This window comes from Pleurodeles waltl, chromosome 2_2 (assembly GCF_031143425.1).
Source record: "Pleurodeles waltl isolate 20211129_DDA chromosome 2_2, aPleWal1.hap1.20221129, whole genome shotgun sequence".
In the NCBI taxonomy this organism is placed as follows: Eukaryota; Metazoa; Chordata; class Amphibia; order Caudata; family Salamandridae; genus Pleurodeles; species Pleurodeles waltl.
In genome coordinates this window covers 16,079,519-16,151,607 of record NC_090439.1, presented here as the reverse complement: position 1 = coordinate 16,151,607, position 72,089 = coordinate 16,079,519, and positions in this window count along the sequence as shown.

The following is a 72,089-nucleotide window of genomic DNA, read 5'->3' as shown; positions in this document are numbered from 1 at the left end:
GGCCCCTTCTCTTCACCAATTACACACAACCATACAATCCTTACACTCCACTCCACCACACATATTAACTCTTCCAGTGATCAAATCTAACACAAACATCCCTAACTCTTGTCCATCCCTTACACACCTCATACACTCTTCTCCAAAACATATAAACACCCCTGGTAATATTCTAATACCACACACCAGCACTAACTCACATACAAATCCTTCACAGAAAACAAATCATCAATATCTCCTCTCACTACTCCACAAAAACAAAACAAAAGACACACAACAGCACATCAAAATAACACAAACTTTCATAATACTTACCGTCACACCCACTCCCACCCTCATGACTACACAAATAATACAAATCCTGACCAATCTTTACTCCTAAATTCTCACTCTTCACAAACACCTATCGCAAGCACCCCAACACAGCAGCATTCATTCACCCGTCTCTCATCCATTGCATAATTTAGAGCCTTTTGCTTATGACCCACATTTTCCTCCTCCACCCCAACCCATACTCCTTACACATTAAACAGATACAAACAAAATAAACAACAGGTCACTCTTACCAACTTCACATCCCCTTATCTATTAAACAATAAGGCCACTCTACAGAACGCATTTCACTCATCATGTCACACTCAGCCAAGTCCATCACCAACGCACACAGACCCAACAAATTGCCTCCTAAGCCTGCAGGACGAGGAATACTATGTAGAAAAACAGGACTATTGTGACCCTCATACAGTTATCACAACTAACAACACACCTGCAACAAGCTCAAAATATACTGCTCACTCTTCTCCAAAACAAAATGATACTGCCACAAATGCACATTTTCTAAACTGCCTGCTCATAAATGCTCGACCACTCACAAAAAACAAACACCACATCTACAACCTGCTCACTAACACACAACCTGACTTACTATTCATAACGGAATCATGGTTGGGAGATGACATGGCCCCAGTGTTGCATGAAGCCATTCCTACAGACTTTCAAACCATCACACAAAACTATATAGGCAAAAGAGGAGATGGACCAGCTATTATATTCAAACAAGCAATACATTTCAGGAAAAAAACAGACAACTTTTCAGTAAAGGTTATGAGGCCCTCCTCACCAGGTGCAACACTGCACCAACTTCCTCCTGTAACATTCTCCTCCTTTATATACCTCCACCTAATAATTCAACATTCCCAGACACTGTTCTAGACACAGTCTCAAACCTTATAACACTATACTCCAATCTAGGCATTCTTGGGGACCTAAACATTTGGTTTGACAAACCCAATTTGCCCCATCCAAAAGCTATCACTACTGGCCTAGTCTTATTGTAGGTACATCAGATTGTACACAATCCCACACACATCACTGGACACATCGTAGATGTCAATTTTGCAACCCCTGAACTAGTTACCATTCAAAGTATCACACCACTCACATGGTCAGACCACCATTTGGTAACTTTCTGACATAAAACACCACAAATCAAACCCCCAGCACCTTATATACATCCATCTACCGACCATGGAACAAACTCAGTTTTGAAGACTTAGAATCACAACTAACAGCCAACACAGATCTACACACAATAACGCCTGTTCCAAAAATGTATGAGTGGCTACAGTAAGCTTTTGATATCCTAATACCACTCAGAAAAACTAAACAGGACAAAAGAAAACCAACACCTTGGAGAAACACAGAACTAAAAAAGATAAAGCAACAAATCAGAAGGCTACAATGGACCTAGCACAAAACAAACAACAATCAAGACAAACTGCAGCTACACAAAGTTAACAGCATATACAAATCATCAATTAAACAAGCTAAAAAAAAGTTACTACTTAGACAGAATTCAAAATGCTAAATCTGCAACTAAATTTTTTTATAAAATTCTCAATGAATTTAAAAAACGTAAATGGATGGAAGGAAGTCATCCCACTACTCAAGATTTCTCAAACAAATTGGCAATTCATTGCACAACCAAGGCAGACAGATTGGACTCCTATCTAAAACAAAAGAAAACCATCCGCACCAACCGGTTTCCTAAAATCCTCTCCAAGAGTAAATCAACCCAGCCTCTGCACTCCTTCAAGCAAATATCACAAAATGAATTTATGGATTTGGTCAAAGCAAGCAGGCCTTCTGGGTGCTATTCTGACCCTTATCTACCACACATCTTCAAGAACAATCTTTTATCTACTTCTGCTGCCACACCTGTAAGAAGAATCATCAATATCTCTTTGACTAAGGGAACTTTCACTGAAGACCTGAAAAAGGCATGCATATGTCATTTATTAAAGACCCACATGACCCCAACAACTACAGACCAATTACAAATAGACCTTTCCTGGGCAAACCAATAGAAAGAGCTGTATTCGTCTAGATGTCACAATACATTGAAGAAAACTCCATACTTTCAGACTGCCAAACTAGATTCCACCCAGGAAGAGGCACTGAATCTGCCCAGGAAGAGGCACTGAATCTGCACTAACTGCAATCTAGGATGATCTGAAAAACACAGTTGACCGCAATGGAGTTGCTGCACTACTTCTCCTGAATCTCTCAACTGCCTTTGATACTGATGACCATGACACCCTCATTCAAAGACTCCATGAAGCTGGAATAGAAGGGACTGCTCTCGACTGGATTACATCCCACCTTCAAAACAGAACTAATATCATGTATTCTCCCCCCTTCTTGTCCAAACCCTACTTCACAAAAGCAGGGGTCCCTCAAGGATTAATCATCTCACCTATGATTTTCAACATCTACATGATGTCATTACCAGAACTGATCAATGATTTTCAACTTACATGCTACAACTATGCAGATGACACACAAAAACTCCTCAAATTGGAATGCCTCAAAGACATTGAAAACTCACAAATCTTCAATTGCCGCAGATCTGATGATCAGTGGATGGCTTGGAGCCATTTCAAATTGAATGCTTCCAAAACGGAAATACTCACATGTGGCGACTGGAAACATTATGACCCACTGGGCACCTGACCTGACGATCTAGCACCACCTCCTCAGTATCTAAGGAAGTTAAAGCCTTGGAATTACTTTGGGCTCCAAGTTAACAATGAATGCCAAAATGGACAAATTAGCATGATCAAGGTTTGTCACCTTGAAGACCTTGCGATGCATCTTTCCCCACCTCGGATTTCCATACAAGGTGCAGGTTACTATCACTCTTGTACTATCTAAACTGGATTACGCCAATGGCCTCTACCATGGATCATCTCTGTCTACTATGAAAAAACTACAATGTATTCAGAACTCAGCTGCCAGGCTTCTATTACATGTAAAGCCACAAGCCCACATCCGTCCTGCCTTGAAAGCACTACTTTGGTTACCGGTTGCCAGAAGTTCCACCTTCAAGCTACTTTGTATCACCCACATAGCTGTACATGGAACAGGACCGCTTTTCATCAGAAACAAAATAACCAAACACATTCAACAAAGAAACCTCTGCTCAAGATTGGCACCCCACCTTAAAACACCTTCATATAAGAAAAAGACAATAGATGGTACATCCTTCTCTGTTCAGGCAGCCAAACTATGGAATTCATCACCCCCAAATATAAGATCCACGGGTAACTACCTTGTCTTCAGAAGACTGCTCAAGAGTTTTCTCTTTCCTTCATAACCACCATATCCAAACAGCAATGCGCTGCATATGCCTGTGTTGATTAATATTTATAATCTGATTATGTGTCTTTTCTAGATATGTATAGTTACTATTTTCTAATAAAAAATATACACATACTCTAAGTCTGTTTAACAGATGTATTTTACTCATGGTTAAATGTATTTATATGTGTATGCGTGTGTGTGCATGTGTGTATATGTGTGTGTATATACATGTATATTAGTCCGTTATTGATGTCTGCAGTGTGTAGGGTATGTAATACTCAAATCAAACAGCTGTCCCACACGTGAGCAAGGCTAGGGGTGAAACGTGTTGTGAAGAGGCATCTGTCTATTAAATATATACGACCACAAACTGCTGTCCGATAACGTCCTTGTTATTTTGGAGGAGATTTTATGTTTTATATTTGTGGACTGCTGGAGCCACGCTCGGACTGCCACTGTTTTGAGCCTCGGGATTCCGGCAATTGGGCTTTGTACATATACATATACAGGGAGTGCAGAATTATTAGGCAAGTTGTATTTTTGAGGATTAATTTTATTATTGAACAACAACCATGTTCTCAATGAACCCAAAAAACTCATTAATATCAAAGCTGAATATTTTTGGAAGTAGTTTTTAGTTTGTTTTTAGTTTTAGCTATGTTAGGGGGATATCTGTGTGTGCAGGTGACTATTACTGTGCATAATTATTAGGCAACTTAACAAAAAAAAATATATACCCATTTCAATGATTTATTATTACCAGTGAAACCAATATAACATCTCAACATTCACAAATATACATTTCTGACATTCAAAAACAAAACAAAAACAAATCAGTGACCAATATAGCCACCTTTCTTTGCAAGGACACTCAAAAGCCTGCCATCCATGGATTCTGTCAGTGTTTTGATCTGTTCACCATCAACATTGCGTGCAGCAGCAACCACAGCCTCCCAGACACTGTTCAGAGAGGTGTACTGTTTTCCCTCCTTGTAAATCTCACATTTGATGATGGACCACAGGTTCTCAATGGGGTTCAGATCAGGTGAACAAGGAGGCCATGTCATTAGATTTCCTTCTTTTATACCCTTTCTTGCCAGCCACGCTGTGGAGTACTTGGACGCGTGTGATGGAGCATTATCCTGCATGAAAATCATGTTTTTCTTGAAGGATGCAGACTTCTTCCTGTACCACTGCTTGAAGAAGGTGTCTTTCAGGAACTGGCAGTAGGACTGGGAGTTGAGCTTGACTCCATCCTCAACCCGAAAAGGCCCAACAAGCTCATCTTTGATGATACCAGCCCAAACCAGTACTCCACCTCCACCTTGCTGGCGTCTGAGTCGGACTGGAGCTCTTTGCCCTTTACCAATCCAGCCACGGGCCCATCCATCTGGCCCATCAAGACTCACTCTCATTTCATCAGTCCATAAAACCTTAGAAAAATCAGTCTTGAGATATTTCTTGGCCCAGTCTTGACGTTTCAGCTTGTGTGTCTTGTTCAGTGGTGGTCGTCTTTCAGCCTTTCTTACCTTGGCCATGTCTCTGAGTATTGCACACCTTGTGCTTTTGGGCACTCCAGTGACATTGCAGCTCTGAAATATGGCCAAACTGGTGGCAAGTGGCATCGTGGCAGCTGCACGCTTGACTTTTCTCAGTTCATGGGCAGTTATTTTGCGCCTTGGTTTTTCCACACGCTTCTTGCGACCCTGTTGACTATTTTGAATGAAACGCTTGATTGTTCGATGATCACGCTTCAGAAGCTTTGCAATTTTAAGAGTGCTGCATCCCCCTGCAAGATATCTCACTATTTTTGACTTTTCTGAGCCTGTCAAGTCCTTCTTTTGACCCATTTTGCCAAAGGAAAGGAAGTTGCCTAATAATTATGCACACCTGATATAGGGTGTTGATGTCATTAGAATACACCCCTTCTCATTACAGAGATGCACATCACCTAATATGCTTAATTGGTAGTAGGCTTTCGAGCCTATACAGCTTGGAGTCAGACAACATGCATAAAGAGGATGATGTGGTCAAAATACTCATTTGCCTAATAATTCTGCACTCCCTGTATATGTGTATATTATTCTATGTCTGACATGTTTGTAGGCCATTACATAGCTTCTAAGTTGTTATATTAAATAATAATGAATCCCTGCTTTCTTTTTTATATGATAATGAGCAACTGTTATTGTAAATCTTTTAACAGCAAGCATTTCACTATTGAAAAACTGAGGAAAAATAAATGAATGTTAGAAAAGTACACTTATAAATTAACATCAAATATTGCAAATCTTGAAAGTCTGTGTTTATAGAATACACCTTTATATCTCATATTATTATACGCATTATGATATTCCTCCATATATATTCCCTTACTATGTATTTACATATCTATGTATTTATTACTCTAGATCTACTGTACTAAAGAAAAAAAATTGAATAAATAGATACAATTAAAAAATAAAGAAAGAAAGAAAGAAAGAAAGAAAGAAAAGAAAAGAAAATATACTCTCTCGTAAGCTTTATTCTCGCTCCCCATCACTCTATGGGCCAGATGTAGGAAGCCGTTTGCATGGTGCAAACTGCGAAAATCGCAGTTTGCGCCATGCAAACAGCCTAACGCGATGCCCATTCACAATTTGCGAGTCGGTACCGACTCGCAAATTGTGAATGCAACTCGCAAATAGGGAGGGGGGTTCCCTTCCTATTTGCAAATCGCATCGCAATGCAGAATTGCTTTGTGACCGCGAATGCGGTCGCAAAGCAATTCGCAGTTACCACCAGTGTCACACTGGTGGTAACTCATTCGCAAAAGGGAAGGGGTCCCCATGGGACCCCTTCCCCTTTGTGAATGTTGGCAAAAATGGTTTTTTCAGAGCAGGCAGTGGTCCAATGGACCACTGCCTATACTGAAAAAACGAAACCAAATGGTTTCGTAATTTTTTTCATTTTGCAACTCGTTTTCCTTTAAGGAATCCAACTAACAAACTCACATATTCTCCGCTCAAATTAACTCATACTAATAGTGTACTCATATTTCCTTATAGCAATCCACCACTAATTCCTCTAGGGTTCTGGAGTTGCGTGCTACTCGCCCGAAGCGTTTGTATGCCTCGTCAGGGGTATTAAGCGCTATATAAATACAATTACAAGTGCAATTAAACATTTAGGCCCTGATTTAGAGTTTGGCAGACGGGTTGCTGACGGATATCTCATCCACCATATTACGATATCCATAGGACATAATGGAGTCGTAATATGGTGAATGGAATATCAGTCATGTTTGTGATGGAGTAATCCCATCCACCAAACTCTAAATCAGGTCCTTAATATTAATTTTGAATAAAATTATTATACATGCACACATATGACAGCACTCTATCATCTTTCTGTAGGCAATCTAATCTCCCTCTTTCTTGCATTCTCAACCAATGGTCTTCAGCCTCTTCTTGATGTGACACAGCACTAATCCTTTTATCAGGGTCTGAGTCTGGCTCAGGTAGCAGTTCAGACCAAGACTCCTCAACTGTCAGTTCATCAAGACCCCCTTTGGGGGAGTTGTGAGTTCACAGATGCTTGCCGAATGTCAATAGTTTATGCACCCTCTTCTTGCTGTCTATGAACTGTGGGTTTCACTTCAGAAAGAGTTATTGTCACATCAACAAGAGGGCACTCCACTGTACACCACTTAGGCTCCAAACATGTTTTCCGAACGTGTTTTTTTTCACCAAGACCCAGTCACCAGGACTGAGGTCATGGTACTGCTCCAGACATAGAGCAGTGGATGCAGCTTCAACCTGGTGGGACACCAAATGGATCACATCAGCTAGTCCCATGAAATATTGATGGACCATGCCATCTCTAATGTTCACAAGCGCATTTGCAGGCAGTCTCATTGCTCTCCACATAATTTTTTCATGAGGGAAAAAATATTTATTATCTGTCAGGAACACTACACAGACTCAACAGCACAAGACTCAAAGCATCTGGCTACTTCAGAGATGTTGATGCACACACTTTAGCCAATCTGGCTTTCAACGTTCCATTCACCTGCTGCACGATGCCAGAAGTCTCTGGTCGATAACTGCAATGCAATCTCTGCTCCACTTGTAATACTGCACACGACATTTCCCATTTTTAGAACCTAATTACTGAAAAGAACCCTCTTGGTCTGCCTCCAGAAAAGTTTAGAAACCAAACATAGGTGTCAACTCCTTCAGGAACAACTTGGTTAGTGTGAGACTGTCATTGCTCCTAGTCGGTTAGGCCTCCATTCAACGCAAGAAGTTGCACACAGTCACAAGGAGATATCTCGGCCTGTTATACACAGGCATTTTGATAAAGTCCATCTGCATCCTATTGAATGGCCCTCCTGTTCTTCTTATATAACTCAGTGTCAATGGAGTCCTTTTCCCGACATTCATCGGTTGACCACAACACATTTGTGCACAATTCTTCAGTCACCAGTCAAAATCGTGGTTTAAACCAATGTTGTTTGAATAACCTGACCACGGCATCCCTCCCAATATGGAGATGTCTTGCCATTGGACATAGCATACTGTCTGCCAATACTGGTCTGTCATCTACAGATACCAACACATCCCTCTGAGATGCAATCCTGCTGTTCTGCCTTTAACACTTACTCCTACAATCTCTTCACTTCTTCCCAGGCAAAAGCTGTTGACAACAAAATGAAATAGTTGGACTCACCATCAGATTCATTTACATATTCACCATTGAATGTTCAAAACCTATAAGCACAATATTGTGCAACTTCATCAGCATCATGGTTGCCCACTGTCCCATAATCATCACCACTGTGATGAGCAGAACACTTCACAACTGCAATTACTGTAGGCAGCTGTAGTGCTTCAAGCAAACTCATGTCTTGCTTAAAAATGTTCGTAAAGGAATTGTTTAGGTATAGTTTGTGTACATATGATCCAGTCTTCAATTAATGAATACAACAACTCTGTACTGTTCAAATTCAATATATTAATCAATAGGATTCAGGAAGTTCAAAAAATGTACAACAAATACAATGAATGTCCATCTCATAAATAACAACACTGTATATAATCCCACTAGATCTCAATGTAATGTCTGAGATTAAAAAACATCCTTCTGACAATAGTGCAGTTTACTCGGGGACACTTTGGTCTGTTTTAGACGTTGGTGGTCGCATTGCCAAGCCACGTCAGGTGTGGACCCAAAAAGACTGTCAAGTCGTCAGTCTCCTCCTGCCGTATTTAGATGCATTTAGTTTGCAGCCGAGCCGAAGACCGCTACAACAGAGTCCTTTAAGTTGCGCAAGCTGCATCCCGCAGACAAAGTGGCGGAGTTCAATCCTGATGAGCAGGCCCTACGTCACAGTCTTGACTGCGGGATCCCACAGAGCCTATTTAGATCACACACTCATGCTGACGGTGTTTCAGTAGTGAGCCCATGATGCCGGTAATCTGTCATGGAACCTGTTCAGTATAGTACTGTGGCTGTGATCATTGATTGGATGCTAGCAGCCCACACCTGTTATACATTGGACAATTGTGAACACCTGCAAAACACACTATAAAACACACTCCATTTCAGACCATGATCCTTTCCCGTCAATGCAGCAGACCATTTGGATGCAGGAATTGCCACACAGGAGCAGGGGTTTTTCTCTATGTTTCTCTCCCTCTGTATTTTTTGTTAATATTAAATTTAGTGGATTATACTTCATCATTTTGGGCACTAGTTTATTTTTTACAAAAATTCACTGTGGCAAGGAGGAGAAATTCCAGTTTTTCAGAGGGAGAGTTGTTGTCATTGTAGATGAAAGCATAAGAGTAAAGCCACAATTGTTTGGAGCACAAGTCCAAAATACTGCCATATCCCAGAAGAGGCAAATGTGGTCCAGAATAGTTGACAGATTGAATGCTGTAGCTAACAATCTATGCACACAGGAGGAGATTAGTAAGAGGTGGAACGACCTGTGGGGGAAAGTCAGTTCACCGTTGTTAGACTTTTCATCCTTGGCGTGGTCTCCCTTAACTTTTTGCCTCTGTTCCCCAGGTTGTTGATGTGTGCTGGACTCTGATTTTACTGTTTTTGTTACTCTGGGCACTTTACCACTGCTAACCAGTGCTAAAGTGCAAGTGCTCCTGTTTAAAATGTGTACGTAATTGGTTCTCCATGATTGGCATATTTGTTTTACTGTTAAGTCCCTAGTACAGTGCACTATAGGTGCCCAGGGCCTGTAAATCAAATGTTACTAGTGGGCCTGCAGCACTGGTTGTGCCACCCACACAAGTAACCCTGTAATCATGTATCAGACCTGCCGCTGCAGTGTCTGTAAGTGTATTTTTACACTGTAAATTCGACTTGGCCAGTGTACCCACTTGCCAGGCCTAAACCTTCCCTTTTCTTACATGTAAGGCACCCCTAAGATAGGCCCTAGGTGGCCCCAAGGGCAGGGTGCAGTGTATGGATAAGGTAGGACATATAGTAATGTGGTTTATATGTCCTGACAGTGAAATACTGCCAATTTCGTTTTTCACTGTTGCAAGGCCTGTCTCTCTCATAGGATGATATGGGGGCTACCTTTAAATATGATTAAAGTGTAGATTCCCCTAGAGAGTAGATGGACATGTGGAGTTTGGGGTCCCTGAACTCACAATTAAAAAATACATTTTTTAGTAAAGTTGATTTTAAGATTGTGCGTTTGAAAATGCCACTTTTAGAAAGTGAGCATTTTCTTGCTTAAACCATTCTGTGACTCTGCCTTGTTTGTGGATTCCCTGTCTGGGTCAGTTTGACAGTTGGGTTGTTTTTCACCTTGCACTAGACAGTGACACAAAGGGGGCTGGGGTGTAACCTGCATTTCCTGATTAGCCATCTTTGCTAGGAGGGAGGGGTGGAGTGGTCACTCTCATCTGAAAGGACTGTGCCTGCCTCTGACAATGCCGGCTCCAACCCCCTGCTGTGTGTCTGATGCCTTGCCTGGGCAAGGCAGGATTTCACAAGTATGTGTGAGTCCCCTTTGAAGAAAGGTGACTTCAAAGACTAAAATGGGTATAAGAAGGGCACCCAAATCTACAGACTTTAGAAACACTTCTGGAACCAAGAGGAACCTCTGCCTGGAGAAGAGCTGATAGCTGAGGAAGAAGTGCTGCCCTGCCTGTGACTGTGCTTTGTGGAGCTTTCCTGCAGTGCTGCTTCTGCCAGAGTAAGAGGGCAAAGACTGGACTTTGTGTGTCTTCCATCTTGTGAAGAAATCTCCAAGGGCTTGAGTTAGAGCTTGCCTCCTGTTGTTTGAAGTCTCAGGGACAGCAAAGACTTCTCTCTGCCAGCACCTGGAGTCTCTGGAGAGACTCCTGCCCCGACAAGTGGTGCCCTATCCAGTCCCTGGGCCCTTGAAAGGAAAACTGGTGGAAATCCAAGGAAATCGACTTCAGGCGACTCCAGACCGACGCCGCTGCTGAATCCGGTAACGCCGCCTGCACCTGACGCCGTGACCTTCGCTGGAACGCGACGCTCTTCGCAGGCCCGAAGCCGCAGCAGTCCCGCTGAAGTCCACGACTCCGTGGAAGTCGCCGCACCACGTTGTGACCGACGCCGCTCGAAGTGCACGGATTCAATGTTTCGCACAGACGCAGCGATTCCCGACTTCGCGCATCGGCTTGTTTTTACTCTTCACCAAAGGTACTGTACTTGGGGGTCTACACGACTCCGTGTCCGGCGCCGCTGGTGTCGGCTTGTTGGGAACGACTCCGTCACGACGCCGTGTTAACATCTCATCGAAGCAATTTTGTTTCTAAGCGCTATTTTTGAGTTTAATCTTTAAAAATTCATAACTTGACTTGTGTATGTCGTATTTTTGTCGTTTTGGTCTTGTTTTGTTTAGATAAATATTTCCCATTTTTCTAAACCGATGTTGTGTCATTTTGTAGTGTTTTCATTAAGTTACTGTGTGTGTTGGTACAAATACTTTACACCTAGCACTCTGAGGTTAAGCCTACTGCTCTGCCAAGCTACCAAGGGGGTAAGCAGGGGTTAGCTGAGGGTGATTCTCTTTTACCCTGACTAGAGTGAGGGTCCTTGCTTGAACAGGGGGTAACCTAACTGTCAACCAAAGACCCCATTTCTAACAACCGTCCTTCATGCATCACCAGGAGTCCCAGAGAACTGGTGGAGGTTCTCCCCTCCTCCATTAGAACTCTTTTCCTGGGAGGAGAAGGTCGAGTCACAATTGTTTGGAGCACAAGTCCAAAATGCTACCATATCCCAGAAGAGGCAAATGTGGTCCAGAATAGTTGACAGATTGAATGCTGTAGCTAACAATCTATGCACACAGGAGGAGATTAGGAAGAGGTGGAACGACCCGTGGGGGAAAGTCAGTTCACCGTCCTTCAAGCATCATCAGGAGTCCCAGAGAATCGTGGTGGTTCTCCCCTCCCCATTACAACTCTTTTCCTGGGAGGAGAAGGTCTTGCAGATCCTACAAACTGAAGGCTTGGTTGGAATCCTTGTTGGAGTGGTGTCTGGTAAATTAGCAATGTCTCAACAATCATAAATTGAGTTCTATCCTCAAGTTAGACATTTAGAATGAACACCCTCACAAAAACAGATATATCCAAACTTAACTCCACAAAATATATTGTTGAGCCAATGACTAGCATCATAATTGTAGCTCTCCTTTTAACAATGTGCAGTATGTATAGTCAGATTGTGTGCTGTTCCCCAAGGATCATCCCTTGCATTGGCTCTGCCCTTGCTTTCTATCAATGTATGTTGTCGTTCTCCCAAAAACAGTTTCAAAATTACATCCATTTGCACAGGAAAATATAGTGTTTCTAAGTTCTATTTTCTCCTATTCACATCATACCCACATGTGTGTACAAGTTGCAAATGTGTGCTTAACTCCAATATAGTCATTGAAAGTGATATGTGTAGCCTACTTTTCAAACACATTTTCTCTGTGGTGTCAACAGATGACTACAACTACCATGATGCTCTGTTTTTGAATCTGCAAAACAATAGTGCAATGTGATGTTGTTCCACCGTCCTTTACTTCCATATGCCAACACATTTAAAAAACTAGTGCATTTGACAGTGGCCACGTCCTGCTATTGTTTACAGTGTCACTTCATGAGTATCTCAACCATGTTGACTGCTTCTCACAGCTACATTGAATAGATGAAACTTCTTACATCATTCATTGTCTTTTGAATCCAAGATTTCCAAAAAAATTGTTATGGCATGTTGAATAGAATTAGTAGCCACATACAAGTTAATTTGCCCTTTCCATATGATGACCAATTAAAGCTTTATCTCTAATATGCACTGCTTTGAGTCCAATGATTTGCAGTCTGCTAGGCCTTGTAATGTTCCAATACTTCAATCTGCTCACCACTGTGTTGGGCTGAATGCCTGTCACACGTAACATGCAAATCTGTAAAAACACCACCCATTAGGAGCATTTCTACAAGGGCAGCACTGGAGTTGTCATCTGTGTAAATCAGGTTGCATGCGTAACATAATGAAATTTAAATAACGGCCTAATCAGTTTATCACTCTCTTTCATTTAGTTCGGTTGGCCCTTTTGTAGATAAAGACATAAAATGCAAAAACTATATAATAATTACATATTCTCCGCAACCTTCACAGGTCCAATCACTCGGCTCAGTGGCCCACCGTCTGGCAGCCAAGACACCTCCACTCCAGCCCAGGAGAAAGCCTTCAGTGAGGACTCCACTGCTGTAAGTTCGGATGGTCAGAAGCCAGCTGGTCCATCTGGCCTGTCTAGCCAGACAGCTCCAGTGAGTCACACTAGACCCACACCCACACCTCTCACCACAGCTGCAACAGCATCTCAGCTTGAAAACACCTCCACTCCTTGTGTATCAAGGAGATACATCCCAATCCTGTGCCCCCCAGTCCTGGTTGCTGTTGAGACAACAGCAACACCATCCCCAGTTATGCCAGGAGCCAGTGGCTAGTGGGGGTAGGGGTCATGAGAGGGAATCTGTGGGTCAGCCAAGTGAGGCCACGGGGATCTTTGTTAGCCAGACCACCACTGACCAAGTCTTAGTAGCAGTACAACAGTTCCACTACATGATAGGCCAGGTTGTAACTGAGCTCGGGGCAATCAAGGAGGTGCTGAGGGAGCACATCTTGGAACTATGCAGTCACAATGAAAGAATGAACTCCCTAACTGGGGTGCTTTTTGACATATAATACCATATGTGCGGGGCTTTTCCCATTACATCAGACACTGTCTGTAGTCCCCCTACGCCTGGGCCATTTGCACCACTGCCAGTCAGACAGGGAAGTCCTGCCACATGAAGAGCCTGCTCCTCCCAGACCGGTCCCTGCACCTGTGCCCCCTCGTGGAGGGAACGGTCATCTGGACCACCAGGAGAGGATGACAAGACTAACACCACCACCTCCAAGAGAAGCAGATCTAATTTCCTCCAGTGTGTTTCTGCTATTCACTCTGTGGTCTATTTCATGGACACATATACCTTTTCTGAAGACAGTGGTATTTTGGAAATTGGACTCCAAACTGTCTTTAGCTCTATTACCAGACTTCCATCCACCATGATAGACATTTTTGTTACTTCATCATTTTCTGATTCACCTTTCTTTTGTGTCATGCAAATAAATGGTATGGACACACACTACAAGACCCTTGTTGGATTATTTGTGTCCTTTCATTTGTCATGCCTGTCTTCCACAATCATGTTATCAAATCTTTTGAACATTCATATGCTAAAGAAATTTAGAAATAACAAAAAGGTAAAGTGTTATCCTATTAATTCAAAGAAGACAAACTCGAATCGTAATGTATTTGGAAATTACATATGTTGACAACAAGTCTGTGAAGAAATGAAATAAAGGTTTCAATAACCAGGCCTAACCCCAGTAGTCTGTGTCATTCAGGCCCTTGACACCATGGAGGAAAGTGTCTTATCCAGGTGACTGGTTGACACCTGTTCGGTATAAGTCAATAAGGACGCTCAATGAAGGACCAAACGCCAATTATAAATACAATTTAGCTTTACTAGAATTTCAGGTAAATGTAGGCATTTAGCACATTAACAATAGTAGAATAAGAATAGCAATGAAAAGCATCTATTTACATATAAGTACACTACAAAGAGCATCTATGCATATATATAAGCAAAGAGTTCATTGACAGATATAAGTTTTGATAAACTGTATACCAAAATGCATCACACTACGATGTTCAGGAAGCAAAATTTAAATGAGTTGAATTCTTCAGATAAGCTTTGATTTACTGCACACCAAAATACATGTTTCAATTACTGCAGCAGGCTCACACTACGATGTTCAGGAAGCAAAATATAAACAAGCTGAATACTTTAGATAAGCTTTGATTTACTGCACACCAAAATACATGTTTCAGTTACTGCAGCAGGCACACACTATGAGGTTTAGAAAGCAAAATATAAACAAGCTGAATACTTCAGGTTATAAACACAGTGCAAGCATAAATAATCAGTCATAATAATAGAGCAGAGAAACAAAAGCCTTTCATCCCTGTGTGGAACTTAACTTAGTCCACGAAATGCTGGGAAGCCCTAAGTAACTCAAAGCTTGGATTCTATCTCTTTCTGGCATTTTCTAGCTATGTTATCAGCACTTGGCTGCTCTGCCCTTCTCCAGCCTTTGTTTTCATTCCATCTTCTCCCTGTACTCTCGTTCTCAAGGTTGAGACGGAGTCTTCTATACAAACAAGCTTGAAAATAATATCATGAACTTTTCCACGTTGTTTGGGGGGTTTCAGCAGGCATCACACTCATCTACACTGCTCAAGCTAATTAACCCTTCACGTCACAATGTCTTCCGCACCTTTCTCTATACTGATCACTCCACCCCTTAGATGAGCGTGATGCATGCAAAGCAGATATCATTTACTTTGACATTCCGCTAGCTAGGTTGCTACTAATTCTGGTCAGCGTTATTCTAAGCGCCTGCATCTTTAGTGTAAAGCTGTTTTGTGCATACATATAGTCTACATAGTATAGTCATTAGCGTAACACAAACAATCAATAACCAAATTAGCTGTTGTAACACTATATTTAGCGTCTTCATAGCTCCTAGTGCCCAGCCTAAGAAGATGTCATACCAATGATGCTCAGTTATTTGCCGGATGCATGAAGCAGTGTGCATAAGCTGTTTAGCGTTTATGGTCATCAGTATGGCTGTATCCTTGGTGTATTTAGCTGCCATATCAAATTTAGCAAAGGTAACTTGTGCGTAGTTCCTGATTGCCTCTAATCTGGGTAGCTTAACAAAAAGCGAGATGTTCCACTATAACTGCGCACGCATTTGCGTCTGTAATGTGATTATGGTGAACTTAGTCGGTCGGTACAAGATGCGAGTGCTTATGTCAATAATGCCGGTAATATTGCGCATACACATTACTTGCTCTCCGGTGGTTTGTATAAATCCGTTAATAAGTAAGGGATGATTAATGACATAACATATACTCTCTGTCCCTATCTGACATAAGTCTGTGCCATTTAATAGGATAAGGTAACCATTCACATTCTCCCGGTATTGTGTGAACACATGGATCTAGCACCCGTCCAGTGTGGGTACATACCTACCCCTTAGACCAATCTGCACATCTAGTGGGATCTACAGTGTGATTTGTTTAATCAATCCACTTTGTGTCCGTGTGAGGTATCCACCATTCTTTTACTTATCACTACAAGGAGTATTATAAAGGGGCACCATATGTCAGGAGGAAGATCACTTCTTACTATATCAAAAAGAGCATAACACATTTCTTCCTCACAGTGAAACTGTATGGGCTTTACCCATATTCCTTCAGGCAAATGCAATTGTTTTCTCCAATATTCACCCTGAAGCTGTCCCCATTCTGCGTTAAAGTCTGCATACTGTAGATTAACAATGCTTTGCCATAGTATGCACTGGATGCCCTTGGACACTGCTTGTGTGTTTTAAAAGCTTTTTTTTTTTTTTCGAATTGGTCATAAGTGAAATTATGCCATTGCCAATCGCGATACAACCCACGCAGGACTTTCCATACTACTTGTGAGTGTGTGGGCCCCCATTGAGAAATTACTTTTATGGCCTCTCCTGTACTATATCCTGTAGAAGATAGCTGATTCCTAATGGCTTCAACATCAAAAGAATTCAGGGCCCCTACCCCGATTCCGGTGGCCCCAGCTATCAAGGACCCTAGATCTCTTCTAATGTGTAACTTTGGCAAGCGCCATAACTGTGGTGTCCATGGTGACATAATGGATCATACTTTGAGACATTACCCTTGGCAATATTTATCTGTAACACAATACGATTAATTATGCTTGCATGTCGAGCTTGCTTACATCCTATTCTATATCGAACTATAGAAACGTTGCTTAAGTTGCTAACCATGCATCTTTCGGTTACACAAAACATGAAGGCTGGTGGTTTGGAGTATCAAACTCCTTTGGTTCTATTGTTCATTGTAACAACCACCATGTGTCCTAGTATCACAATATTTACATATCATGTTTAGCATATAACTCAAAGCCTGTTCTGTTGTTGACGTCCCCTGCACCTTGTTCAGTCCGTTGGCATGTCAGATTTGCTGTCCATTTACCTTCCAGGTCACAGCTTTGGCAGCCATCCACTTGCCTCCAGGTACCTCCACGTTGCAAAGTGAAACATTTCCCTGGTCATCAGTTACGTTAGCGGCTTGAGGTGCACAAGTGACATGAAGGTCCGTAACGACATTCTCTGCTATATTCGGTCGGACCAATACACTTTTTCCGGTTATGATCATGAATCACGTCATCAATGCAGATGTCATCATTTACGACCGTGGCGTAAGTCTCAATGCAGGTACAAATACAGGTACATTAGAGTTCTTTAAAAGTACAATATGTGTACTCCCCACCCCTTGACTCAATATCTCCTGCCTCTGGCTTTTTCCCTGGATAGTTCACCCATACTTTTCTTCCTATGCTTCCAAATCCTCCCTCACCTCTCTGGGTATTATCGGGGGGGCACATCTTTCTTCAATGTGTGGGGTGTACGCTTGTTCAAAAATCAATTGTGCAAGTCTGTCATGTGCTGATAACTTTTTTAGCTGTTCTTTTAACAATCTGTTATATCTCTCAATCATGCCTACAGCTTGTGGATAATAACTAAGGTGCAAAATCCACTGAATTCCCTGTTCCTGCGCCCAGCCCGGCACTGTTTTCCCTCAAAAGTATGTGCCCCTATCTGTTTGGATCTCATCAGGTGCCCCACAATGTTTTATCAGGTGGTTTAGTCCTCGCAAAGTGGACTTTTGGTCTGCAGAGTTACAGGGCATACCCAACATAAGGACAGAGTAGGTGTCAACCATGGTCAATATGTAGCTTTTTCCTCCTTCATTTGGTAGCGGCCCGATATAATCCAATTGCCACACCGTAGTAGCTGCAGTTCCACTTCAGATATGGCCGCTAGGCTTCTTTTGCAGGGGCATTTGTCTAATCTGGTTGCATATGGGGCTGTCATTTACTGCTTGTTGCACTTGTTCCTTAGTAACTGGAATTTGTTGTTGCTGTACCCATGCATGAGTGCTATTCTCTCCTAAATGTCCGGACGTTGCATGGGCCCTGTTTGCTAAAGCAGCTTCAGCTTCCTCCTTGATGACCACCGTTCGCGTTTTGGCCATTTGATCTGCGGTGTTGTTGAATAGAGATGCAAGTGAGGTATCCAATGGGCAATGGGCATCCACATGTCCCACATAGATTTGACATTTTTGCCCTTTCTCCCACATCTCTTCCCATAGCTGCTCGCCTCCCCAAATGGGGGTGCTTTGATTTTCCATCCATCCTTGCGCCAAGTCGGGCCTAGCTTACGAGTCCTTGGTAAGTGGCCCAGCTGTCAGTGTACACAAACGTTTTCTCTCCGATGGGGGCTTGTTCGATCACTGCTGCTACCCCCTGCAGTTCTGCAAGCTGGCTTGATCCATTATCCCCTTCTCGCAGCAACATTGTTTCTGTAGCAGGCTGGAATGTGACTGTTTGCCATTGCCTTTTTCCTTGATAGTACCGGGCGGTACCATCTGTGAACCATGCATTTCGCTGTTCTTCTTCGGTGAGTTGTTCGAAAGGCGGGCTGTCTTAAATGGTGAGGATTCCATTTCAGAGGGCTCTGGCGCAGGGGCCATTACCTGCAAGTCCACTGCCCCTAGCTTATCTTCTTGTAACTTCAACACTCCTGCTGGTCCCGGTTTTGCCCTCTGCTGCGGATACCATTTCCACTTCACAATGGCAAACTCCTGCGCTCTGCCTACTTTATTGCCAACCCCTCCTTCTCTTGTCCAATCTGGTAAGGGGACCCATGTTTTTAAGGTGACCGGCCGATCATCAGTAATGCGTTCTATTTCCACTAAGGCCCAATTTTGTGGCACCCTCTTTTTTCCCTGCCTCTGCCATAGGCTCCACATCCCTACATCACCTACATAATCCTGTACTATCATTTCCAGCTCAAAAGGGTCTCCTTCTGTGATGGGACCTAACGTAAAAGGATTCTGTAATGCATCTTCTGCTCCAGTGTCCCACGATCTCACCAACCATTTAAACAAAGGCTCTGCAGGCATCTACCCAAACATACTGCGTATAATCTCTTACCAAACGAGAATTCTGTATTTGCCCACCATTCACTCCCTTTTCACCTTCAATTTCACCTACACGTCATTCTCCACTTTCAACTCCACCTAGTTCTGTTACACCTACTTCCACCTCATTCTCCCAAATATGTGGATCCCAATTTTCTTTGCGTACCAATGCCCTCACTTGCACAGTTGAGGGTATTTTAGGCTTCTACCTACTCTTCTGTTTGCGTGCCAGTGCCCTCACTTGCACAGTTGATGGCATTTTAGGCTTCTGCCTACTCTTCTGTTTTGCTACTCGTACTGCTAATGCGGTGCACCTTGCCTCCATTTGATCACCCCGAGTCACTGCACTTTCTATGGTCTCTTTCATAAGTAACTGCCTTTCCTGCAAGGCTGCAACCTCATCCCACAGTTTTCTTATCTCTGCATCTTGTGTTAATGTTTTCCTGCATACCGTATGGAGCGCAGACAGGAAAAGCCATCCCACTTGCCCTGCTGCTTTCAGCTCCAGCTTCGCCCCTCTTAGCTTCACGCTCTCAACCGCATCTTCCACTAAGAGAGGAGTCACTTTCTCATCTAATGCCTCCCATAACACCGGCGCTGCCCACTGGTTCAGGAGTCCTGCCACACAAGAGAACGGGTCGGTTGCTAACCACCCGGGAATGGATCTGGCTTCTGCCCCATGCTGCCTTCCGCTCTCTGACTCACTTTTCTTACGTTCCCAAAGAGGCATTATTGACTTATACCCCACTTCTGGTACCAAAATGTCTTATCCGGTGACTGGTTGACACCTGTTCGGTATAAGTCAATAAGGACGCTCAATGAAGGATCACACGCCAATTATAAATACAATTTAGCTTTACTAGAATTTCAGGTAAATGTAGGCATTTAGCACATTAACAATAGTAGAATAAGAATAGCAATGAAAAGCATCTATTTATATATAATTACACTACAAAGAGCATCTATGCATATATATAAGCAAAGAGTTCATTGAAAGATATAAGTTTTGATTAACTCTATACCAAAATGCATCTCACTACGATGTTCAGGAAGCAAAATATAAATGAGTTGAATACTTCAGATAAGCTTTGATTTACTGCACACCAAAATGCATGTTTCAATTACTGCAGCAGGCTCACACTACGATGTTCAGGAAGCAAAATATAAACGAGCTGAATACTTCAGATAAGCTTTGATTTACTGCACACCAAACTGCATGTTTCAGTTACTGCAGCAGGCTCACACTACGAGGTTTAGAAAGCAAAATATAAACAAGCTGAATACTTCAGGTTATAAACACAGTGCAAGCATAAATAATCAGTCATAATAATCGAGCAGAGAAACAAAGGCCTTTCATCACTGTGTGGAACTTAACTTAGTCCACGAAATGCTGGGAAGCCCTCTACCGCATGCTTGGACCTCTCTCCCCCTCAAGCATCACGGTCAGCAAAACAGGGAGGCAGCGCTGGGCCATGGCAGCTTTCACAACTCCATCTGCAAGCTTCAAATCCCTCACCCACACATCAGTGCTTAAATAACTTGAAGCTTGGATTCTATCTCTTTTTGGCATTTTCTAGCTTTGTTATCAACACTTGGCTGCTCTGCCCTTCTCCAGCCTTTGTTTTCATTCCATCTTCTCCCTGTACTCTTGTTCTCAAGGTTGAGACGGAGTCTTCTACACAAACAAACTTGAAAATAATATCATTAACTTTTCCACGTTGTTTGGGGAGGTTTCAGCAGGCATCACACTCATCTGCACTGCTCAAGCTAATTAACCCTTCGTGTCACAATGTCTTCCGCACCTTTCCCTATACTGATCAGAAAGGGATGTGCTATGGAATCAAATTAAACAGGCAAACTATCACTGATGCATGACCTCAGTTGGAGTCATACATCCTGCCCTCCCAATAGGAATCCTAGATCAATCACACCAATAGACTACATCATGACAGTAACAGTTGAGGTCATATGACCATTACAGGACACTGTGGCAGTATCTGGTGCAGTGACACATTCACCATTCAATAATAAGCTAACAAAACATTCTACCAACTTTGAGGAGACACATCAACAGCTACCTCCACTCTCCACATATTGAACTTTTAGCCAATGTGATGGAAGAACAATGTGCTAGGGCTTGACATACACATGTGGTTTGAGCAAGTCAAGTGACACATATTTCCTTGATGGCAGCATCAGAGAGAAAAACAGGTCTGATACAATCTACTGAACTTCCATAATATCAGTGTGCAAGTTGTCTCTGTAAAAGATTTGTCCATCCCAAGTGGGTGTCTGCCCCAGGATCAACACATGTTGACTTTCTACTTTCAAACAGCAACACATCACTGCAAATGTCACAACTTAGAAATGTCCAAATGAAGATGACACAGTGAAAGACCCTGAAAAAGAATAACAAGGAAAATTTATGTTATCACGTAATAATAGTTATGAGGACACACATGCTAAGCACAAGCACAGTTAAACTCTGTCAATGACCACAGTACCCTATGTATGGAAACTCTGATCCACTAACATCTTTGCCTTGCAGTTTCTTGCACTGACCATTCCAAACACATTACCATAGCAGACTAATATGTTCCCTATGACACAGATTGGTCTGCTATTGGAGGTTACAATTCATAAAGGTAAACTTACACTCAGGTGAAGAAGTGGTCAATCACATCTTGACATAAGTCAACCCCTTTCTTCTTCACCACTATCATCTTCATTGGGCATTTCAAAATCTTTACACAGGGGCTCATCACTGTCTCCATCTTCTGCAATTACAGGGATGTTCCTCTGCGGTGTTGTGGAGAATGCAGCAGCAACTGTGATTTGGTGCACCTTATCAGGTGAGTAGAGGAAGGGCTGCTGTCCAGCCATGTAAACCTGGCCTTCAGAAGTCCGAAAACCCACTCCACTGGCCTCGGTGTTCTTCTCTGGGCCTCGTTGAAGCGGACACTCTTCGGTCCAAATTGTGTCATCTTCATGGGTATGGTGTTGTTCCGTAGTAAGGATAAATCACGTGTTGACCTATGGAAGGAGGCACACACACTTGAGATATATGGGTCTGGTAAGCATACAACTTTGATGGAATGGAAGTTCTTCTGATTGTGGTAGACCTGTTCCCTTGTGTGTGGTGGCACCAAGGCAAGATGCGTCCCATCTAATGTTTCAATCACAAGTGGTAGTCCACCCAAAGCATAAAATTCTCCCTTCACAGTGGCCAAATCCAGTGTACATAAGAATTGGATGTAGCTGTTGATGTGTCTCTTCAAGGAAGCAAGGACTTCCTATAGCACACCACTGAAAGTTGGCTGGGGCATGCCCCAGATACTGCCACAGTGTATTGATAAGTGCAAGTGGCAACAAAATGCAGTACTGCCATGCATTTCACTATTGGGGTTATAGCTCTTGGGTTCATATCGTGAGGCCCCAACTGCTGACACAAATCTAGGATAATTTGCCTATTCAGTTGAAATTTCTTCCTGATGTCCCTCTCCTCTATGGTGGCAAGGTCAGTAAAGGGCTGAGGCCATCGCCTCGTACCCACGGCTGGGTTCAGTTATCCTTATATATAGAAAAGAAAATTTCAGCTGAAATCGGCCCACCGTACTTTTAATGTCAACACACTTCTGAATTTTTGGTAACAATAGAAATGCCATTGGGTAATACATGTACACACATTAACATCACATTTTTGGATTTTTGGTCTTCAAAAATTATTGACATTACTATTCTTTTTTTTCATTGTGTGCAAATAATACATTTTGAATGTATTATTTGCACATTTAAAAAAAATAATTTTCTTAAAAATACTGTCACCGGGGGTATTACTTCTGCTGTGGCACTATCGGTATCACACACAGTCATGGTTCACACTTTATTGTGTCATATCTTGCAAAGAACAGTGTTGTTCATATCTGACATTTAGAAATACAATAGCCTCAATTCTGAGTGCTGGTGACGCAATAACAATAGAAAAATAGACAGCTTCACACCCTAAATTGGCGGCTGTCTGACCTTGCTGGCAGGACATTGGCTACCCGGCGGCCATTGGTGGAAGCTGACCGCGTAGTAGGTGGTACCCTCCACACTGTTCCCTGCCATAGACTAACGTGTATGATGGCTACGCACAAAAGCCAATGGCTGTGTCCCTCTCTGTCATGGTTCATGTCCACCGTGTACTTGTATGCTGCGTTGTGAAAAAAGCTCACTTGCCTCCTAACACTGCAGCCAACAAGACCTCCATGATTTTTTGCTGCTGTTATCAACCTGTGGGAGCCAGGGTGCCTGGCAAAGAAGGTGGCAGGGCCCATGCCTTCAGCACAGAGGAGCTGGAGCTCCTTGCCAAGGAGGTCCTGCCATGGAGGTCCTGTCCCTGTAGAGCTGCCTACATGGGACCCCAGAGCAACAGGTGCCTGTCTGATTGGGGAATGTCTAACTGAGTAACCTCTTCCTTTTTTGATCTACAGGCTACTTTGTTCCTTTCTTGTTAATTTTGGAAGTGTTGTGATTTGAGTTGACAGAATGATTTAGGGACACTGGAGGATCTCTGGGCACCTCCCCTGGGAGGTACTGGTCAGGGGAGTGGTCACTCCCCTTTCCTTTGTCCAGTTTCGCGGCAGAGCTGAGCTGGGGGATCCCTGAACCGGTGAAGACTGGCTTCTGAAGAGATGGGCAGCATCTGTGCCCATCAAAGCAGTTCCAGAGGCTGTGGAGGCTACTCCTCCCCAGCCCTTCACACCTATTTCCAAAGGGAGAGGGTGTAACACCCTCTCTCAGAGGAAATCCTTTGTTCTGCCTTCCTGGGCCAGGGCTGCCTGGACCCCAGGAGAGGAGAAACCTGTCTGAGGGGTTGGCAGCAGCAGCTGCAGTGGACACCCCGGAAAGGCAGTTTGGCAGTACCCAGGTACTGTGCTAGAGACCCAGGGGATCATGGAATGGTATTGGGGTGACAATTCCATGATCTTAGACATGTTACATGGCCATGTTCGGAGTTACCATTGTGACGCTATACATAGGTAGTGACCTATGTATAGTGCACGCGTGTAATGGTGTCCCCACACTCACAAAGTCCGGGGAATTGCCCTGAACAATGTGGGGGCACCTTGGCTAGTGCCAGGGTGCTCACACACTAAGTAACGTGGCACCCAACCTTCACCAGGTGAAGGTTAGACATATAGGTGACTTATAAGTTACTTATGTGCAGTGAAAAATGGCTGTAAAATAACTTGGACGTTATCTCACTCAGGTTGCAGTGGCAGGCCTGTGTAAGAATTGTCAGAGATCCCTATGGGTGGCAAAGGAAATGCTGCAGCCCATAGGGATCTCCTGGAACCCCAATACCCTGGGTACCTAAGTACCATATACAAGGGAATTATATGGGTGTACCGGTGTCCCAATGAGAATTGGTAAATTTAGTCACTAGCCTGCAGTGACAAATTTAGGAAGCAGAGAGAGCATAAACACTGAGGTTCTTGTTAGCAGAGCCTCAGTGATACAGTTAGGCACCACACAGGGAACACATACATGTCACATACTATGAGCACTGGGGTCCTGCCTGTCAGGATCCCAGTGACACAGGGGCTAAAACATACATACATACAGTGAAAATTGGGGCAACATGCCAGGCAAGATGGTACATTCCTACAAGGCCCTATTACTGGTGACTATGGCAAACTGCGCAATTATGATGCAGTTGATATATCAGACATTACATAGGTAGGTTTGTGCTATGACAATATAAGAATGTGCATATGCACCAAATGGACTGGAATTCTGTGTACAGTGGCATCATTCATAATCTGTAACATCTTTGAAAACAGTTTGTCCAGCAAACTTCTAGTCAGTTCATGTGGACAGTGGCAGGTTAAACTGAGGCCTTTGTCCTTTGCAAATGTGCGTGTAAGTCAGTCTTTGTCAGGCAACGTGAATTTGTATGCCAAACTGTATTGATTGCAGAAGACAGGACTGTGTCCACATTGGTGAGAGAGTCACACATCCCCCCAACAACATGTTGGTGTCCTTAGTTCTGTCCAGTGGAGAAATAAATGATGGAGAGCAATGTGATACTTAAAAGGACATTTGCAGATAGAATGTTAAATCACATAGATGTTGTATCGTCCCTGTTTAAGAAGTCAATTTCTAGCTCAACACTTGGCCCTTTGTGAAATTTGATTACATTTTAGCTCTGTTCTGCAGTGGTTCAGAGATGTCTCAAGGCCTATGTCTTTACTCATGCTGTCAAAACTCTTTTTCATGGAGTGACCTACAAGTATATGAGTGACAAGGGCATACATGATATGGGAGCTGGCATGGTGAATTACTGAACTTTGTGCAAATGTTGAAACATAATGAACAGTTATATTTGCACAGATACCCTTAAACTGTTGTACCTATGTTTACAGCATCTTCTGGGCAAGGCAAAGGTGACAGCGGCCACATCAGCGGGGAGGAAGCAGGCCACTAGGAATCAGGTGTGGACACCACTGACACTGAGGAAGCCAGTGGCATGAAGGGTGAGAGGACTGGCATGGAGGCCATGACTGACTCTACATCTTCTTTGAAGGCCTTCAATGAAGACCAGTCCCTAGTGGTGACAGACCCCGGAGCGACAGTGACAACTGCATTGTCATCCCTTACCTACATTCCAAGCTCCACCCTCCCATATTGCTCCCACCCAGTTGGCATAGCTGCCTCCCAAAAGGGGTGGCATCACCTTCATTGCAGGTACCTCCACTCCTACCCCAGTGTCCCAGGTTTAACACACTAAGGAGGCTGGGACTATCACTGTAGGCCAGACTGCAATTCTGAATGCCATCTAGGCGTTGGTTGGCCAGAATACCCAGATGCTGGCTTACCTGGAGGCCATTTACGGTGCCCTGTCTGGCTTACAGCGGTCATTCCAGGGTCTAGCCTCCTTGTTTGGTACAGCCTACCACCCACCCCAACCCCTTGCCCAGACTCCCGCCCCTTCCTCATCCAAATTCCCTCAACCAAGCCCTGTCTGAAGCACATGCAAACATTTGCAGGCACCCACAACAACAACCACAAGAAGCAAATCCCAACACAGCAAAAACACAGGCACAGACACACACATGCAGACACCACACACCACCACAAGCATACCCACAGGCATCACACCCACCACAACACAAACACACCCCCCCACCACTAGCACACCCACAAACAGAACACCCACCACTATGCCAACACCCACACACACTATTCTCCTCCTGCACCCTGCAATCACCATCTATTCTCTTTCGAGAGCTCTTCCTCTGCACTCTTCCCCACATCTTGGGTTGCTTACCTCCTATAGAGGTCACCCTATGTACTTGGCACTGCGGTTCACCTTTCCATTCTCCCTGACACTCTTCACTGTCCACCACACCATCCATCCAATGCACTGCCACTTGATTACCACCCACTGCACTCCTCTTCACACTGCTCCTTGCCTTTCAATTCAAATAGTGGCACAGTGAGTCACACTATATTGGAACTCTTTACATGGTCACCAAGTGAAGAGTCGATATCACACGGTAAGCATAGGGTGAGCTGGAAAACCTTACATAGAATAAATTTCCAACTGGTGTGTCGGAGTCCATGTAGGATGTGCATCCTTCTCAGAACACTGGAGGTGACTCAGAAGCATTTCTTTTTATATTTTGAATAGTGGAGTGGAGGCTTATTCAGCAATGATGGACACCACACCCACTCCAGTGCCCCACCTCTAAAATTTCCCCTTCAGGTTTATTTGGGCAGTGAGAGCTGCAAGCCATGCCCTTTTCCAAAGCCACCCCTCTTTCACAAGGTGAAAAAGATTTCCAGGTTGGCAAGTGTTCTGCAAATCTGAAAACCTCTGGTCTTCTGCTCTACATTCCTTCTTCACCACGTGCTGTGCACCTCCTGCAGCATGCACTGCACTCCTGAAAAACACACTCCGGTCCCAGTTAGAAATGTCAGGAAAGGGACATTTTGTTTTGAAAATAAAAAATTTGTGACTAAAGATTTTTCAATTATTAAAAATGTTTTTAATGTGTGTTGCTAGTGATAAAATTCTGTCAAAAGTGTAAACACAAATGAAGGCAAACAATGTTAATTGAATTATGCTCCTTGCTATTATTCACACAAAAAACTGTACATGGCATTTTTAAGACTTTATGTGCTCGTTCATAAATGTGAAAGCTGGTGTTAAGTAAATGAACAACTTCAAGATAGTCATTTAAATCAGACAAATGAACCAGACAATCACACAAAGGCAACATCAGCCTGTATTTATGAACACCAATGTTGTATGTTGTGCCCCTTAAGTAAAACAGCATAAAACATTTTAAAATGTACCAGTAAAAGGAGAAACATCCAGCCCCACATTCCTCACGTTTCCCTCAAGGCCACTCATAAAATGTTGCCCTATTGGTCCTAAAGCTAAAGAGCCATTCCACCTAGGTGCCCATTAGAAATGAAGTTGTTTTCTGTCCGATAGTACACCACCCCACCACTCCCAACCTAAGCCCAACTGCGACAAGCTAAAAAATACTACTAAACAATATCTGACGCATGCCCTTTTCCATCAAGATGGTGAGATCTTAAGGTACGGAGTCTGTAATGCAACCCATCCTTTGAGAGTGCTAAATTATATTTATTAGCCCCCATCAGAGCAAAATGTAGGATGTATGTTTTTAAGAAAATACATTTTAAAAGTATCAGCCATTTTGTGAGATTTGTAGTGTGTGGACCAAGGATTTTCTGATGTCATTGATTTCTTTGAATATTTGACTCCTGAGACTACTAAGGGCCTGATTGCGACCTTTGTGGTGGGGATTACTCCATCACAAATGTGACGGATATCCTGTCTGCCCTTATTACAAGTTCCATAGAATATAATGGGACTTGTAATATGGCGGGCGGGATATCCATCACGCTTGTGATGGAGTAATCCCCTCCGCCAAGGTTGCAATCAGGCCCTTAGACCACCCACGTCTGCCTTTCATGCTATGTTGTCAGAAAGAACAAATTCAAACCCAGTCCAGCACAAGCAAGAACCAGTAGCTGAAAGATTAATAATTACCATTTAGTTGTCAGTTAAGTCCAACAAAGGTGTCTGACCAAGACCACAGGCATTCTAATCTGATAATGAGCAAAGTCTATAATGATGGGGCACTCTGTCAGTGATTTTGCTTGAATTTATCAGGGAGGCTATCAAAAGAGAAAGTTTCCCCTTGCCTCTTCCCCTCTCTGCTCTCAATGGGTGCTGTCAGAGAAGAAAGATGCTGCACTCAGGAGCGTGATGTATTTCTGGTTGGGGACAGAAAGATCCCACCTGATTCCCACTGCCTGCGCTCACACTTTCCTGCACAAGACCAGTCCGGTGGGCAAAATGTATTGTGCAGTGTGCTGGAGCCACATGATGTGGCTGCAAGACTATGGGGGTCATTCTGACCCTGGCGGTAAAAGGCACTTACCGCCGGTCAGAAGACCGCCATAATCCCGCCGCGGCCGCGGTAAACCGCCACAGTCATTCTGACCCACAACTGCCAAACCGCCAAAAACCCGACATCCACTGAAGCCCGCCTCATCAGCGGTCAGCGATAAACTGGAGATGACCAAACCTCCACCGTCACGCCAACACAAACACGCCCATGCCATTACGACCCACCAATCCACGCGTCGGTCTTTCAACCGCGGTATTCCATTGGCGGTACACACCGCCGCGCTCAAAATACCCACACCTTTACAAAACACAGCCACATTGGACAATTCAAAATACACACACCTGATACACATACAAACACCACTCCCACACACCCATCACCATATAAAACACACACCCACATCACCCACAAACCCCCACAAAGCGAAATTCAGAGACAAGGCGCAATACACAGAGAGAGAGCACAGGGAACGCACAACACACACAGGAACCCAACATCATCACCCACACCACATCTATGCACAAAACACCACACACCACTACACTCATCACCACAAACACCACCCCACACCTCATCCACACCACCCCATGGCACCCCAAAGACACCCCAGGTTCACGGACCAAGAACTCAGGGTCATGGTGGAGGAAATAATCAGGGTAGAGCCCCAGCTCTTCGGCACACAGGTGCAGCACACCACAATATCCAGGAAGGCGGAGCTATGGCAAAGGATCATCGACAGGGTCAACACTGTGGGACAGCATCCCAGAAATCGGGAAGACATCCGAAAGCGCTGGAACGACCTACGGGGGAAGGTGCGGGCGATGGTGTCAAGATACAACATCGCTGTGCAGAAGACTGGCGGCGGACCCCCACCCACTCCACCCGAATTCACAGCATGGGAACAAGAGGTCTTGAACATCCTGCATCCTGAGGGCCTCGCTGGAGTAGGCGGAGGAATGGACTCTAGTAAGTCTAATCTCAACTACTTCACCCCCCCAACCACCAGCATGCCAACCCACACCCCCACCCTCACCCCTAACCCCCCAGCACACATACTCCCTGTTAATGTCTCACCAGCACAACCCACCCAACCCAACCCAAACCCCTGAATGCCAGCACAAACCATGGACAACCAGCACCTAAGCATGACCACTGCACATACCCATCCACCCCCACAAACCACCCTCACAACTCCTCCCACATGGGACTGCCAGCACTGGGGGACAAGGGCACCCACAAATCGCACGCCACGGCACACACAAAATCAATAACCATATTCTTCTACCCCTGCAGGGCCCGAACGCCAACACACCGGCCAGGAGGGTCCAGATTTGTCCATCCCACCCCCAGAACAGGCCCCCAGTGATGACAGCAGCTCTGTCGACCTAGAACCTGATGACCAGCCCGGACCATCGGGGACCTCTGGACAGTCGGTTACCCTCAGTCAGCCCCAGGCCACAGCAGACCTACCCCCCTCAGGAAACACCAGCACAGCACCCACCCAGCGGGCCCATGCTTCTGTCTCCAGGACAGGTCAAGCAGCGGTGTGTCTACCAGTACAGGGCACCCAGGGTAACACACAACCCCAACAACAACAGGGACCTGGGGGTACTGGTAGTGGGCACACCGTCCAGGGGACAGAGGCCCAGGAACAAAGAGGAACTGGGAGGGCTGCTGTGCGACAGAGGGAGGACAGGCCTAGGGAACCCACTGTCCAAGAGGCCCTCACCACCATCATGCGAGCGTACCACCACTCCCAAGAGACGATGGCGACGGTCCTGGCCAGGTTCCAGGAGATCCAGGCCATGCAGGAGGGCCAGTACATGGGGTTCCGGGAAGAACTGCGCACCATCAGTTCCGCAATGGGTACAATCGTGGTGGCACTCAACCAGATTGTCACCACATTGCGGGACCATGTGGCCCCCCAAAGGGCCCCTGCCACTAGCATGGAAGAAGAACAGCCCACCACCTCCGCCGGCGCTAGTGGTCAGGAGGCCCCGACACAACAGCAACGGCCCTCCCGGACCCCACCCCCTGCAGAACAAGAACCACCCTGCAAGAAAGGCCTGAGATCGAGGAAGAAGACAGAGTAGGATGTCAAGACCCCCGCCATGCACGGAAACCCCCGGATGTCATCCCACTGTCCCACTTGTTTACCCTGTCCAACCTTGAACTGCCCCTGCTCCACCTTCCACAGGCATATGGACAATGGACCTGTAGGAACGACAGTCTGGACACTGCCATGGACATGCCTCCACCATCACCCTGTTTGAACTATGCACCTATCTTAAAACTTCAATAAACACAATTATTGCACATTAACAAACTGGATTCTGCTATCTATTTATTTAAACCAAATGTATTCGATATAACCAACAAAACATTTCTAGTTACATTGTGATGACAACATACCAGTGTCACACAGCGGTAGTCCATGGGGAAAAAAACCAGAGGGCACTCCGTGGGGATCAGATCACTGAAATAGGAAGTGATATACACAACTAAGTTACCATACATTGGGGTGAAAGGTCAGACAGTAGAGAGCCACTACAGTTACAGATATAATACAATGCTGGAGTAGATTATTACCTGTGTGTCACTGGAAATACTGCAGTATCACTCTGTCCCTGTTGTCTGTGTCGTCCTCTTCGTCTTCCTCCTCTTCACTCTCCGCAGGGTCCACAGCGGCCACAACACCACCATCTGGACCATCCTACTGCAGGAAAGGCACCTGGCGTCGCAAAGCCAGGTTGTGAAGCATGCAGCAGGCCACGATGATATGACACACCTTCCTTGGTGAGTACATTAGGGATCCACCAGTCATATGCAGGCACCTAAACCTGACCTTCAGGAGGCCGAAGGTCCGCTCAATCACCCTCCTAGTCCGCCCATGGGCCTCATTGTACCGTTCCTCTTCCCTGGTCCTGGGATTCCTCACTGGGGTCAATAGCCAAGGCAGGTTTGGGTAACCAGGGTCACCAATTAGCCACACACGGTGTCTCTGTAGCTGTTCCATCACATAAGGGATGCTGCTATTTCGCATGATGTACGCGTCATGCACTGACCCTGGGAACTTGGCATTTAAATGGGAGATGTACTGGTCAGCCAAACAGACCACCTGGACATTCATCGAATGATAATTTTTACGGTTCCTGTACACCTGCTCATCGTCTTTTGGGGGGACCAAAGCCACATGGGTACCATCAATGGCACCAATGATATTGGGAATGTGTCCAAGGGCATAGAAATCACCCTTCACTGTAGGCAAGTCACCCACCTCAGGGAAAATGATGTAGCTCCGCATGTATTTCATCAGGGCAGACAACACTCTGGACAACACCTTTGAAAACATAGGCTGAGACATCCCAGATGAAATGGCCACGGTAGTTTGAAATGATCCACTTGCCAAAAAATGCAGTACTGACAGCACCTGCACTAGAGGCGGAATCCCTGTGGGTTGGCGGATGGGTGACATCAGGTCTGGCTCCAGCTGGGCACACAGTTCCTGTATAGTGGCACGGTTGAGTCTGTAGGTGAGTATGACGTGTCTTTCTTCCATTGTCGACAGGTCCACCAGCGGTCTGTACACGGGAAGATTCCTCCGTCTACTCGCAAGTCCCAGCGGACGATGCCTAGGAAGGACAACAGAGTCAAGCAACCCACAGGTAAGTGCCCACAGCATGCCCAGTACACGTATCTCTTGGGATTGAATGGCTAGTATGATTGTCGGTGCAAGGCCTAGCCATGTGTGACGCAGTAGGAATTAAGCCATGTGTGCCCTTGAAATGGCGGCTGCCTGACCTGTGAAGTGTGACAATGGGAAGTGAGGTAATAGCACAAGCGTGGCACACCGTGGCGGTAGGCGGTCGCAGTCCCCGGCGCAAAGCCGCATTGGACAAGATTGAACCCTATGGGTTTCAGGAGCCAATGGCGGTGAGCACCGGCGGTCGCGGTACACGCCGCCGCGGTACGCACCGCCGCGGCACACACCGCCGCGGCCGTAACCGCCATTTTCTCCCTGCTTGATCACACGAGACCTGAGCATCCACAGGAGAGGACCTATACTGCAAGTGCTGCTGTGACCTCGGTCTGGAAGTGACAATGGCTGCTGCGACTGGGGAAAGGGCCCCCGCCTTCAGTTTCCGAGGAGTTGGAGAAGCTCGTGGACGGGGTCCTCCCCCAGTATGCGCTACTCTACGGGCCTCCAGACCAACAGGTGAGTACACGGGGGCAATGCAAAGTGCCCAATGCCTGGGCTGAGTGGGGAGGATGTACGATGGAGGGGAGGGCAGCGAATGACGAATGCATGGCACGACAGATGAGAGCATGTGCCACATGGCAAGGTTGGGGAGGGGGGGCCACTCACATCGAGCATGCAGAAAAGTGATGATGTTTCTCTTCCCCCCCTGTACATGTCACATAGGTCAGCGCCCATCAGAAGATTGACATTTGGCGTGCCATCGCCAAGGACGTCCGGGCCCTGGGGGTCCACACCAGAAGGGGCACCCACTGCCGCAAGAGGTGGGACGACATCCGCCGCGGGAGCAGGAAGACCGCAGAGGCTCTGCTGGGGATGGCCTCCCAACCTAGGAGGGGTGCCAGTCGTACCTTGACCCCCCTGATGTCCCGGATCCTGGCGGTGGCCTACCCCGATTTAGATGGGCGCTTGAGGACATCACAGCAGACACAAGGGGGTGAGTACCAGCACATTCAGCTATTTTGCACGCAGTGGAGGTGCCTGGGTGGGGGAGGAGGGCTGTGGTATATCCCTAGGCCAAGGCGATTTCTGTAGGATAGGCCCGTCCGTGAAGTATGATCCTGTCCCCCGCCCCCCACCTCTGTAGGGTGCCTAGTAACGCGATTCATGGACCAGTATATACTGTGTGGGCAGTTGTCGCCCATAGGCTTGTAGGGCATGTCCCATTGAATGAGTAGTGTACCCCAAGTGCGCAGCGTAGTGCAGGGGGCTTCTGTGTCTGTCCTCTCCGCCAACGGTGTCCCCAATGCATGCACTCAACTTGTCTTTATGTTTTCCACCCCCCCCCCATTTTCTTTGTATTTCTGTGAATGTGTGCATTAGCATCATCAGGCGGAGGAGAAGTGGCATCGGCGCAAGAGGGAGCTGCATCTCACATGGCCCGCAGGGCCATGCAACGGACTCCGACATGACCAGTGAGACGGAGGGCGAGGGGGGCTCCACCACGGGGACCTGTGGAGATGGCAGCGACACCGACACGTCCTCGGAAGGGAGCTCCCTTGCGGTGGTGGCAACATCCGTGCCCACCGCAGAAACAGGTACAGCCGCCACCCAGCGCACCAGCTCCGCCCTCCCAGCAGCCCCTCGGCCTTCGGCCCGTGCCCGCAAGGCCAGGAAGCCGGCCATCTCCTTCGCCCCAGGCACCTCAGGCCCTGCCCCAGTCACCCCTGCTGCCCTCAGTGAGGAGGTCATTGACCTCCTGAGGACCATCATTGTTGGGCAGTCTACCCTTTTGAATGCCATCCAGGGTGTGGAGAGGGAGGTGCATCAAAGCAATGCATACCTGGAGGGCCTTCATTCGGGTCAGGCTGCCCATCAACGATCGTTCAACGCTCTGGCCTCAGCACTGACGGCAGCGATTGTCCCTGTCTCCAGCCTCCCTCTTCTGACTCCCTCCACCCAGTCCCACTCCCCTGTTCCTCTGCCTATCCCATCCACACCTACAGACCAGCCTGCACACACCTCAACACCCAAGGGCAGGTCATCCAGACATAAGCACCACAGGACACACAAGCATTCACCCAAGCAACATCCAGATGCAGACATGCCAACAGCCACTACCTCCTCTGTGTCCCCCACCTCCTCGTCTCCCTCCTCCCTCCCTGTGACGTCTCCACACACACCTTCAAGCACACCACCATCAGCCATTGCACCCATCACCAGCACACCCTCCACACCAGTCCGCACACGTGCAGTCACCACCACCACTGCCATGTACACGTCCCCTGTGTCCTCTCCCAGTGTGTCTGTCACCCCCGCTTCCCAACCACACAAACGCAGGCAGGCACCCAAACAACAGCCATCCACCTCACGTCAGCCTCCTGCCCAAGCACCTGCACCCAAAGACAGCACACTTGACTCTCCTACAACCACATCCTCTTCCTCCTCTCCCATACCCACTCCAGCCACCCTTCCCATGGCTCCAAAGAAAATTTTCCTCTCTAAAGTGGACCTCTTTTCCTCACCTGACCCACCCCCTCCATCCCGTAAGAGTTCCACAAACACCTCAGCCACCACCAGCCCAGCAACTCCAAAGAACGTCGTGCCTGGTTTTTGGAGTCCGCCCTTTCCCTGGGCTCGGACATCGTCCAGCGGCAAAGGCACAGCCAGCCCCCCCCCTGGGAAGAGGACCAAAAAACTGAAGGGCAGGCGCGACAGGCCTGATACGCCTGCCCCCAAGAAGGATAGCCTTGCACCCGTCACCTGCCACATCGGCTAAGGGAGCCAAGGGCCACGGACAGTCTGCCAAGGAGGGCAAGGGCAGCAAGGAGCAAAAGGCAGGGAGCAGCCGACCTGGCCATGAGGGCCCCACCAGCCCCATTCCGGGGGTATCGAAGGAGAGCCAGGGCCCCAGGACTCCATCACAGGAGGGCCCCGCAACGGAAAGGTCCGATGCAGAGTGAGCGGCAAGTATTGGCCAGGTGTGGTTCACTGGAAACACAAGACAGGCACCGCTGAACAGGGCCCCGCCGTGAGGTGCACCGCTGAACAGGGCCCCGCCGTGAGAAGCACCGCTGAACGGGGCCCCGCTGTGACCAGAACCGATGAACAGGGCCCCGCCGTGAGGAGCACCGCTGAACGGGGCCCCGCCGTGACCAGAACCGCTGAACAGGGCCCCGCCGCGAGGAGCACCGCTGAACAGGGCCCCGCCGTGAGAAGCACCGCTGAACGGGGCCCCGCCGTGACCAGAACCGCTGAACAGGGTCCCGCCGTGAGGAGCACCGCTGAACAGGGCCCTGCCGTGAGAAGCACCGCTGAACGGGGCCCCGCCGTGAGGAGCACCGCTGAACAGGGCCCCGCCGTGAGAAGCATCGCTGAACGGGGCCCCGCCGTGAGACGCACCGCTCCGCTGGGCCCTTCCTGTCAAGCACCGCTGCGCTGGGCCCTTCATCTCAAGCACCGCTCCGCTGGGCCCTTCATCTCAAGCACCACTCCGCTGGGCCCTTCATCTCAAGCACCGCTCCGCTGGGCTCTTCATCTCAAGCACCGCTCCGCTGGGCCCTTCATCTCAAGCACCGCTCCGCTGGGCCCTTCCTGTCAAGCACCGCTCCGCTGGGCCCTTCCTGTCAAGCACCGCTCCGCTGGGCCCTTTCTGTCAAGCACTGCTCCGCTGGGCCCTTCATCTCAAGCACCGCTCCGCTGGGCCCTTCATCTCAAGCTCCGCTCCGCTGGGCACTTCATCTCAAGCACCGCTCCGCTGGGCCCTTCATCTCAAGCACCGCTCCGCTGGGCCCTTCATCTCAAGCACCGCTCCGCTGGGCCCTTCATCTCAGGCACCGCTCCGCTGGGCCCTTACTGTCAAGCACCGCTCCGCTGGGGTCTTCCTGTCAAGCACCGCTCCGCTGGGCCCTTCCTGTCAAGCACCGCTCCGCTGGGCCCTTCATCTCAAGCACCGCTCCGCTGGGCCCTTCATCTCAAGCACCGCTCTGCTGGGCCCTTCATCTCAAGCACTGCTGGCCCATTGGCAGTCCTGGTTCTGTGTCGGGCAGGCCTTCACGACGCACTCTGCCCACCATGCCTCCTCCATGACCAGTGGTCTCTGTAATTCACCTGATGGACTGTGGCTTTGCACTCCCCAGGATGGCACAGTGGGCAATCCACCCACTGTAGAGACTTGTGAGACTGTGGCTTTGCACTCCCCAGGATGGCACAGTGGGCATGGAGGCCCTTCGTGGATCTGGCGTCAAGGACTCATGTGGCTGAGGTGCCCCCCCTTCCCTTCTCCCTGAGGTGCCTGTCTTTTTAATTTAGTGATGCCCCAGCAGTGTTCTCTCCAATGGACTGGATCTCGTGTGTGGGCTTTGCCCATGTGTTGCTGCACATTGGCCCACGGACCTTTGGACTTTGATTGACTGGGCCGGACTTTTGCTGCTTGTATGGATAGAGTTCTAGATGTGTATTCATTCTTCATATATTGCTAAGGTCGCTATACTTTATTGTTGCAATAATATGGTTCTACTTTTACATTCATTGGCTTTTGTCTTTGTTTGGGGGGGGTTGGGGGTGTCACTCTGACTTTTCTATCTGCATAGGTGTGTTGGTATTTCGGTGGGGGTGAGGGTGGGGGTGGGGTTGTGGCGTATGTGTGTGCCCGTAACCTTTCCTCCTCCCCCCTCCCCTGTGTCGTAGGTGCAGTACTCACCGTTGTCGTCTGCGGCGAGGTTCGTGATCCTGGAAGAAGAGCAGGAAGGCAATGGCAGGGAGGATGTGGAGTTCGGGTTCCATGCTGTTCCGATTCCGCGTGGAGTGTGTCGAGGTAAGCGTTTTCCATTGGAGATGTCTGTTTCCGCCGTGTTTTTATCGGCGGGTCTCCCGCCCCGGAAAAGGTGGCGGATTGGTGGGTCGTGATAGGGTGGGCGGTACATTGTCTGCCGCCTGCCTGTTGGCGGTGACCGCCGCGCTGTTTGTTTGTACCGCCGTGGCAGTCGGAGTGTTAAAGCTGCGGCCTGTGTTGGCGGTTCCCGCCAGGGTCAGAATTCATATTTTTCGGCCGCCAGCCTGTTGGCGGGTTGGCCGCCGCTTTAACACTGACCGCCAGGGTCAGAATGAGGGCCTATTACAGGAGTAGGTTATATGTATCTTAAAGCAATACAAATGTGATTAACAAGCATTGGCAATGCCAGTAGGTCTGGCTTTAAAGGAATGTTGTATGGTATTGTGAAGCATTACAAGTATATAATGGGGGAATGAATCTGTATTTGTGTGGAAACAACAAACTATAGAATAATATTTGTGTAGGTTAAAAGGTCAGCTGACAATTGCACTGCCAAACGATTACAAGTGCAGAAGACATGGATGAAAAAGAACATATAGGACAGAGAAGGAGTGGGTCAGAGAGCATCTGGTGATGGATTTGAGAGTCAGGAAGTGAAATCAAGAATACTCAGCCTTTGGCACTCAATATTAGATGATGCTGGCCAACGGTTTCTAAACAAAACAAAGCCCTTATTGTTTTACAAATTAAACATGAACTTTTTTTAGTTAAATGAAAGTGCTCTTATGAAAAGGGATATGGGTTCCGGAGTTCTTTGGAATGAGCCATCGGTTTGCACTGAAAATAATCTATCTCCCCTTCATGTGATGAAAAAGCAGTGAGATGTGAAGACAATGACTGTATTTTCTTTGGATTGAGAATGGACAACATAAAACATTACCACACAAAAATATTGATATCACGACAACATTCATATGTACCTGGAGTCGATGTTGTTTATTCACAGACCTTCTACACCTAACCCAGGCTTGTAACCATAACTGCTGGTTAACCAGCTGTTCCGGACTCTCCTCTTTAACCCAGCCCAACCTGCAGCGTAATTTCTGTAGTGTTAGAACACCCTCTGGCCCTGCCACCAGATACGCTAATGGTTCTGTTCATGTTCCATGATTGATGTCACCCCTTTCCCTAAACAAAATGTCTTATAAATTGCACGAAAACCCTGACCATAACAACTGCACCATCAGTCCACTAACCTTACCTCTCATTTCCACTTACTTTGCCAATACAGAGCTGTTAGACCTGGGATCCTTGTCGTTGTCTCCCCTGTCTTTTTGCGTCTGCTTCCTGAATTTTTGAATGCGTGCTTGACTCAGTTTTTGCTGTTTTTGGTTCTCTGGACACTTTACCACTGCTGACCAATGCTAAAGTGCAACTGCTCTCTGTGTAAACTGTATGTGTAATTGGCTTTTCTATGATTGGCATATTTGATTTACTAGTAAGTCCTTAGTAAAGTGCACAAGAGGTGCCCAGAGCCAGTAAAACACATGTTACTAGTGGGCCTGCAGCACTGATTGTGCCACCCACCTGAGTAGCCCTGTAAACCTGACTCAGACCTGCCACTGCAGTGTCTGTGTGTGCAGTTTAACCTGCCAATTCGACATGGCAATTGTACCCACTGGCCAGCCCCAAACCTTCCCTTTTCTTACATGTAAGGCACCCCTAAGGTAGGCCCTAGGTAGCCCCATGGGCAGGGTGCAGTGTATGTGAAATGTAGGACATATAATTATATGTTTTACATGTCCTGACAGTGAGATACTGCCAAATTCAGTTTTCACTTTTGCAAAGCCTATCTCTCTCATAGGTTAACATGGGGGCTGCCTTTAAATAACTTTTAAGTGTAGTTTCCCTTTGGGAGCAAATAGAAATAGGGAGTTTGGTGTCTTTGAACTCACAATTTAAGATTACAGCTTCTGGTAAAGTTTTATTTTTGATTGTCAGTTTGAAAATGCCACTTTTGGAAAGTGGGCATTTTCTTGCTTAAACCATTGTGTGACTTTGCCTGCTTGTGTATTCCCTGTCTGGGTCAGACTGACAGTTGGGCTGTTTGTGAATCTCTACCATACAGTAACACAAAGGGAGCTGGGGAGTCTGCATATACTGATGGGTCATCCGGGCTAGTCTGGAGAGAGAAGCCTACACTTACACCTGAATGGGCTCTGTCTGCCCTCACACAATGCAGTCTCCAACCCCTGGTGTGTGTCTGAAGCCAGGCCTGGACAAGGGAGGATCTTGTGAACAACAAACACTGCCCTTTGAAGTTTGCCTACTTCAAAGGCAGAAAGGGGCATAAGTAGTGGACCCAAAAGCCCAGATTTTCAAATTACTTTTGGAACCAACACGAACCTCTGCCAGGGAGAAGAGCTGATGAGCTAGAGAAGGAGTACTGCCCCTTTGCCTGCGACTATGCCTTGCTGGGTTGGCCTGCAGTTTCTGCTTCTGCCTGAAAGAAGACAAAGACTGGACTTTGTGGTACAGTCCTGCTTGTGAAAGTGCCTATAGGGGCTTGGACTGAGCTCGCCTCCCGTTTTGAAGTCTCAGGGCCATCAAAGATTTTCTCTGACAACTCCTGGACTCTCTGCTGAGACTCCTACCCTGCCAAGTGGTGCCCAATTCAGTCCCTGGGTCCATGAAAGGTGAAATCAAGGTGGAAATCCACGCACAGGAGCCATGCGTGGAATATTTTGATGCACCACGTGCAACACAGCTGTAAAAATGATGCACCGCCTCCATCACGGCTGAGAAATTGACACACCACCTGCATCACGGCTGGGAATCACCTGCATCGCAGCCGGAGAAACGACGCAACACCCTCATGCGGCTACTGAAATCGACACAAGCCCTGTGTAACGTGGTTCCTCATCACTATGCGGCTGGGTTTCGCACGCATTGCCGCTGGACGTCAAAATCGACGTGAACCTGCCGAGACCCAAGGTCCCCATCTGGAATTCGACGCATCACTCTCTTGCGGGAGAGAAAAACAACGCATTGGCTACCTGACTGGAGAAGAAACAACGCACGGGCTCACTTGCAAGAAAGGAATTGACGCATCGCTGACTTTTTCGACGTACGCTTGCATGTGCGGCTTTATTTTTTATGCAAACCAGGTTCTTTGTGTAACAATAATGCACCCTTTGTTTTCTATGAAGCAAGACTCTTTTTATTTCAAAAATTCATAACTTTACTTGTGTATGTTGGATTTTTGTTGTTGTGGACTTGTATGATTTAGATAAATATTGGCTATTTTTCTAAACTGGTGTGGTGTCTACTTTGTAGTGTTTTCACTGTATTACTGTGTGTGTTGGTACAAATAATTTACACATTGGGTTCGAGATAAGCCTGACTGCTTGTGCCAACCTACCAAGGGGATGAGCAGGAGTTATCTTAATTGTATATCGCCATTGCCCTAAATAGAGTGAGGGTCCCTGCTTGGACAAAGTGCAAACTGACTGCCAACCAGAGACCCCATTTCTAACAAAAGCCTTTTCTTTTGGAGCACTGCCTGGTTCTCTCCCCTGACATCCCCTTGTTTCTTCTCAACTTCCATTCTTATATCTTGTTTTCACATGGCACATATCAGCTTGTGAATTACTTGTTTCAGTTTGTGATTCATTAAAGCTATTGAGAACACCACACACTATCCATACTATATGTGAAACCAAAAGTGTGCTTCAGAATATGCACTGCTAATGCTGTGGGCGTTGAAAGGGGGCAAAAGTAGAGTTTGCCTTTGAGAGTACATGGAGATTTTTTTCTTACATCTCTCAACCACTCCTGAATAAATGCTTGGTTTGGTGCTCTCTCTGCGCTACCTCACCTGGTCATGGCTCGATTCAAACACCACTATCCATGTGTTCAACATGGAAATCCCTGCACTCACCCATGGAAAATGGGACCTTCCATGTGCTTAGTCCCTGTGCAACAGGAACTCATTGGGTGATAGCTTAGACTACAATCTTCCATTCAAATGCAGGTTCTAGTGTGTCTAAAACTCAGAAGGTGCCCGCTCACTAAAAGCCAAGCCACTCACATAGTGGCCCCTGGAACCTTCCACAGCACAGAGGGCAGGAAGAAAAAAATCATTGTGCCTAACTGTGGAGAAAATATACTTCTCATATAGTAATGATACTTAGATATCCTTGTCAGTGGTTGGATTACTTGTTCACTTTATAATGACCCCATACACATACCTTTACAATACATTCACACTGAATGGACCTAAAGTACCATTGTTTCAAAACTTTTAAATTTAAAGAAAACAGGCATGGGCAAAGCCAGTATGTCTTCCCTTGGCAAGCTGGGGAATGATTATTTTTTTATTTCAATTATACTCCACAAAAAGAAAAACAATTAAACCTAAATGTACCTGCAACATGCTAGCAATAAAACGTTTACAAATCGTTCACTGATGTCACCTTTCAAGGGGTGTTTATTTTTTAAATAAACTTTTCAGTTGTTCTGGTGTGCCATGCATTTTATTATTTGTGAATAAGACAAGAATAACTCACTACATAACCCAGCACACAATTCACAGGCAGCTACAATTTGACGTAGACACTTTTTAACTTATGAAAGGAGACAGCAAATAAATCACAAATCAACCTGGACACGCAAAGTGCAGGCAAAATAAATAGTTGTTGTTTAGATGTCCAAATAGCTCTCTTGAAATCGGCTTTGTCACTGAAGACAAAGGAACTATTTTAGGCAGATGTGAGCAATGTGCACAGGCTGTATGCAGGGAGCCAAATGATTAAAATGGTACACCTATTGGCCTGTCATGTGGTGGGCAGAAACCAAAAGTGAATGACAACTTAGCACACCAATCATGAAGTCCTCTGACCAAATCCTTTCTAAGGGGCATATTTATCCTTGTTTTGCACCAAAATGCGTTGTTGTTTTTACGCACATTCAGTGCAAAACTAACTCCATATTTATACTTTGGCACTAGACAGACCCAACTAGTGCCAAATTTATGGAGTTACAGTCATTTTTTGGAAACCTACTTTACGTCAATGAGATGCAAAGTAGGCGTTACCGTGCAAAAAAATAACTCTTTGCCCTTAGCGCCATATTTATCCCCCTGTGATAAAATCATGCACAGGTGGAGGAGGGATCATTATTTACTGACAGGGTCAGGGCAGGCGTTAGGAGACCTGTGGGCCCTTTTCCATGGTGGGACACCATGGAATAAGCCCACAGGTGCCCTCCTCAGGCCCCAGGGACACCCCCACCCACACCAGAGGGACAACTGGAATAAGCCCACAGGTGCCCTCCTCAGGCCCCAGGGACACCCCCACCCACACCAGAGGGACAACGGAGGATGGGGGAACCCATCCCAGGTAAGTATAGGTAAGTAAAGGTAGTTTTTTTTTTTTAAGTGCCATTAGGGCCCTGAAATGGACCCTCCTACCGCATGCGGGTGTTGCATTGGTGCAGTTTTGCACCAGGAAGTATAAATCAGGGCCTAAATGCCTACAATTGTATTTTTTTAAACCATAGTCTAACAAGAAAGCTAAAGATCTCTCAAAGAGGACTGAAAAACGCATTGATCTATATGATGTTGCTATTTTTTATCTAAGTTTTCAAATCAAACTGATACGTTTACTACTAAATCGCCTAAATAGAAAATCCATTGAACTAGAAAAGATGTAAACTCTATTACCAAAGCCTTGAAACTTTTTAGCTCAGCACTACGTGACTCAGTTACATCATGGGGACAATGCGCGTTGATTACGGTTGGGACACAAAGACAATCTGCAAGCAAACGATTCAGGTTTCAGACAGGTGTGCTTCGCCCAATGTGTTCAATTCACAGCAGGGTTGACAAACAGTTGCATTTGGGTATCTGTATACTGCCTCCATAAGAAGCAACTCAATCAGTTGAAAAAAAAAAAGCAACTCGAGCAAGGCCTCTACAAATAGGATATCACTGTCTACATCTATCTAATTTGTTTTATCAAAGCTTCTTCAAAGATATATTCACAACTCTTTACAAATCACTATAAAAACGTGCAATCCTGCAAACTTCATCAGGCCCACACCCCCGCTTTAAAGCAGACAACAAGAAATACTTGCTATTATATAGTGTATTAAAATTCTTCAAAATGACAGGTTTTCAAACATAAATGATAATCTGCATGAAGTGCAACACAAGCTGTCATCTCACCAGTCTGCCAGCATCTGTTCCAAGAGCATTTTAAGGGGAAATAATGTAATTCATATGTTGTTAATATTTATGATGGTCTTCGGCACGATCGGTGCCTAGCACTTTAGAGTCAGCTGCAAGATTCACTTTCATAACATGAAAAACAACTCACAGGTCAGCCTAGCCAAACAATTTCAGGGGAGTTATGACATTCAGAGATGGCTACGAAAGAAAGGGTGCCCACTGCCCACACGAACTTACAAAATGAGCCAATGCTTCACAATGAGAGAGAGAAATGGGTAATGCAGAGTGCTTAGTTGTGCTGGGATTGTTGGAAGGACAAGAGAAGGCCAACATCAGAGGATGCTGATAGTACAAGGCCACTCCCTCCTCGAAACCTCACACTTAAGAGAAGACATCACCATGCCAAGGCCGACACATATATGTTTTATGATTATGCCAGGACAACATTTCTGCTACAACAGCGTAATCTTGGATAGTTTCAGAAATTTTGCATTACACTTACTATGCAAAATTGCCAAAATTACGCTACTATACCACACTGTGCAATTAAGCACCTTTCATGAGGAACATTTAGCATGAGCACACAGGAACAATGTGAGTGACCAGAACGTGAGCAGTTGTAGTTTGTGGCACTTGCAGTGTTTGCTCAATTTTTTTAGACCGAAATGCGCCTAAAATGTGACACAGACATACGTGACACCAAATGCCGGTTTTACATTGCACAAATGTACATTTAATTCCAAGTCTTCTTTAGAAAATGTGATGTAATCGATGAAATTATGCAGGGCAGGATAGGCTATCGGTGGATAAGCAGCGTGGGGGCCGGTTTCACTCCTATGGGAGCCGATTTTGTGGCTGGGAACCTGCCAGCCAAGTTCCTACTTGCAGTGCTTCTAAATAACAGTTAAAAAACAAATGGTTTTAAGCCGTGCTTAAAGCTTACTTTAACACGATTTGTTTTAATGATATGTGTGTGTATGTATGTGTGTGTGTGTGCGTGCGTGCGTGTACCACTGAAGAATGCGAGCTTCACATAATAACATATAGGGAGAACAACTTCTCTTAACAACTAAAATAAACGGAAGGTTTTGGCACCTAAATATGTGTGAAGTAACCATTAGTTAGGTGGCTTTTTGTGCATAATTATTCTATTGTTTCTAACATTTTAAGAATAAAGATACAAATCCCAATTCATTTTCATTTAATTGAAACTATTTTTTTTTTCTTTTTTCCTTTTCAGAATTTAACTTTTCCGAATTAAGTCTGTGACCTGGATTTTCAATTATTTACTAGCTGAGTATAATAGAAAACGTGCTGTACGTAGGTGATTAGGGGAAGAGGTCTGCCAGTTAGGGTCTATTAGTTATTAGCAACCAATAAACCACAAGATCCAAGGATGGAAACATAAAGTCAGTAATTTTGTAAAGGTCCTCCCAGTTTACATCTCTGCGTTTTAGCTAATATATTATATTCTCAAAAGAAGAAAGGATTTACTAATCAAGCACAAAATAGAGATAACTTGTGGTGTTTTAATATTTAAGACGAATTTGGAGATGTCAGAAATCCACTATTTTGGAATTAATATATAACGTACAAATCCTAAACACCAACTAAGGGATACTTACAAACAATATATTCAACTTTGCACCATCATTCTTTGTAATTACAAAAAGTTCCAAATATGAACATTCATTGCTGATAGGGCTTAGTGACACGTGTGAGGTACTTTAGGGAAGGATGCAGTCCAGTAACTATGTTGAATAGACCCAGAAGAGCTGTATTTTTGTATCTCTGCTTCCTCAATCAATCAAATTGTGTGATCAGATCCCTTATCTATCAAGTATTCTGGGTTATATAAAAGTGGCTCAATTGGAAGAGCATTTTATAAGAAAATGTATCCATTCTAAAGGGAGGCTCCAAACTGCTCTTATCTGCAGGCTTGTCTATCTCTCTGTCTCCCTCTTACCGACCTGCTTTTGTCAACAATTTCCACATACATAAGTTAGCAGCTCATGTCATTGGCTTTTACTGAAGCACACTATGCTAGGGTTCAATGAGGCTCTGGTGACAAATAGGCATATACCTGAAGGCACCTCTTGTGGTCCAGTGTCTTACTAGCACATTTTTATACCTACAATTAAAGTCTGCTCTGGATAGTAGAATTACATTTTTTCAAGGGCATTCCTTTGCCTAAAAATAGTTTGACGGACTTCTGAAATGTATGCCACCAAAGAGGTCTCTTCACAGTGACTGTAGAGTTTTGACCTGCTGCCGGAGGCTGGAACCCTGTAGGGGATCAGAGGGTACAAAGATAGTGAGGCTCAAGAGCAGTTTAAGGGAAATGATGGAGCAGGTTACAATAGGGGAAGAAGGGTCACACGAATTTTATTGTGCCAGACCTAATGAAAACATGTGACAGACGTGCGTACGATACATTAAATCAAGGGAATCTGCATTTTAAGAGATCATGGGCATCAATTACAAAGCTTTTTGCATATGCCCGTCTTACTTACACATGTAAATAGCCTTTTTATGAGTCCAAAACAGCATTTATAATTCACTGAACTCCGTTTCCCACTCTTAGAAGGATTTTATTCACAGAGGGCTCCGTGGGAGCAAATCTCTGCCTGTGGGTGGGCAGTGGGGATTCTTGGTCCAGAATAACCTCGAAGCTTGAGGATAGCCACAATATTACCTGTTATTTGTAGCCCAAAACATTTTCTGACTCCCAGCAACAAGGAAAATGTTGGACAGTGGACAGGTGAAGGAGTAAATCCCTTTCCACGGTGAAGAAGGAAGGCCCCCAACATCAGTGGGAGGCAGAAGAAGGGGTTTCTGCATCTCCAAAAGTGATTTCCTCACGAAGAAAAAAAAGAAAATAACAAATCTTTTTGCATAAGCTTTGTTGTACTGCATATGTGAAATATTTTGAGTATCTCTTTCAACACAAAAAAGATTACCAAAAAGTGACACCATAGTAGGCCTGAAAAATTGTGTATGTTACAGATCTTGAGACATAAGCATGAAACGATTTGTGAATTATAGAAAAAAATCTTCACTCATGTCCGATCAGAAATCTGTATGTTCAGATTTCCAATTATTTTTAAGAAGTGGAACCAAAATGTGAAACCGAAGTGGTGCATTATGATTCATGGTTATTAGTAGGGTCAAAAATCGAGAGTAAGCACTTCAGAGTTAAAATATACATTCCAGGGGAAAACTAAGATAGTGACCTGAGAAGGGGAATATTAGGGGGATTTAGATGTCCAAGAACAGTTGTGGTCTTGAGCTAGGAATGTGACTTATAAGCAGAAAAGTTGTGAATTCCCTCATTATATAAACACATCATACAAGGATCAGGGATAAGCCTGAGCAAACCTTTGAAGCAATACCTAGCTGGCGTAATTTGAGTCAGTAACCCAATACTCAGGAGTCCTGTTTCCAATTACATAGCTGCTGGAGACCACAAGAAAACTTATCAGAAAAGCAGTCTGTATTGGTTTTAGATCCGAAAAGCCATCTCAGGTGGAGCAGGTCCACAATTGGTATTACATACCTTGCCATTTCGTCACAGATATTTTACCCATTTCCTATCTTTAGGAACAGTAACACCCAGGTAGATATAACAGTCCACCTTCTCAATTACATTACTCGTAAGGGTGCACTTTGTGCAATATTTGCCCTTCCCAAACAAAGATACCAGCAATTTATTGAAATTACCTGAAGGATCACATTTACTCAAAGTATCTGCAAGTGCAAGATAATTTAGGTAGATTTATTTGGATTGTTTTACACCATATTATGTGCATAGATCAGAGATCGACATTCTACCCCACTAACAGAGGGGAAACTTAACTGGAAACTAGGTATCAGAATTGAAAATGCACAATAAAACAACCGTAAGAGGAGCCAGGGATTATTACGGTTTCACACTACAATCAATAGAAAATAATGCATAATCGTTAGCCCCCGGTCTTCTCATACAATCAATAGAAAATAGATATGGCACTACTTTTGCTACAGCGTAATGAGGCAACCATCCGGGTGTATACCACTTCAACTAGAGTTAACAGGCTCAGTGGCATGCCTATTGATGTCAATATGCCTGTCCTAAATACCAAAGAGCTTTCTGGAACCCAGGAAAGGTGCAGAAATGTCCCAACGTTGGAACTCATATATATATATATTTTTTTAACAGTGTTGAGTTTCATGCGCCGGTCAAAAGAACCATGACATTCCCTAAAGACATTTTAGCTTGACCACAACACATGTTTTAGGCCTCCCAAATCTCAAATTGACTTAAGTACATTTTGAGTCAAAAAAACCTATTTTGCCCTCGCGAAGAATTAACAAAGGGATTCATGGTGGAAACATGAGATGTGTGGGAGTCTAGTCTCTACTCAATATGTGGGGAGTGGGCATTCCAAGTCATTGTTCACTTTTGCGGTTTGAGAACATCCACAACATGTATATTTTTGGATATTCTCAAACTGCTCTGTGGCTCCTGGTACCCTGGAATTAGTCAGATATTTACTCCAGCTAGGATGACATTCTCAACTAGGAAATTTGAGACGCATCAAAATGAAACAAATCAGTCAGTGCTCTTTCTACAAGAAAATGCATCTCCTAACAAATTGCTGGACATGAAGGGGGTCAGGACTCCATCACAACACCTCTGCCGTGGACCACCCTAGCTCCAGCGAACAAATCCTGTTATCAATAGCATACTTGTACTCACTATAGGTAATAAAAATGAAACCATAGGTAAACAAGCTAGAATTTAAACCACTTTTCCACAGTGCTAGTGAAATGCTTGATAGCGTGGAACGAGGAGCAACTGTTTGAGGGAAGAGAGGCTAGAAAGGCATAGAATCACACTCTATGTTATGACTGATTCAGAGATGTTGGGAAGATATGTGAGTCCTGCCACACGTGATCCTGATCATGGCTGGGGAATAGGAACAATAGCTAACCTACATGACAGCCTACTCCTATACTATCACAGCCCTTGTCAATGTGCAACTTGTATGCATTCTATTTCCTGTATACAGGTTAATTTCTGAAGACTAGTGGCAGCATGAGTGGCATTTCAAAGCTCAGCTAATCCACTTGCCTTTCCATATACTCCGATACCACAACAACCATGTGCAGCAATATAGGACAAACAACGTGTTATACCAATTTTAGTTGGAGCTTATTACCTGCACTTTTTAGCTGCGTACATTTTGTGCTGCAGACACCCAGGCACATTGCTCATCTTTTATTAGAACCAACCAACACCGCTGGCAATCTACCAAGTGCTCTAAGTAAGTGATACTTCATCACATGACAGATTCACTTCCGACTATCAGTGATTGCAGGGCTGTTGAGAGAAGTGGCTGCCAGGTGAGTAGCAGAAACAAACATGCATGTTCACTTGGTGCATAATATCATAGTGAAAGGCGTACAATTCCATACATAGCATTTTACTGCACAATTGCCACAATTATTTGCATTTATAAACAACCATACATATGCGCGTGCGCACACACACTCACATCATTTTAGAGCATACAACTGTTTTACTGAAGTCACACTACAGATTTCTGCATTGAAGAGGGGGGTTCTCAATATTTAGAACACAATATTTTTGTAGGACCATATATCCCACCTCGATATTCTGACATGCAACCCCATTTAACAGCAATTGTAGGGTACATAATATCCAAGACTTTTAGGGGGTCATTCTGACCCTGGCGGTCCATGACCGCCATGGCGGAGGGCGGCGGAAGCACCGCCAACAGGCTGGCGGTGCTTCCTGGGCGATTCTGACCACGGCGGTAAAGCCGCGGTCAGAAAAGGGGAGCCGGCGGTTTCCCGCTGGCCCAGGGAATCCGCCATGGCGGCGCTGCTTGCAGCACCGCCATGGGGATTCCGACCGCCTTCCCGCCAGCCTGTTTCTGGCTGTGTCCACCGCCAGAACCAGGATGGCGGGAACGGGTGCCGTGGGGCCCCCTAACAGGGCCCCACAAAGATTTTCACTGTCTGCTGTGCAGACAGTGAAAATCGCGACGGGTGCCACTGCACCCGTCGCACCCCTGCAACTCCGCCGGCTCCATTCCGAGCCGGCTTCATTGTTGAAGGGGCTTTCCCGCTGGGCCGGCCGGCGGTCTTCTGGCGGTCGCCCGCCGGCCCAGCGGGAAAGCCGGAATGGCCGCCGCGATCTTTTGACCGCGGAGCGGTCTTTCGGCGGGAACCGCTTGGCGGGCGGCGACTGCCGACCGCCGCGGTCAGAATGACTGCCTTAGTCTTAGAGAAATCGGTATCATGCTGAGAAATAGTGATTTATTCCCAAATATGTGATATGTGTGTTTTGACATTCCTAATTACTGACATAACTGCTGCATCACAAGTCAGTGTCACATGTGACTGCGTACATCAATCTATTTCATATTCACAGAGAATAAAGTCTCACAAAGTCACTTCAGCTGAATATTGAGGTAGGGCACATGACAACACCACGAAATGGTGTTCACCAGCTTCCTTAAATGTAACAGCCTTGCACATAATACAGTTTGCTGATAGCACTGTCCAAGCTGTGTGACAGTTATTCATAACACCACACCAACCACTTTAGGGATTGACTTTGCACTGAGAGAGCTCAATTCTTTTGGTGTATATTCTTTTCAGCCTTCTGTACTGTCAGAAGTTGCCAAATGTAATATTTGACATTTAATTTAATAGATTTTTTCCAAGCTTTTCAACAGCAAGCAGCATCTAGCGGGCGTAGCAAGCCACAATGGTAGCAGTCAAGGAAGGACAAATGCTGTGGGATGAACCTCCAGCAAAATTGAGGAGTAAAACAAGCTTGTGGAACAGTCAGTTTTCAGCTAAAGGACAACCAAGAGCAAGAAAAAACACTCTAGTAATCAGGCACAGGGTGAGAGGTGAAGGTCATTGGCACCGCCATGTCCCTGGAGAAAAGAGAGGAGGGGGGATATCTTAGGCCCAAGGGAAACAATGTTGATGAGAGTTGAAGCACAAACACCCCATCACCCTTCTACCACATCTTCGCTCAATCATTTCCCTGTAAAGGTCTGTCTATCCCTGCGGAGAAGACCAGAGGTGAGGGATCTCCTCTTTTGCTAGGCACGTTGTAGCTTTGTCATCTTTTTGCCCATGTTTTTACCACAAACTCCACCAGGAGTCAGTCATTGACTTATCCAGGTTTGTCATATCTAGGCAGCTTGCACTTGAAGTTATGACTGTGGTGAAGTTCACAGCCAAGGGCAATACACAGAAACTCCTCCCTTCCAGCGAAAAAACATCAGTTTTGCACGGAAGTAGTTTCTACCAATGCATTTTACTTGAGGTATATTGTGAAATAAAATGAAATGTAGATATATATAGCGCAGCTTATCACCTGTGAGGGTCTCAAGGTGTTGTCCATGGGCATGGGGAGATTCAGTGATTTGCCCGGAATCACAGGACGTTGTGCCAACTCCGAGGCTCAACCCAGGTCTCCTGCTCCCAAGGCGGTCGCTCTGACTGCTGTGCTACGCCCTTGTGAGAATATTGGATTTTAATCTGGACTTCTGTGGAATTTTTAACCATTTTACATTAGCCCTTTCAATTTCGGTGTTAACTTTGATTTTAGTATTGATTTTCCAGAATTCTTTTTTGCTGCCCCCTCCAAATTATGCAGCTCTTACTTGGATTCAGGAGTGTATTTTTTTTTTACAGGCCTTAATTTTAGTATATCAACTGTACATTTCCTGCCTTTTAATACCCATTTAATTCCACCACTTTTTCGTTAAACCATTTATTGATTTGAGTATAATGACAGATTGAAATTGATAAAAGGTATTTAGGATCTATGAATCTTAGTTGACTAAGATATCATTGTTGATGGGTGGGTCATGGATCATCAACTAGTATCAAGATGCAGCACACATACACAAAAACACACACACTTACACACTCAAAGACACACCACAGGATATTTCAGTACAGGGATGTGTCAAGTGCGTCTCTATCATGTGTTAAAAGGTTGAGACAAAGTAGCGGTTAAATATCTGGTCAAGGGGTGGGAAGCGCTGCAATAGCAAGCAGATTGGTACAAATGTGAACAACTCATTGTGAGTAGGTGTGTTTCAATGGCAGCCAACAGATGAAGTTTAATGTGCACTTACATATATGATACAGGTAAATGATTTAAATTGCAGATAATATGTGTATAGGTGTGTAGGGAGAGGATGCATATGTTTTGCCTTGTCTCATACATTTCAAGTATTGGAGTTTGGCAGGAAAATCTACCTGTATGGCCAAGGTGGGATGACTATGCAGACCAGGTTGCATTGTTCACTAACTCTGATTCTACATTTTGAGGGTTGATCATTCAAAATGTTCGCTGAAGTGAAAGAGGACAAGGCGCTTATTTATTGTGTTGCACTATAAATGCAGTTACAGTACCCCATTTGAGACACTGACACTCTTTACTCCTAACAGCACACTGCCCTGGAACCCAAGTGTTGTTTTTCTAATTGGTTGTGTATTTACTTTCAATTAAGCGTGGTTGTTGTGAGGTGCAACTGTTTACCTGTTTGGTCAATTCTCAATATTGTGATTAATATGCTTTCCATTTGAAAATCTAAGATTTGTAATAAGGCATAGGTAAATAATGGTGTAAGTCCACAGGCCCATGATTTGAACATGCTGATACAGAGGGGCCAGTTAAGCTTCTGTACTCATAATATGATAGAAATATTTTTCTTGAACGTGATCGAATCAAACCTTAATGACCATGTAAGGTTGTAATCTTACAAAATTAAACTCACAAAATGTATTTGCAAATGTGGCCCTACAATGTGCTGTAAAGCACTTTCAGATGCTTGCTACCTTGCAGAAAGGCCAAAGTCGGCCATTTCCTTGCATCGACTTTTTCTTTTCTTTCCTACAAAACACAAGAACTACTTACTGTTAGCAGTTAGAACTTAGGGGCCATATTTATACTGCGAGAACGCAGTTTTGCCTCAAAAACTTTAACGCCGGCTCACGCCATTTCTTTGCGCTACCTGGGCGTCAAATTTATACTTTTGATGCACCGTGGCACAAAGCACACATTAGAGTCATGTTTTTTTACTCTAACCATTGTAAAGCAAAACGACGTTAACGTGGAGAAAATTACTCTAGTCCGGTTTACGAAGTCGCAAACCGGACACGCGCCATTTTTCCCCGCAATAGCGTCAGAAAGCGGCGCAAACGCAGCAAACAGTGCTAAGGAGCCCCAAAATGGATCCCAGAAGCCAGGAGAGACCCCTGGGAGACCCAAGTCGACCAGGAACCAGCCAGGAGGACACAGACAAGACCCTGGAAAGGGAGAAGAAGAAAAGGAAGTGTGGTTTCAGTGCAGAGGAGCAGGAAATACTGGTCAAAGAGGTGACGGAACACCAGCATCATCTTTTTGTCACCTCAAAATTGCCAATTGGGAGGAGAGAGGCAATTTGGCAACAAATTGTCGACAAGATCAATAGTGTGGCAGAGGTACGGAGAACAGTCACGGAGTGCAAGAAACGCTGGCACGACTGCAAGCGCAGGACCAAGGAAAAAATGGAAAGGAACAGGAAGGCAGCACTGCAGACTGGAGGTGGGAGTCTAGCACCTCAGGAGGCCCTGGACCAGATGGAGGAGATGGTGTCAGCCGTCATCCCAGAGGAGATAGTCACAGGAATTCAAGGACAGGACAGCGCAGACTACCAGGAAACAACACAGATGCAGGGTAAGTTGCACGGGGGACAAACATGCCTAAGTGTTAACTGCAAGCAGGGGGAGGTACATACCTACTACATAATGCATGTCAGCCATGGAAATCAGGCAGTGGAAAAGGCAAAGAGGGGCACAGAACGGGTTCATGGGCTGTGCAGGGGAAACCAGGGGCACAGCACAACACTACACCAACAACCTTTGCATGGGGGTACTCTGCCATGCCAAGGCTGCTGGAAAGGCAAAGCCAGTCCAGGAGGGTAGGGTAGAATGTAAAACTGGGCTGCTGTCACGGGACAGCTGGTATTGTCACAACATGAACTAGGGCTCAATTTCCAGTCTCAGGCCATATCTGCAAGTGTCATTTATCATTGACAACAGTTGCCACTACCACCTGTGCTGTGTGTGCTGGTCAAGTAGCAAGTGGCAGTTAGGTGCCCATGGATCAAACACACCCAAAATAGAGGGTTCAGGATGACAACGTTATCAATCCTCTTTAATTCCTAACAAAGTGTAAATCCTGTCAAATGCTCATGTCCATAGGTGCAATAAACATCATGTATTGTTACTTACATTATGAAGTACACAGCAGTAATGTCATACCCATGCTGTCCATTCCAGGGTCCACCCTATGACTGTGTTACAATAGCTGCAATGCCACCTTGCAACCTCTCAACTGTCATACTGCTAAGACAACAGCATTGAGGGGGAGGACATATGTGTCTAGCTAGTGAAACACACCCGCACAGTCATACGAGGAAATGGAACACTGCCAGGCCCATCAGTGCAATGCAGTGTAGCACACATTGGCAAAATATGGCAGCCAGCCTTGAGGGGATGCACATGTGCATGATGTCATCTGCAGAACAGTCAGCAGCCATGCAAATGCAACAATCCCTACTGCAAGGACTACAACAGTGTGTGAGGGATTTCACCACAGCAGTTAGGGAGATGCCACAACACCTGGCATCCCAAACATTTCACTGCGTGCACAACTGCAATCATGACCCCCCTCAGGTCCGACCTGGCTGCCTACCACAGCGATGTAGGTGCTACACCAGCTCCTCCTTGCTGCAGTAATGCCCTTAATAGCCCCACAGTTGGCAGCTACTGGGAATTCAGAGTCCACTTCTTCAAACACTGAAGTGTGTGTTGCCCCTTCAAACCCACCACCACCAAGGGCAGAGGAGACAACAAACACATGAGAAGATGAAGACGTGGAACAGATCACCTTCACCTGTAGGAGTACCCAGTAGCACCAGTCCATGCCACATGGGCACTGATTTCCTATGTCCTGTGCTTGTTAGCATGCCAGTCTGCTACAGTTGGTAACATGCACTGTTCTCCAGCACACTGTTTACCTTACCACTATGCACTGCAATTGTCTCTCACTACCTCATTGGCAATTCAAGTTCCTCTGCACTGAATGACACTTCAACACAGCATGTCCAATGACATGTCCCTCACCATTGCACTTGTGTTGCGTCACAATAGAAGGCGTCACACTAATGGACTTACAATCCTGGACTATGTAAATATTGCACTACAGCACTTTAAAATAAATAGCACTTACACAACCACTTTGTCTCTGTGTAATGTGACACATCAATTGTGTAGGAGATTTGTGATGTATGTAACGTGTCAATGTCCACAGAATGTCAATGCAACAGTGTAGAAAGAATGTGGGCTGATAACTATGTACAAGGGTCTGGATTTTATCATCATCTCTGCTTCCTTAGGCTTATATCTGAAGTTAAAAGATCACAAATAGTATAATGCTGTGTAGAACTGAATATGTCAGATCCAAAGTATGTACAAGATGAAACTCAATGTGGCCCACATTCCCTTCAAGACAATCATTATGGGTGTGACATCTGACTCTAAACTTTAATCACACACACACACCATACAGCAGGAATTGATGTGTACGAGTGTATCGACAATTACGTAACCTGGCAGTACAATGTAAGAAATGATAGGTGTGAGTTATGTATACAGAACTTCATAAGATTATGACATCACTCAGCTTATCAGGGTTCACATGAACATCAGGCTGCAGGCAGACGTCCCACAGTGCCCAAGATTCCAACACAGGACTCAAACGATGACAGATTTAAAATCACACCAACCTTTACAACACATTGGGAACCATAGTTACCTTAAGTGGTGGGTGCAATGGATGGCAGATGCATAGAGAAGTAGGTTTGTTGTAGCTGCAAATGTGACAGCTCATTTGGAAGTGGGAATAACCATGTCAAGAATGGAATTTGGATGCAGGATGGAACACAAATGCAATTACAAAAGTGACACCGTACACTCATGCAAAGGCCCTCATCCCGAAGCATATGACACATACTGTAAAGGAGTACATAAAACTTTATTAAATCAGTATGAAAGGAAACTTAAACTATGGGAAATACCTAAACTAACCTAACCTATCCTAACAATATATTACCCACAACTGGCCCTAAATACCCTAAGCTAAACTTACTTACCACATGTAACTAAACACTCTAAACATCAACCCTCCACCCCCCTTATATGATGGGACATGTGTAGGACAACATATACTAACCTAAACACATTCTAACTTATCCTAAACAAATCTATATTTTTTGTATATTTTATTTGATATTTTGTTTTTTACACATAAACCCCAACATCATCCCCCACCCACCCACCCACCCACAAACAAACATGTAATAATATAACACCCTCCACCCCAACCTACTTATCCTAACTAAACTAACAGCCTACTCTAACCTAACACTAAGCCCCCTAAACCCACTAAAGAAAAGAACGAGGAAAGAGGAAGGAGGGGAAGGAATTATGGGTGAGGATAAACAAGTCACAAATTGGCCCTCCTCAGGATCTTCTTAATCCCCCACAGTCTCCTGCTATTGTGTGCCACCTATTGCTGCAGCCTGTCCATCCGGCGCAACATACATGGCATGTCACATTGTAGTGTCCTGAATTCAGTTATGTCCAATACAGCAGCTGGGGTCCTCTGAGTAGCACATGTTGAAGCTGGGGCTGGGGCTGGTGCAGTGGTTAGAGGGGGAGGTACAGAAGGTGCTGCTTGTGGGCCCTGGGCTGACGCGGTCGAGGGACCTGCTGGAGTGGCTGTCATCCCTGGGGCCACTGTGGTTTGAGCTGTGGTGATGGTGGCAGTTATGGGCAATGCTGACCCCCCTTGGCTAAATGCCCTCCATACCCCTGTGGGTCTCTCATGATGATATCTCCTTGCCATATTGCGGAACCCAGCCTCTACTTCGAGTATATGGCGCTACCCCACTGCCCGCCTCTGAAATTCCCGTATGTCCTGGGCATTCATGTTGGCAGCTGTAAAAATAGAGACAAGCAAACATTAGTGACATATGTCACATATACATATGTCACTGTATATGTGATATATATACAGATGATATTCTAACACTTCATCAAAAATAGCACATACAGTCCAAATCACAGTACAGATGATAGAATGTCCCTGAGGAATGACATGCCAACGGAGCCTACCGATCAACTATCTAACAGCACAGCAATGCACAACAAGGTGTGTATTTAATTAAATGATCTGTGCTTATTTATACTGCTATTAGTCACATAACAAATGCTGCAAGTACTCAACATGTGCCAGGCCGACTAATCACTATCTTCAGGATCAAATTCAAGGCACACAAGACCTCTGATTTGTATATGGAACTGCCAGGACAGTATGCAGTTGATAATCATGAGGGGGCATTGTAGTTTGGAACACATGAATGCTTGAATTACATGTCTGTCATCTACACCGTGACCATCACGCCTAGCTACACATATTTTCTACATCTAACCCTGTGCCTCAGGGGGAATGGACATGCAACACATACTTTCAAACATCAAGGACAACCACAAAGCTTTGGACAGCTGTACATGGGTTTAGTCAGTCCACCACAGGTAAGGAGGCCTGTCAACTAGGATTGAGTCAACCATTGGACAATCACATCTACATTCATTTTTCTATTTGCAGACAATTGTCAACATCATTAGATCTCACTGACACATTTCCAAAATCAAGCACATTGATGCAAGCACCCATATGGCCTTGAACTGCATGCACACTTATGACATTTCACTCAAGTGCCACATAAATGGAGTTCAACATGTGGAGCTAGATGCTGCGGGACAGTGACCCATACAGTCCTACATGTTCATTACTTAACAGGGATGCGCAAGTCTGTGTGTAAAACTAATGTATCACTCTTCTGTGTCAATTAGGGTATGACTTGCTGACTAAATTATGACACTGGCCACCTCCAAATCAATTTTTGGCGTACATGTAGCAACAAATCACCTTGTTCACCTGCCCATGCCTATTGCGCAGCACTCAACTCCCAATATATGACTCTCTGCCGCTGAATGTCTAACTCTTCCATTGAACAATATGTCAACCTCCAGTCAAGTCACATATCAGATCACGTGCCAGCACATCATATCTTGCAATGAGTCCAACACACAGGAGTCAATCACACAACAGCTGCAAACACAACACAGGACAAACATATGAACATTTACTGGATACGTCTGGGTCCGCAAATCGAGCCACTTCACCTATTGTGTAGGGGGCTGGTCCACCTCTAAAACATGGAAGGGTGGTATGTGCTCAATGTCATCTCACAGTACAAAAGTTGGAACAACAAATCACTGTGTGTGACATTTTATATGCTAGAGCTGAACGTCAGGCATGTAGACACTCCAACAGACATCCCACTGCAAAAATGCATTGACACTGTCACTCCAGTGAGTGATAGGCACACATATGCACACATGCACTGGCCCTAACAATCATGTGGTGCCAAACACGAATACTCGATTTTGTGCTTAATTAATTCCAGAGGGTACTCCATTTCATCATTAAGAATTGGGAGACACATGCAATGCCACTTTCCTGGTGCATTGCAATACCAGTGACTCAGGCATTGTGGCTTGTGCATCAAGGGACAATGAGTAACTGTGTGATGCTCATGTGGGTTGATTTGCGTTCATGAATTATTGTGCTTTCAGTGGTCCATAATAGGTGTGCCAGTGTTTTATGTAGGTTACATATGCCACATTGGCAGGGTACCCGGAGCTGTATATGCCTCCTATGACAACATGATGGCAGGGATCCTGTGTGTTACTTGATGACAATGTTATGCTAAACATAGATTGGCCACTTTTCTGATTTAAAACTACAAAAAGATGTATGCTGACAGTGTCTTAGTTGATCATCCTTGACAGAATGCATGGGCACGTGTAGTCATTGCACCGGAAATGTGTTACTCTGGGCCCTGTGTACCTATATCAGGTATTGTAAATCACACTTTGCCAGATTCAGCAACTTAGAATTGCCAAGTTGGGTGATCAGTGGTAGTATAACCGAACTGACACTGTCCACTAAGAAAAACATGGGCTAGCAAATGTCCTACTTCTGCAATCATGATGAGGTAGGTCTCTATTTGAAAGCACCTTGGGAATGGTGGCACTCACAGGAATGATGGCGTTCTGATCTTGGAATACCACCATGTCTGTGACAGCCTTCATACTGAGAAGTTAACATTTGTACAAATGCTGCACTATATCAGCAGGGGTGTACCAAAACTAAAATAACAACCTATGTCGTCACTAAAATAGTATAATGGAAGCAGTCAGTGGTCCCTTGCACAACATCATGCTAAAAAGTAGTTTGTGACACTGCATTCACAAAGAGCAGGGATCCCATGATGAGCCATTCACTTTACAAAATAGTTGGCACTAAAGTGACACAGATGGTAACTGCACTAGCTCAGTACCAGCAATTGTGCCCAAGCCAAACATGTTTTTGGGCCCTGCTACTCAATGATAGGATTTAAACGCCTACTCCGAAAAGCCATGAGATGAACTTGCTTTCTGCTACTGCAATCTGGTAGCATCCTGGCACATTTGGGTTTGGCCATGTGAAAAAATATCTGTCCAGACGTAAAAACACAGAAACAGTGAACTTAGGGCATGATGTGTCATTTTTTTGCGTTCCATTTGCTTAATTTGTTTTCGCTACAGCTATGGAAGTTAGCAAAATAAATTTGATTGTAGCAAGTGTACTATACTTTTGCATCCAGAAATAACGCAAATGCAGCACAAACAAAGTAGAAATATGGGCCTGAGATAACAGTGGAGGTTAGGAAGAGTTTGGTACGTATGGCCATGAATACTGTTTGGACATGGTAAAAAAATACTTGGGACTACATTGGTTCCTTGTATTACTATGTGAAATACATCCCATTCCTGGTACACTCACAGGCCCTGATTCAGAATTTTGTTTGTGCCACATTACCATCATCCATTGACGCAAAAGCGGCACAAAATTACAAAATAAATTTGACTTTTGTAAGTTTGTGCAGCTTTTGCTTCAACAAATGACGGTAATGCATTGCAGAAATTGTATAAATCAGGGCCACAGTTTGTGCAACTTGAATTCCACATGTCCACAAACATTGCATGTAGCATGTCACAAAATCTGGTACTGTCACTCCAGAGCATTGTACTGTACACATTAGTCAATTTTGTACTCACCAACAGGACCACCAATCACCACACCAAGCTGGTCCAGCAGGTCCTGCTCTCTGGCCACCAGGTCAGCCCAGCGATGCTTCAGCTTGTGGTTGTTGCGCTGGCTGTTGAATATGCGCCGTAGGTGGAACAGCACCTTTGCCCACCTGAGCTTTTTTGCCTCCGTGTGATACCCCGGTATCACTCGGCCCCAAGCCTCCAACATCAGGGAGAGGAAGTGGCACACCAGCCACATAAATGCCCCTAGCTCCTTCTCATCCATTTGCCCCAGACGTGGCCTTCCCAACATCTCAACAAAATTAGGAGAGAAAAGGGTAAAGAGGGAAAAACAGGGAAAGGAGGTAGGAAAAGGAAACTTAACTAACCCACAGACAGTCCAACAATACCCCAACTAACAATACCCACAAACCGACTCCGAACAGTACATAGACAAATCTAATTACAATAAATTACAAAAAACACTTACACAGTATACCACAGACACTTACAAAACACCAAAATACAATATCAATAGCACACAGGAGACAACTTCACAATATTCACAGAGACAAGTCAAGACACAGTCACACAGTCTAGAATAATCACAGACTGCAAAGTGAAAGTGAAAGTACACCCACTGTACCATTTCTGCAAACAGGATATCCTATTACATCACTTCCTGTCTCAATTGTGAGCCATTTTTTTGTATTGCCAGTAATTTTATGATGCTTACGGGGTTTGTGTCAATATGTTTTGACGCATATACGTGAAAATTCCCCCGCATTCAAGGATCAATACATTTTAAATGGATAACCCCATTCCTGGGGTGCGGTGGTGGATTTAACGCTAGGGACCAATTGAAGTATAATTTGTGTGAGTGTCCTTTTTAACGCATATACATCATATTTTAAGCATGTGCATCTTTTTTGACGTGTTTGCGTCATAAATCCTGTCTTAAACTGTGTTTGTGTGAATTTTCAATTTTTAACATGCATGCAGTCTATAACTATACAAAGATAGGTTGGTATGACCTGCAGTGTGTGTTCCAGTGTTTGGGCACATGTGGCAGACCATACTACTGCGGCCCATAATGCTCATGTTGTTGTGCAGGATTAGCTCTCTTAACTGACGCAACAGCAACACAAACTTTGGAAAAACAAATAGGAATTTTCTCGTTTGAGCAGGTGTTGCATCAATAGAGGACAGCAAGGCTACGCTACTAAACAAATAGACTCATGGCCTGTGTGTTTATGTCTGTGAATTGTTTGTTCAAATTGTTTGTTTTGCCTCTGTGGAAACATCCTGAAAAAAAATTGACATAATGTGCATGAATGAATGTATCATAAATGTGTATAGCCATCAGATGCCATTCATTGACGTACATCAGTCATGATATGTGTTTGTAATATATGTTGCTTCTTATGTTGTGTGTACTTGCTTGACATTCGGGACACAACATTTCCCATGACTAACTATACACAGGAAAGATTGAGGATGGCTGATAATAACTATGTCAGATATGATACCCCTCACATGTAACGAAATGTTGGGTACCATTTCATGGTCACTTGTGTGTATACTACCCATGAGTCAGGCATTTGAACATGCTAGGTAGGTACAGTGTTTGTGACACAGAGTCTCAAATCCAATCCTAAAATTGTTATGTACACCACAGTTTAAGTCATGTAAATGACCTAAGTTTCTTCTGTGGCTGTGGAGGACCAGCAGACCATGCTGAATGTGTTCACATATTTCCAGTGGTTTATTGCACAAAGGTGTCCAGTTCAAGTGTGTGGCCATGTGTACCCTGTGTCAGTATTAGCCTCCATGTTGTCACAGTTACGTGCAGGTCTAGTCATGAGTCTGTGGAGCCAACCCTTGTATTAACAGAATATCTTTCAAAGCAGATTTGACCAAAAGCCAAAGATCAACTAATGGCACACATGGGGATAGTCCAGCTATGGCACAGCAGAACTTCTAGAAGGCTGACGACAGCGAACTTGGTGTGCTCAAATACGTTATGGATCAGTAATAGGAAACAGGCAGGTTTCATCAGAACATTTGTACACAGGGTGGGCTCTAAAATTCCCACTGCAACAGGGAACATCAGTGCCTCTGTGCTGATTATTCTCAGAGCTAGTCACCACGCAAGCCCCATCAAAAGGTGGCAGCAGAAGTGAATCTGTGTCTGGACCGTCAGGGCACAAACATGTTTTGTGCTTACATACACATTGGCAACCCTTGTTAGTTGTGCTGGAGGCACAGTACCAAATCCATGCAAAGAGCCATAGCACACTGTCGCTGTTTGGCACTAATGAATACATGAAAAACCAGACAAGGGTTGGGGGCTTGATTAGGCCATTTGAATACATGTACCAGAACAGAATACGATAAGTAAACTGATTAAACTATGCTATACGTTTGAGGATTCATCGTAGACCTACTAGACACAATACCCCAGGAGGAATCAGAGGGCATGGAAAGCAACTATGAGACAAATGTAGCCACAGGGAACCTCTATGGTTAACACAAAGACTGGAAACAGTCTGGCTAACAGGATGCAGGCTCTGTCAGGAACAAACATGAACAAGGCAAATACACAGTGAGCAGACTGACTGGGACAAGCAGGAACAACTCTGTGGGAACAAAAAACAGTTTCTACTGTGCTCTGCACTGTTACACAATCCCCCAAGGGCTCTAGTACACAAGTGATTTGTACGCCAATGCACAACAAGGAGATTCAGAAAATGGCAGCTTCTAAGCAGTTCCAGGTAGCAGCAAGGGCAGGGCAGGTTCAAATGGCTGGTCTGCCTGGAAGTGCTCACAGGTGTGTGCAGCTTCAGTCTCTCACAAGTCCTGGAGTTGAGAATCAAGTTCAAAGGGCCAACTGGACCTTTCACATGGGAAGCAATGGACAGCTGATTACAGGTCTTACCGACTACCAGGCAGTGCATTATCGGACATGAAGTCCATGTAAACTGATGAACTATGGCTATGGCACGCCATACTGAAGAGGGAAGCACCCTAGTGTCAGAATGGGAGTCTGGGTGAGTGTAGATGGAGATTCTCAGGGTACAGGTAGTCCATTTACAGCACCCCCTAGAGAAGGGTCGGGAGAAACTTAAAACATGGCAGTGGCAGGACTTATTACCTGGGATAGACTGCGGAGGGCATGTATTGTGAGCAATGCTTGTCATACCTGGGCCACTTGTGCTATCCTTTTTCTGGTTTGATGCACTTCTTGTCACACATGCTCCTTGCAGAGATAGCTGATGTCACACTTACTGCTGTCAAGGGTCTGGTCATACATTCCTGTTGCCAATGCAATTGCACATCCACTGCCTCATGCATGTTGCACTTTTTAACCTTATGATTGATGGTGTCTTAGTTAGGTGTCATATGCTGCAATGGACCATGTTAGCAACATGGAGGTGTCTCATAGCTGTGGTACTCTGATATTGCCCTTCAAATGTGAAATAGACAGGGTATATGTCATTAACACTGTGTGTGATGTTTGCTGTACATTCATACCCATCAAATGTGATGTAGCTTTTGCAGTATGCAAATTTGTATTTCTGCAATGCTCCATGAGGCAAAACTCTGATTATGATTCCTAGAGATCATGTGATGCATAAATAATTAGAGCATGATTGAGTGATGAAGTGAGGTGTCTAATTACATATGATAACAAAGTGGTGATGGTGACTATAGTTAGAAGAAGTTTTGTATGATGTGTTGTCTGCGACGCAATCCTGCAGCTGTTTTTGGATGTTCCCCCTCATTTTCCCAGACAGCATCCTCCTCCTCCTCCTCTTCAGGCATTTGTTGATCCGGTTCATAGAGGGGAATGTTCCTCCTCAACAAATGTTGCGCAGGATGGCACAGGTCAAAATGATCTTGCAGACCATTTCAGGGGAATATAGGAGGTTCCCTCCAGTGATGTCCAGGCACCTGAATCTGGACTTCAGGGTGCCAAAAGTCCGCTCAACTATGGTACGTGTCCTACGATGTGCCTCATTATAGGCACGCTCTGCTGCTGTGCTTGGGTTGGCAGTTGGGGTCATGATCCATGGCTGGATCCCGTAACCCTTATCAGCTGAAAGAGAAAATGAGGGTAAGTATTTTGTTGTTGGTTGCATAGTGATTATCACTTTGCATGGCAGTTGTTATCTTGTGTCATCTGTGACTCATCTGTGTTTGTGGTATTGTGTGGGATCCTAGGCTTCTGTGATGTTCTTTCTGCATTGTGTTGTTTGACTAGCAAAACTGGTGTTTGGCTGTTTGACATGATATCTGTGGTATATTTAGAAACTTGCTGTTCAGTGTCTATCTCCCATGCGTTATGTAATGTGAAAGAAGCGTCCGTGTGCCTTCACTGGAGGTGACATGATACTTCCACACACACAATCGATTCCACTGTGGTGGTAACATGGTTGCACTATATGGCCTGAACATCCCATCCAATTCGACATATATAATTGCAGGTGAAATGCAAAAGTGAGGCCCTTTGATTTGGCTAGGTGACAATGCACAACACATCTCCATAAGTTGGCAGCACTGAAGTGTTCACAATTGACAAAGCACAATTATCCCATGTGTGACAAGTTCTGTGCAAACCTATTTTTGTTCCCTCAAAGTGCACCTACACTACTGAACTTGCTCCAGGTAAGCTGGCTACCTTGGTTGTGGGGTGAAGGTTTTAGTGCAGGAAAGTCCATCTGCTATGTATATGGGGAATTGTTTCAATCCACATGTGTAGCAGTGTGCACTTTGCATTACTGTCACATCCACATGTTTTCATAGCACAGCCCACTTCCTTATTGCTAGCTGGCAATGTCACCCAAGAGTGATGTGAGATGTTGGTACTGTCTCAATAATTCCATGTCACCTTCCTTAGAGTCTGCGTCATCATGCTATGTGCCTCATAGCGTTTGACCCGCAGCAACACACATTACACACCTCTTACACTGGACGGATTGCTTGGAAGGGTGTGGGATTGAGTGTTATTGATTTGATATTGAAAGGTTCATCTTCCAAGTTGTACTGCCAGTTAAGGCCATGTCATTGTCACTGTGTGGTTTTAAATTAGTCCTGTGTGGCTCTAGAGTGGCATCTCTTGTTATTTGCATCCGTCATTTATCCATAGGTGTGTATCCCATTGGATCAGGATATCAAACATGACTATCAGTATCACACCTCAGTGTCTTCCTGGCCACGTCTCAATGTAGTGGTGTATGTGTTGGGTGTCCTACAGGGTTGCTGTGCTGTGTGTAAATTACTAGATTTCTGTACTCACCAACAAGTAGGCCATTGCCATGTCGTCCATCCTGGAAGTGCTGATTGATGGTGCTGTGGTGGAAGATGAATGAATCATGTACACTCCCAGGATACTTTACCATGAGGTTGGTGAACAATCCCCGGTGATCCTCAATGGCCTACGCATTGATGGTGTGTGTGTGCTTCCTGTTGCGGTATAGGTGCTCAGTTGCAGCAGGTGGCACAGTCCGGTCATGTGTGCAGTCAATGGCACCAAGCATGTGTGGGAAGCCATGAATTTGATGAAACCCCTGTTTGGTCTCCTGCTGCTTCTGCTGTGTTGGGGAAGCTGATGTGGTGGAATGTGAGGGAGATGATGGCATCAAGTACCTTGGTAAGGAAGGCAGAGAATGAGGGTTGTGAGATCCCGTCAACCAGGGCAACAGTGGTTTGAAAAGAGCCACTTGCCAATATGTGCAGGACAGCTAGCAGCTTGGTTTCCGATGGAATGATGTGAGGTGTCTGCAAGATGGCTGCCAACTGTGGCTCAATGTGGCGCAGCAGCTGCTGTATGGCTTGCCAGTTTAGTCTGTACCTCTGGATGATGCCATGTTCCCTGAAGCCCTAAAGGGTTGTCCTTGTCCTGAATATCCTCTCCTGCCTTCTGTGTTGCCTTTGAGGTCCATGTTGGTGTGGTGGTAGCTGCTGCTGTTGGTCCTGTGCTCTGCGTCTTCGAGCATGCTGCATGAGTATCACCTCCATGTCTTCCTTTTTGACCAATGTTGTTGCTTGTGTGTGTTTTCCTTAAGTAGTGGTGTGTTTGCCCATTTTAACGGCTGCCCTGACCCAGGCGTTAAAAGTTGTCACAAATCAGAATTTGTACCATTTTCCAGCTCCGCCTACAAGACGTGCGCCATTTTTGCACTGTTGGATAAATATGACGCACGGGTGTTTAAGTAATTTTTTGGATGGGAACGCCTTCCTTGCATCTCATTGACGTAAGGTGGTTTCACGCATTCAGAAAATGGCGCACAGGATATTTTGACGTTAGACTGGTCTAGAGTCAAAGTATAAATATGGTGTTAAATTTGTGCCGGATTAGCATTAAAAAATGACGCTAATCCAGCACAAATGGGAGCATAAATATGGGCATTAATAAATAAACTTGCAAGTGGACGCAAATAGGTTGATGAACCTTTTGACTCGCAGTAAAGGTGTTCCCACCATAACTCCAGTACATACAGATCAATTATCAATAATTAATCAATAACATCAATGAGCAATGATAAGCAATAGCATTAGTAATCAATGAAGTCAGTAATTCTCACACACCATGACCTTTCAGTCATGAATAACCACACCTTTAGTAAAAGTTAGAATATTTATTTCCCCATATTAACAATGCTAATGTCATGTTAGATAATCTCAATTCTAATGATACACATATAGAAACATCACTGGCTGTCCAAAGAGGCGAAAGAAGTGTAATCTAATCAAAGCTTAAACCACTTCACATTCTAACGTTACAGTGCAATTTGGTTAACAAGAACCTTTGCACAAACTGATATCACATACATTTATATCCAGCAAAGAAAAGACATCAAAAGTTTCTCCATATAGTGCACTTCATTAGTGAGGAATCCTTCAATAGCACCAGATAAGCATCAGCATGTTGGGCTTCATGCAAAATAATTTAGTAAAAACAAGTTTGGAAAACACCTAACTATGGCTCTATCAATATAGTGCAGTTGGTACCTAGAAAGAAAAAGCAAATAGTCTTAAGAAACACATCAGTAATAATATACCTCTTATCAAATGGATCGGGAAGCTAAGATAGTCTTCGTCATCAGGACATCAGTTTAGTCAGCAAGGCATCAGGATTCAGCATCAAAGTTCAGAAAACGCAAAGTCTTCAATCAGTAAAGTTAAGCACGTCTCCTGTAAAGACGCTCAAGAAAGTAATAGCAGTGGCAAAAGGCAAAAGTGTAATGTCAACTTCTTCTCAGTGTAGTCCGACTAAGTTAGATTTCCTAAAACTACTTCCCAAGTCCCTATTGGTCAAGGGATTGCTTGTTCACACTTTGTCCAATAAAACTAAAACATTAAATCTATCATTTCTAGCAATACTCGGTTCACATGTCGCTGATTGTCTCCACTTGTAATGTCCTCAAGATCCGGCTCGTGAGGTAACAATATTTGTTGCAGCTTATACTCCAGTCAGTGTCTCCATTGTTCTTCTCCTGAGAAAGTCAGTCCTACCCACATTACACTCATAATGTTATATTTATCAAGCACATCATCTTCTAGCAGTCAGTTCTCTTGAGAAAATACTTTTAGCTACGAGCACATTTGATCAGCACTGTGGAAAATCACAATTTAACTCTCCAAGCAAACAAATACAGCTTGACTTGAGGCCGTGCAACTAGGCCAAGACCTCCGCTAAATTAAGGCCTACAATTAATAAAGCTGATACATAATTCATAACCCTCAATATAATATATTACTACATTAATCAAACAAAAGCTCCATGTTTCATATTAATAAGCCATTAATAAGTATACTTCGTGAACACTGGCGGCCACTCACGTGGACACAATTTCAAATGCGTGCATTATTTTTCTCTATTATTATATTTTCTATGCAAATCCATTACTCAGAATACATGAATACTCATCAGTATTTTTTATTAAAACGCCTGGTTTAGCAATCCCTCCTCTGAAGACTAAGGGGGTCATTCTGACCTCGGCAGTAAAAGGCCCTTACCGCCGGTCAGAAGACCGCCATTCTACCGCCGCGGCCGTGGTAAACCGCAACGGTCATTCTGACCCACAACGGCGAAACCGCCAAAATCCCGACATCCAAGGAAGGCCGCCTCATCAGCGGGCCGCGGAAAACTGGAGATGACCAAACCTCCACCGTCACGCCAACACAAACACGCCCATGCCATTCTGACCCACGAATCCACGCGGCGGTCTTTCAACCGCGGTATTCCATTGGCGGGACACACCGCCGCGCTCAAAATACACACACAGCTCCAAAACACAGCCACATTGGACAATTTGAAATACACACACCTGACACACATACTAACAACACTCCCACACATCCAACCAACTATAAAACACACACCCACATCACCCACAAACCCCTACGACCGTAGATCATAGACGAAGGAGAGAGAGACATATCACAGAATAGAGAGCTACATCACACAGAGGCACACTACACCATCACACACACCACATAGAAGCACAAAGCACCACACACCAACACACTCTTCACCATATACACCACCCCACACCTCATCCACACCACCCCATGGCACCCCAAAGGCACCCACGCTTTTCGGACAAAGAACTCCGGGTCATGGTGGAGGAGATCATAAGAGTGGAACCCCAGCTCTTCGGCTCACAGGTGCAGCACACCACTATAGCCAGGAAGGCGAAGGTATGGCAGCGGATCGTGGACAGGGTAAACGCGGTGGGACAGCATCCCAGAAATCAAGAGGACATCCACAAACGTTGGAACGACTTACGGGGAAAGGTGCGCTCGATGGTCTCGCGACACAACATCGCAGTGCAGAAGACTGGCGGGGGACCCCCACCCACACCACCCGAATTCACAGCATGGGAGCAAGAGGTACTAAACATCCTGCATCCTGATGGCCTCGCTGGAGTACACGGAGGAATGGACTCTGGTAAGTACAATCTCAACTACTTCACCCCCCCCCAGCATGGCAACCCCCACCACCACCCTCACCCCCAACCCCCCATCACACATCCTTCCTGAGAATGTCTCCCCAGCACAACCCACCCAACACCAACCCCTGCATGCCACCACAAACTATGGACACCCATCACCTAAGCATGACCACTGCACATACCCCCCCCAAACACCCCCACAACACCTCCCCCAAGGAAATGACAGCACTGGGGGACAAGGGCACCCATAAATCGCACACAATAGCACACACAGAAACAATAACCATACAGGACCCGAACGCCAATACACCGGCCAGGAGGGTCCAGAAATGTCCATCCCCCCCCCCCCGGAAGAGGCACCCAGTGATGACAGCAGCTCTGTCGACCTGGAACCTGATGACCAGCCCGGACCATCGGGGACCTCTGGACAGTCGGTTCCCCACACACAGGCCACAGCTCCCACCCAGCGGGCCCATGGCTCTGTCTCTAGGACAGGTCAATCAGCGGTGTGTCTGCCACTACAGGGCCCCCAGGCTAACCCACCACCCCAACAACAACAGGGACCTGGGGGCAGTGGTAGTGGGCACACCGTCCAGGGGACAGAGTCCGGGGGAAACAGGGCAACTCGGAGGGCTGCTGTGCGACAGGGGGGGGAGGAGAGGCCCAGGGAACCGACTCTCCAAGAGGCCCTCACCACCATCATGGCAGCCTACCACCGCTCACAAGAGACGATGGCGACGGTACTGGCCAGGTTCCAGGAGATCCAGGCACAGCAGGAGGAACGCTACATGGGGTTCAACAATCATCTCACCAACATCTCTACCGCCATGGGGAGCATAGTCCAGGCCCTCCACCGGATAGAAGACACGTTGCGGGACCATGTGGCACCACACAGGGCCCCTGTCACTAGCCCGGACCAGGAACAGCCTACCACCTCCGCCGGCGCTAGTGGACAGGAGGCCCCACCACAACGACAGGCCACCAGAACCCCACCTCCTGCTGAAGAACAACCACCCCGCAAGAGGAGCCTGAGATCCAAAAAAAAGACAGAGTAGGATGTCAAGACCCCCGCCAGCATGAGATACCCCCTGAAGTCATCCCACTGTCCCACATTGCCACCCTGTCCAACCTTGAACTGCCCCTGCTCCATCCTTCCACAGGCATATGGACAATGCACCTGTGAGACTGAGAACTGGACTCTGCCATGGACATTACTCCACCCCCACCCATCAGCGTGTGAATATCATGTACCATCATCTAGCACCAAAAATAAATCACGCAATGCACTGAAATCATGCTGGAGTCAGGCTGTATTATTTACAAATGTAAAACACATTACCGATCAATTATGTTCTGTAAACTTTGTGCTGAACACATACCGAGATCAATAAGCATTAGTCCATGGGCTAACCAACCAGAAGTCACGGAGTGGGTCATACAGCACTGAAAAGGGAAGGGAGAATCAAACATCAGTTTCAAATAACTGGGGGGTCATAGACAAAGTTGAGAAGCACGAGGCATTCAGGAAAATTAAAATGGCGTGTGTGATTCTTACCTGTGTGCTACTGAAAATACTGTTGGATAACTCTGTCCCTGTTGTCTGGGTCGTCCTCTGAGTCTTCCTCCTCTTCACTCTCCACAGGCTCCACAGCTGCTTCAACACCACCATCTGGACCATCATCCTGCAGGAAAGGCACCTGACGTCGCAATGCCAGATTGTGAAGCATACAGCAGGCCACGATGATTTGGCACACCTTCTTTGGTGAGTACATCAGGGATCCCCCTGTCATATGCAGACACCTAAACCTGGCCTTCAGAACCCCAAAGGTCCTTTCTATGATCCTCCTAGTTCACCCATGGGCCTCATTGTACCGTTCCTCAGCCCTGGTCCGGGGATTCCTCACTGGGGTCAATAGCCAAGGCAGGTTGGGGTAACCAGAGTCACCTATTAGCCACACACGTTGTCTCTGTGGCTGTTCCATCACATAAGGGATGCTGCTATTACGCATCACATACGCGTCATGCACTGAACCAGGGAACATTGCATTCACATGGGAGATGTACTGGTCAGCCAAACAGACCACCTGGACGTTCATAGAATGGTAACTCTTCCTGTTTCTGTACACCTGCTCATCGTCTTTTGGGGGGACTAAGGCTACATGGGTCCCATCAATGGCACCAATTATGTTGGGAATATGTCCAAGGGCATAAAAATCACCCTTCACAGTGGGCAAATCAACCTCCTCAGGGAATATAATGTAACTCCGCATGTGTTTTGTCAGAGCAGACAACACTCTAGACAAAACCTTAGAAAACATTGGCTGAGACATTCCAGATGACATGGCCACTGTTGTCTGGAATGAGCCACTTGGAGGACTGACAGCACCTGCACCAGAGGGGGAATTCCTGTGGGTTGGCGGATGGGGGACATCAGGGCTGGCTCCAGCTGGGCACACAGTTCATGGATAATGGCACCGTCAAGTCGGTATCGTAGTATGATGTGGCGTTCTTCCATTGTCGACAGGTCCACCAGCTGTCGGTACACGCGAGGATTCATCCTTCTCCTCGCAAATCCCAGCGGACGGTGCCTAGGAAGGACAACATGGAGCACAGAGTCAAGATAATAACTGGTACGTTCACCACTGCTTGCATGGCACACGGTTATCTAGGTATTGAAAGGCGTGTATGTGTGGCAATGCCAGGCCTAGGCCTGTGTGTCGCAGTAGAGATTATGCCATGTGGGCCCTTGAAATGGCGGCTGCCTGACCTGTGAAGTGGGACAATGGGATGTGAGGTCACTGCGCTGGCGGAGCACACCGTGGCGGTAGGCGGTCGAAGACCGCTATACGGAGCCGCATTGGATAACATTGAAGCCTATGGGTTTCAGGAGCCAATGACGATGTGCGCCGGTGGTCGCGGTACGCACCGCCGCGGGCGTGACCGCCATTTTCTATCTGCTTAATCACTCGAGACCTGATCATCCACAGGAGAGGACCTATACTGCAAGTGCTGCTGTGAACTCGGTCTGGAAGTGACAATGGCTGCTGCGACTGGGGAAAGGGCCCCTGCCTTCACGTCTGAAGAGTTGGAGAAGCTCGTGGATGGGGTCCTCCCCCAGTATGCGTTACTCTACGGTCCTCCAGACCAACAGGTGAGTACACCGGGTGCACATGGAATGGGCGATGCCTGTGTGGAGTGGGGTGGATGTAAGTTGGTGGGGTGGGGGGCGAATGAGGAGTGCAACGCACGACAGATGAGAGCATGTGCTATATTGCAAGGTTGGGGAGGGGGGGCCAATCACATCTAACATGCAGTAAGTTGATGAATGTTTCCTTCCCACCCTGTACATGTCACATAGGTCAGCGCCCATCAGAAAGTCGGGATTTGGCGTGCCATCGCCAAGGAAGTCCGGGCCCTGGGGGTCCACGTCAG